At 45.8% G+C, this 71,656-nt stretch overlaps 4 protein-coding genes across 5 annotated transcripts; 2 read left to right on the plus strand and 2 right to left on the minus strand.

Moving 5' to 3' along the window:
- The first annotated feature begins 27,983 nt into the window (after window positions 1–27,983).
- On the plus strand, window positions 27,984–33,760 carry LOC127345604 (uncharacterized). Its single transcript, XM_051372097.2, has 8 exons — window positions 27,984–28,204; window positions 29,384–29,454; window positions 30,090–30,171; window positions 30,742–30,857; window positions 30,952–31,476; window positions 32,154–32,216; window positions 32,375–32,452; window positions 33,294–33,760. Exons 1-8 carry the CDS (start codon window positions 28,156–28,158, stop codon window positions 33,402–33,404), a joined length of 1,095 nt encoding a protein of 364 aa, XP_051228057.1. The 5' UTR covers window positions 27,984–28,155; the 3' UTR covers window positions 33,405–33,760.
- A 4,070-nt stretch (window positions 33,761–37,830) lies between these two features.
- LOC127340344 (F-box protein At5g49610-like) lies at window positions 37,831–38,985 on the minus strand. The gene has a single exon (XM_051366107.2). It carries the CDS (start codon window positions 38,983–38,985, stop codon window positions 37,831–37,833), a length of 1,155 nt encoding a protein of 384 aa, XP_051222067.1.
- Window positions 38,986–42,886: 3,901 nt separating this feature from the next.
- On the minus strand, window positions 42,887–47,290 carry LOC127345606 (uncharacterized). Of its 2 annotated transcripts, XR_011754352.1 has the most exons (6): window positions 47,025–47,290; window positions 46,878–46,947; window positions 46,080–46,296; window positions 45,849–45,948; window positions 44,715–45,075; window positions 42,887–43,181 (listed from the first exon to the last, which is right to left on the minus strand). XR_011754352.1 is itself a non-coding variant. In XM_071827011.1 (5 exons), the coding sequence occupies exons 2-4, from the start codon at window positions 46,934–46,936 to the stop codon at window positions 45,898–45,900; spliced, it is 327 nt and encodes a 108-aa protein (XP_071683112.1). In that variant the 5' UTR covers window positions 46,937–46,947; window positions 47,025–47,290; the 3' UTR covers window positions 42,887–43,181; window positions 45,849–45,897. The 2 variants fall into 2 exon arrangements, 1 of the variants encoding a protein (XP_071683112.1); XM_071827011.1 differs by lacking the exon at window positions 44,715–45,075.
- A 1,374-nt stretch (window positions 47,291–48,664) lies between these two features.
- On the plus strand, window positions 48,665–50,872 carry LOC127345605 (uncharacterized). Its single transcript, XM_051372098.2, has 2 exons — window positions 48,665–49,605; window positions 49,698–50,872. The coding sequence occupies exons 1-2, from the start codon at window positions 49,258–49,260 to the stop codon at window positions 50,541–50,543; spliced, it is 1,194 nt and encodes a 397-aa protein (XP_051228058.1). The 5' UTR covers window positions 48,665–49,257; the 3' UTR covers window positions 50,544–50,872.
- The last annotated feature ends 20,784 nt before the right edge of the window (window positions 50,873–71,656 follow it).

Genomic DNA, 71,656 nt, shown 5'->3' on the forward strand with positions numbered 1-71,656 from the left:
AAGTTTCAAGCTCTAAGGCAGCAGGCAGGACGCACAAGATTGCAAGTTCAGGCGGAAGGAGGCTGCTCATCAGCCATAGGAGTTTCCGGAGGAGCGTCACCTTCTTCCGAATTCGCCGCGCCCTCTTCAGCGTCCTCATCCTCGTCGCCCTCGATGATTTCCTCGTCATCCGGAATAGTATCCTTGACGTCGGGAGGAGGAGGGATGAAGGTGCGCATATGAGCATATTCGGCGATGTGGTAGGCACGGTTTTGACGCCTGGCAATGCGGACCGGATCTTTCTCAGAAGGCGCGTCGCCACACAGGGCGTGGAAGGCCTCCAGATCCAGGTCATCGTACCAGGAGCATGCGATGCGCAGCGCCGCATCCGCTCCGGCACGAGCAGCTGAGCACTTCCACTCGTGGATCCTCCGGCCGGCGTCCTTCAAGCGCTCAGCAACCAGCGTGACGTTGTCGGGCACTGGCTCACCGGGGCACAACACCTTGAAGATTTGGAGCGCAGCATCCGGGAGGTCCTTCATATGCCGGTCGATGGAGCGTGCGTGCCGGATCCGAGCAGAGAGCGCGACCAGATAGTCGTAGCCGTCCCAGGGCGCATCCAGGCTCGGCAAAGTTTGCTTGGCCCTGTGCTCAGTGACCTTGCAAACCGCGTGCTTTTGGGAGTCCGGAAAGCTCTCTGCAGAAAAAAGGAAAAACAGCCGGTGTGAGTATATACCGGTATGAACTAACTGTCCTAAACAAGAGAAAAAAGGGGAAGGTATCACTTACTGCAGGCAAGGGCATCAATTTGCATCAGCATCTTGTTATAGTCAGCCTGGTCAGCGGTGAGCTGGACGATCTTGTCCTGCGCAGCCTTCCGCGCGGCAGCTTCCTCCTCCAGTTTCTTCCGCAACCCAGCAGTGGAGTCAGTACACTCCTTCAGAGTTTCATCCAATTTGGCTTCTGCTGTAGTTTGGCCTCTTAAAGCTCGCATGCGTGCCGCAGCTCAGCGTTCACAGCATGCTCCTTCATCTCGTGATGCGCGATGGTGAGCTGCTCCTTTTCGGCTGAAATCCGGAAGAGCATTATTAACAAAGAGAAATACGGTAGGATGAAACATGCAAAGGAAGCAAAGGCAAGAAGCGGTACCCTTGAGCGCGGCAAGCTCGGCAGAGAGAGCCTCGAGCGAAACTTCCGGAAGCACTGGAGTGCAAAAAGTTAGCGAATGCTGAAAAGGGAAACCAACCGGGAAAAAGAAATGGGATGAGCAAGGACTAACCTTGGCACTTGCTGTGCGCTTCAGACAGCTTCTGGTGCTCCCACAGAAGCTCCTCAAAGAGCTCCTTCCGGGCATCCGCCGTGCTCTGTTCAAGTTGAAAAGGTTTTCGGTAAGAAAGAAGCCGGCAAGAAGAAGAGTTTCGCGCTAAGAGCTGTGCTCTCAACCCGAAACTCGGGGACTGGCTATGCCGGTTTTTCACATTTTTAGCAAAGTTTCGCGCTGAGAGCTGCGCTCTCAACCCAAAACTCGGGAACTGGGAGGATATACACAATCTTCAGGTTTCGGGAAAGAAAAGACTTCGGAAAAAATGTAAGAAAGTTGAGATGATGTGACTTACCGTCACGTTGCTGCTGGCATCATGCCAGGCGTTGTCAAACTCCTTCGCCGCGCGCCGCAGCCGGCTAAAATGTTGGACGGTATTGCGGGGGCCGGAAGGGTCGACAATCGGGAGCTTGTCCTTGCCAAGGCCCCGCGTTGCCGGCGTCAGATCCGCCCGATTCCACTTCTCAGCGTAATCGAGCAGATGGCCCAGCTCGGTACCTTGGCGTCGGAACTCTGTTATCCGGCCAAGCTGGGCGGAGGCCGCCTCGAAGGCCACCACGGTGGCACGCCCGGTGTGCAGAACCATCGTCCGCGAACCGGAAGATGGATTCGCGGTCGCAGTTTCTGGCGGCGTGGGTTTGGCAGAAGCCGGCTTCCTGATGTCTACGTTCCCCCTCCTTTCCTGTAGACAGTGTTGGGCCTCCAAGAGCAGAGGTTTGTAGAACAGCAACAAGTTTTCCCTTAAGTGGATCACCCAAGGTTTATCGAACTCAGGGAGGAAGAGGTCAAAGATATCCCTCTCATGCAACCCTGCAACCACAAAGCAAGAAGTCTCTTGTGTCCCCAACACACCTAATAGGTGCACTAGTTCGGCGAAGAGATAGTGAAATACAGGTGGTATGAATATATATGAGCAGTAGCAACGGTGCCAGAAAATAGCTTGCTGGCGTGTAGTCGATAGTGGTAGAATTGCAGCAGTAGTAGTAACACAAAGAAACAAAGAAACAAGCAGCGATAGCAGTATTTAGGAACAAGGCCTAGGGATTACACTTTCACTAGTGGACACTCTCAACATTGATCACATAACAGAATAGATAAATGCATACTCTACACTTTTGTTGGATGATGAACACATTGCGTAGGATTACACGAACCCTCAATGCCGGAGTTAACAAGCTCCACAATAATGCTCATATTTTAGTAACCTTTAGTGTAAGATAGATCAAAAGACTAAACCAAGCACTAGCATAGCATGCACACTGTCACCTTCATGCATATGTAGGAGGAATAGATCACATCAATATTATCATAGCAATAGTTAACTTCGCAATCTACAAGAGATCATGATCATAGCATAAACCAAGTACTAACACGGTGCACACACTGTCACCTTTACACACGTGCAGGAGGAATAGAACTACTTTAATAACTTTGCTAGAGTAGCACATAGATAGTAGTGATACAAAACTCATATGAATCTCAATCATGTAAAGCAGCTCATGAGATTATTGTATTGAGGTACATGGGAGAGAGATGAACCACATAGCTACAGCGGAGCCCTCAGCCTCGGGGGTGGATTACTCCCTCCTCATCATGGAGGCAGCGATGGCGGTGAAGATGGCGGTGAAGACGACGGTGGAGATGGCTCCGGGGGCAATTCCCGTCCCGGCAGGGTGCCGAAACAGAGTTCTGTCCCCCGAATTGGAGTTTCGCGATGGCGGCGGCGCCCCTGGAGTCTTTCTGGAGTTTCGTCAATTGGTACTGCGTTTTTAGGTCGAAAGGGCTTTTATAGGCGAAGAGGCGGCGCAGGGGGGCACCTGGGGGCGCCACACCCTAGGCCGGCGCGGCCTAGGCCTCGGCCCGCGCGCCGCCATGTGGTGTGGTGGCCCCCTGGCCCCTCTCCGACTCTTCTTCGGTGTTCGGACGCTTCCGGGAAAAATAGGAGGTTTGGCGTTGATTTCGTCCAATTCCGAGAATATTGCCCGAACAGCCTTTCGGAACCAAAAACAGCAGAAAACAGGAACTGGCACCGTGGCATCTTGTTAATAGGTTAGTTCCGGAAAATGCATGAAAATGATATAAAGTGTGAACAAAACATGTTGGTATTGTCATAAAACAAGCATGGAACATCGGAAATTATAGATACGTTGGAGACGTATCAGCATCCCCAAGCTTAGTTCCTACTCGTCCTCGAGTAGGTAAACGATAAAAGATAATTTCTGAGGTGACATGCTACCAACATAATCTTAATCATACCATTGTAAAGCATATGAGATGAATGCAGCGATTCGAAACAATGTAAATGCAATGAGTAAACAAGTGAATCATATAGCAAAGACTTTTCATGAATAGTACTTTCGAGACAAGCATCAATAAGTCTTGCATAAGAGTTACTCATAAAGCAATAAATTCATAGTAGAGACATTGAAGCAACACAATGGAAGATTAAGTTTCAGCGGTTGCTTTCAACTTGTAACATGTATATCTCATGGATAGTTGTTAATGCAAAGCAATATAACAAATGCAATAAGCAAGTATATAAGAATCAATGCACAGTTCACACAAATGTTTGCTTCTTGAGGTGGAGAAAGATAGGTGAACTGACTCAACAATAAAAGTAAAAGAATGGTCCTTCAAAGAGGAAAGCATCGATTGCTATATTTGTGCTAGAGCTTTTATTTTGAAAACATGAAACAATTTTGTCAACGGTAGTAATAAAGCATATGTATCATGTAAATTATATCTTACAAGTTGCAAGCCTCATGCATAGTATACTAATAGTGCCCGCACCTTGTCCTAATTAGCTTGGACTACCGGATCATCACAATGCACATGTTTTAACCAAGTGTCACAAAGGGGTACCTCTATGCCGCCCGTACAAAGGTCTAAGGAGAAAGCTCGCATTGGATTTCTCGCTATTGATTATTCTCAACTTAGACATCCATACCGGGACAACATAGACAACGAGATAATGGACTCCTCTTTTATGCATAAGCATGTAACAACAATTAATAATTTTCTCATATGAGATTGAGGATATATGTCCAAAACTGAAACTTCCACCATGGATCATGGCTTTAGTTAGCGGCCCAATGTTCTTCTCTAACAATATGCATGCTTAACCATAGGGTGGTAGATCTCTCTTACTTCAGACAAGACGGACATGCATAGCAACTCACATGAAATTCAACAATGAATAGTTGATGGCGTCCCCAGTGAACATGGTTATCGCACAACAAGCAACTTAATAAGAGATAAAGTGCATAATTACATATTCAATACCACAATAGTTTTTAAGCTATTTGTCCCATGAGCTATATATTGCAAAGGTGAATGATGGAATTTTAAAGGTAGCACTCAAGCAATTTACTTTGGAATGGCGGAAAATACCATGTAGTAGGTAGGTATGGTGGACACAAATGGCATAGTGTTGTTTGGCTCAAGGATTTGGATGCATGAGAAGTATTCCCTCTCGATACAAGGTTTAGGCTAGCAAGGTTGTTTGAAGCAAACACAAGCACGAACTAGTACAGCAAAACTCACATAAAAGACATATTACAAGCATTATAAAACTATACATCGTCTTCCTTGTTGTTCAAACATCTTACTAGAAAATATCTAGACTCTAGAGAAACCACTCATGCAAACCCAAATTTTAACAAGCTCTATGTATTTCCTCACTAATGGGTGCAAGGTATATGATGCAAGAGCTTAAACAAGAGCACAACAATTGCCAAGTATCACATTATTCAAGACATCACACCAATTTCTACATGTAGCATTTTCCAATTCCAACCATATAATAATTTAACGAAGCAGTTTCAACCTTCGCCATGAATATTATGAGCTAAGAACACATGTGTTCATACGAACCAGCGGAGCGTGTCTCTCTCCCACACAAGCATTTATTCAAACACAAAAAAAACAAAAGCATACAGACGCTCTAAGTAAAGCACATAAGATGTGACCGAATAAAAATATAGTTTCAAGAGAAGGAACCTGATAATTTGTCGATGAAGAAGGGGATGCCTTGGGCATCCCCAAGCTTAGACGCTTGAGTCTTCTTGATATATGCAGGGGTGAACCACCGGGGCATCCCCAAGCTTAGAGCTTTCACTCTCCTTGATCATGGTATATCATCCTCCTCTCTTGACCCTTGAAAACTTCCTTCACACCAAACTCGAAACAAACTCATTAGAGGGTTAGTGCATAATCAAAAACTCACATGTTCAGAGGTGACACAATCATTCTTAACACTTCTGGACATTGCATAATGCTACTGGACATTAGTGGATCAAAGAAATTCATCCAACATAGCAAAAGAGGCAATGCGAAATAAAAGGCAGAATCTGTCAAAACAGAACAGTTCGTATTGACGAATTTTAAAATGGCACCAGACTTGCTCAAATGAAAATGCTCAAATTTAATGAAAGTTGCGTACATATCTGAGGATCATGCACGTAAATTGGCTTAATTTTCTGAGCTACCTACAGGGAGGTGGACCCAGATTCGTGACAGCAAAGAAATCTGGAACTGCGCAGTAATCCAAATCTAGTACTTACTTTTCTATCAACGGCTTTACTTGGCACAACAAAACACAAAACTAAGATAAGGAGAGGTTGCTACAGTAGTAAACAACTTCCAAGACACAAATATAAAACAAATTACTGTAGCAAAATAACACATGGGTTATCTCCCAAGAAGTTCTTTCTTTATAGCCATTAAGATGGGCTCAGCAGTTTTAATAATCCATTCGCGGGAAATAGTATTTGAAGCAAAAGAGAGCTTCAAGAGGCAAATTCAAAACAAATTTAAGTCTAACATGCTTCCTATGAAGAGGAATCTTGTACACAAATGAATTCATGAAGAACAAAGTGACAAGCATAAGAGGATAAAACACGAGTAACTTCAAGATTCTCAACATAAAGAGGGGAAACTTAATATTATTAAGATGCATATAACCATATTTCCCTCTCTCATAATAACTTTCAGTAGCATCATTGATGAAATCCACAATATACCCATCACTTAAAACATTCTTATCATGGTTCATATGCATAGAAGTATCATTAATTTTGGCATAAGAAGAGTTATTCTCATTAATAGTAATTGGAGCAAGATTATTATCAAGAATTTGAACATGGTAAACACGTTGCATATTAAAAGAATTGTTTTTGGTAATCCAATCATGACTATGACAAGTTTCATAAGGATAATTATAACCTATATCATAGCATTCTTTATAATAATCATCAAAGATCGGAGGCACAGTGTCATCATAAGAAATAGAATAGTTATCTTTCACAGTCGGTTTATCTATGACCATACCATCATTGTTATTAGAAGGAGATGTATCAAACACATAATGATCAGTAGCAAAAGGATTTTCAAACACCTCTTCCCCAAGCTTACAGCTTTCTATATTATTATGGGAGGAAGCATGGATAGCACTGACACTATGGCAATTATTATCATCATTTTCAGAATTAGTTTCCCAGAGATTTGCAATATCAAAAGTAGTGTGTTCATTCAAATCATGATTGCTAATGTATGTAAAGGGCATAGGAAGATCATCGTATTCAGATTCATTATCACAATAATCATTAGGAGCAACATACTTACGGTTACCTAGCGTTATCTCATTCACGCGAGGATACGCCGTTACCTCTTTCTTTTTATTCTCCTTCTTCTTCTTCTTCTTCTTCTTCATTCCCTTCTTCTTCTTCTTCTCTTCCTTCTCCTCATTTCCTTCTTTAGGAGGAAGAGGCTTGAAGGGTAGCTTGTCCGCATAACCTGATTTACTTCCAGAAACAATAGAAGAAACTTGGAAGGATTCCTCCTTTTCATTAATTAGTTCAAAACACATGGCGGTCCTATCATATTTTGGCAAAGTGTCGTCTTCTAAAATATTTTGTATGTAAGTATTTGTATGGCTATTATCAATGCAATAAGAAAAACACCCATGCAGGACATCATCAATATCAAGATCACTCATATATAACAAAGAGATTTTTCTCGACAGTTCTTCACACCCTAAAAATAAAGTAAGTTCATCATGCTGATTAGGAGTAATTTCATCATCACAATACAAATTTGCAGCACTCATTGGGTTCAAATTATCATTGGAGGAGCATTGAAAATTAAAATGACCCACTTCATGGCAAACTTCACAAATAAAAGGATAGAGGGCACAAACTTTTTTACCAAGATCATCTAGAGCCCTAAGCCACTTTCTAGTTTTTTCATTAATATGATGGATGCAATATTCATCTTTGATTTGATTAATTCCACAAGGTCTATGTATTCCACAAAAATTAACATGCTTATAGGAAATGGCATTCTTAGGAGTTTGAGCATGCTTATTGCAATAATTAACAACAATTTCATTCTTCATGCAAGCCTCTTTAAAAGGTTCATGATACTTATCAAAATTATTTTTAGGCAATTCAAAATGAGAAGCAAAGGCTTTATAAAGATTTGCAGCAACTTGAGAGTCAAGACCATAAGTAGCACTCATATTTCGAAATTTATCGGTATCCATAAAAGCTTCAATGCATTCATAATCATAATTTATACCTGACTCTTTACCTTTGTCATTCTCCCATCCTTCAGCGTTGTCCTCAATCCGATCAAGAAGATCCCACCTAGCTTCAACCTCCTTGCTTGTGAAAGATCCCTCCGAACACGCGTCCAGATAGTCCTTGTGTTGTCCTGAAAGCCTCGCATAAAAATTGTTAACAATAACATTACGGGGGAGCTCATGAATGGGACATTTGAGCATTAGTGACTTCAGTCTCCCCCACGCTTGAGAAATACTCTCTCCATCACGAGGATAAAAGTTATAAATATAATTCCTATCAATATGCACTTCATGAGGAGGATAAAATTTAGAATAAAAGAGAGATGCAATTTCCTCCCAACCAAGAGAATGTCTATTCTCCAACAATTTATACCAATGCGCCGCTTTACCGTACAAATAAACAGAGAATATCTTCTTCCTCACTTCATCCATAGAGATACCTGCACACTTGAATAACCCGCATAATTCGTGCAAAAACAGTAAATGATCTCTAGGATGGACAGTTCCATCCCCTTTATAGTGGTTGTCCATAACACATTCGATAATTTTCATAGGTATTTTATACGGAATACTTTCAGCAGGTGGATTTAAAATATCAGAAACATCATTAGAGTTATCGCATATGGGAGATAAAGCATTATCAGAGCAAAATATTTCTTCCAAAGCTGAGGAGCAAAAAAGATTATTCTTATATAAACTAGCTTCCCCAAGCTTAGACTTATCCATAGTATTAGCAGTAATTGCATTCATACTAATAACATCGCTACTAGCATGCAAATAAGGTTCCATAGGTTTTTAATTTTTGCATTAAACAATTCTAAATCAGGAAAAAGATTAAAAAGCTCACCAATTTTTTTGTTGTTTTCCATTATGCCTAACTAGTGTAAACAAGAAACAAAAAGATGCAATTGCAGGATCTAAAGGAAATAGCTTCGAGCACAAACACAATGGCGCCAGAAAAGTACTTTACCTGGAACCGAAGTATGAGTGCCTTTTACCTTTCCTCCCCGGCAACGGCGCCCAGGAAAAGTGCTTGATGTCTACGTTCCCCCTCCTTTCCTCAGACAGTGTTGGGCCTCCAAGAGCAGAGGTTTGTAGAACAGCAGCAAGTTTTCCCTTAAGTGGATCACCCAAGGTTTATCGAACTCAGGGAGGAAGAGGTCAAAGATATCCCTCTCATGCAACCCTGCAACCACAAAGCAAGAAGTCTCTTGTGTCCCCAACACACCTAATAGGTGCACTAGTTCGGCGAAGAGATAGTGAAATACAGGTGGTATGAATATATATGAGCAGTAGCAACGGTGCCGTAAAAATAGCTTGCTGGCGTGTAGTCGAAGGTGGTAGAATTGCAGCGGTAGTAACACAAAGAAAACAAAACAAGCAGCGATAGCAGTATTTAGGAGGCCTAGGGATTACACTTTCACTAGTGGACACTCTCAACATTGATCACATAACAGAATAGATAAATGCATACTCTACACTTTTGTTGGATGATGAACACATTGCGTAGGATTACACGAACCCTCAATGCCGGAGTTAACAAGCTCCACAATAATGCTCATATTTTAGTAACCTTTAGTGTAAGATAGATCAAAAGACTAAACCAAGCACTAGCATAGCATGCACACTGTCACCTTCATGCATATGTAGGAGGAATAGATCACATCAATATTATCATAGCAATAGTTAACTTCGCAATCTACAAGAGATCATGATCATAGCATAAACCAAGTACTAACACGGTGCACACACTGTCACCTTTACACACGTGCAGGAGGAATAGAACTACTTTAATAACTTTGCTAGAGTAGCACATAGATAGTAGTGATACAAAACTCATATGAATCTCAATCATGTAAAGCAGCTCATGAGATTATTGTATTGAGGTACATGGGAGAGAGATGAACCACATAGCTACAGCGGAGCCCTCAGCCTCGGGGGTGGATTACTCCCTCCTCATCATGGAGGCAGCGATGGCGGTGAAGATGGCGGTGAAGACGACGGTGGAGATGGCTCCGGGGGCAATTCCCTATCCCGGCAGGGTGCCGAAACAGAGTTCTGTCCCCCGAATTGGAGTTTCGCGATGGCGGCGGCGCCCCTGGAGTCTTTCTGGAGTTTCGTCAATTGGTACTGCGTTTTTAGGTCGAAAGGGCTTTTATAGGCGAAGAGGCGGCGCAGGGGGCACTGGGGCGCCACACCCTAGGCCGGCGCGGCCTAGGCCTGGCCCGCGCCGGCATGTGGTGTGGTGGCCCCCTGGCCCCTCTCCGACTCTTCTTCGGTGTTCTGGACGCTTCCGGGAAAAATAGGAGGTTTGGCGTTGATTTCGTACAATTCCGAGAATATTGCCCGAACAGCCTTTCTGGAACCAAAAACAGCAGAAAACAGGAACTGGCACTGTGGCATCTTGTTAATAGGTTAGTTCCGGAAAATGCATGAAAATGATATAAAGTGTGAACAAAACATGTTGGTATTGTCATAAAACAAGCATGGAACATCGGAAATTATAGATACGTTGGAGACGTATCACTTCCCGATGGAGGTTGCCGGAGGAGGAGTTGGCGTGGACTTGATAGGCTCAGGAGCTTCCGGAGCGTCCTTCACCGGAGAGCTGGCTGGTCCGGAAGATTCCGGCACAGCCTTGGAGGAGGAGGAAGAGTCCTTCTACTTCGAGGCGGGAGGAACCAGAGGTTCCGCCCTCCCGGCTTCTTCGGTGCCGGCGCCGGTGTTGCTGGTGCCGGTGTCTTGGGTTTCTGGAGGGGAGACGAAGTCCTCCTCCGCGCGGTGATCAGGAGATTTTGGGGCCGCGCGCCTCGAACTTGTATTGCCTCCCACGAGGGAGGCGGAAAGCTTGGCGGCACCAGATGGTACCGGCCCTTGCTGAGGAGGAGGGGAGCCCTTGGCGGTGTCCCCTGAGGCCTCCGGCCTCATGCCAGGACCGCTCTTGGAGATCTTCAAAGGAGGCCTGGAGTGATAAAAAGGAGGAAAGTTCAGAAAGGCAACCGGAAAAGGAGAATCCGAAAAAGAAAAGAAAATCTGGAAGCAAGAAGACTCTAGAGTCAAAAAGGAGAAAAAGCAGAAACTCACCCGGTAGCCACCGGCATCTCCCGTTTCCGGCAGCGCTTGACGCTCACCGGCTTGCCAGCGATCTCAACCGGGAGCGTTTGGCCGCCAGGATCTCGCTGGAGCCAGACTCGGGCATGGGCGCCTTCTTCTTGCGGCTCTCAGAGGCGAGCTTCTCCATAAACTCGGCCCCGCACTCGGCCTAAAGCAGGGTGGTGCGCTCCACAACCTGTGGGTTGGCGTCGGTTGGAGGAGCGGCTACAAAAAGATGTGATACATGAGAGAACGGAAAAGGAAAGATACCTCCAATATGGTAACTTCATCGTCAGAACCGGAGTCCTTGCCAGGAAAGTTACCGGGACGCGAGGCCTGGGAGCGGCTCATTTTGCTCTTGGTCCAGATCACGTAGGGATCCGGATCAACCTTTTCCAGATCGCTCCTCTGGAAAGGAGCGCGTACCTCCTCAGCGATGCGAGGGAAGCGTTCGCAGACCTGAAAACGAGAAGAATCGGTTAAATATGCGTTGAGAAGTTACCGGAAAACAACCCGGATTACTCGAGTTCTTACTTCAGCCGTTGGAGGGTTCATGGCGCAAAGAGGAATGAGGCCCCATTTCCAATCCAAGGGCATGTCCGTATTACAGATTTGCCTGGCCTTGAGCGCTACATCCTCAGTGCTCAAGGTCAAGCCGGTGATTTTAGTAGGGTCGCGGGGGCCGCACATTTGGCTCATCTTATGAGCTCGACGCTGGAGAGGAAGCACCCGGCGTGAGATAAACGCGTGGATGATATCGTCGGAGCAGATCCTCGTGTCCTTCTTGAGGCTCTCCAGGAACCGGACTATCCGGTTAGTCTCGATATGGTTGGTCCCCGGATGGAAGCCCCAGTTGGTCTTGGTGGGCGTCGCCGGGTTGAAGGCCGACAAATTGATGAAATCTGAGGAACCTTTGTTCCTCACATAGAAGAAAGTCTCCTGCCAGGCCCGGCAAGAATCCAGGCCGGAGAACTTGAAGAAGGGGCTCCCTTGGCGGGCGCCCACGATGCAGGACCCGCACCGCACTACAGGTTTGGGCCTGGGGATGTTTTTGCCTTGGACCGAGTTGATCCGAAGATAGAAGAAGCGAGCGAAAGCTTCTTTGGTGGGAAGGAGGCCAACATAGGCCTCCATGAAAGAAACGTAGCAAGAGAGATAGAAGATGGCGTTGCCAGGAAGATGGTGGGGTTGGAGTTTGTAAAAGTCAAGGAACTGATGGAAAAAATCGGAGACAGGAAGGCCGAAGCCGCGCTCAAAATGAGAAACAAAGACAACAAACTCTCTGGGTTCGGGCTCGGGTTCCACCTCATCGCGTGGAATCCGGCAAGATACCTGTGCCGGTATCCTCCGGGAGCGGTACAGCCAATCTATATCTTTTTGGGTAACATCGGAACCTTTCCAAGCTCCCCGAGTAATATTGGTCAGATCCACGCCGGAGTCTTGGCGAGAGCTGCTAGCTTCCTGTCCTCGCTTGGAGCTAGAATCCGGAACGGATGAGGAAGCTCCCATCCGGTCTGGCTCAGCTTCAAGCTTACCGGAAGATTGGTTCTGGCGGCTGCTGCCGGAAGACTCGGTAAGGTAAAGCTCGGTTGACATCTGAATAAAGATGCCGGGTGCTACTCGTAAACAACTTTCCCAAATCCTAGCCTCGTGCGAAGATCTACGAAAAGGGAAAAAGCAAGAAAAAACGGAGATAAATATCCTAGCGCCCCAAGAACTGAAATGCCAAGACAAGTAAGAAGACGCTGGGATCTAGAGACTAACCAGAGGCGGCGGAGAAGTTGGCGAACTTGATTGCCGGAGGAGCGACGGGCTCGAGGTTGTCGGAGAAGGCCGACAGCGAAGGCGTGCAAAGGGAGCCTGCGGGAACCCGAGGCTACGGCGGGTGAAGATCTTCGAGGAACCTCGCTGCGGCGGAGGGTCCCCTGTGCAGCACGAGCAGCGGCTGGACTTCGCCGGAGTAGTGCTTCGGCGGGGAGCGGCGACTGCGGAAGCACGAAAGGCAAGAAACTGAGAGCGCAAGGAGAATGGGGGCGAGTGCGAGAAGAAGAAGAAGAAGGTGGAACCGCTCCCCCCTTAAATAGGGAGAACGCGTAGTGGGCCGAAAACCGCTGGGCCGCGGTGGTTCGTCTCTTGGGCCGCCACGTGGCGCGCGGATACACCCGCGGAAAATGAAAAACACAGGGAGGGCCACACGGATCCGGAACGGCCACGCGGATCCGGTGCGGCGCCATAAATGTTGGCACAGAAGACGAACCGAAGTGACCACTGACACTGTCGCGCGCCAGGCACAGTGCGCATGTCACTGACAGGCACGGTACTCGAGATATTCTCGACTTCGTCGAGGAGAGGATTAATAACAAGAGATGCCGGAGAGAACCGGTATAGATACACCAGTTTGGCAAGGACGCCAAAGAGTTCGATCCGGATTCCGGAAGAATTAAATCGGTACCTTGAGCAAGGAAAACCTGGCATGGTCCATTGGATAGGATCCACCGGACTATACCAGCTTCGGGGACTAATGTTGGGGGGATGACCCCCGGTATGCCAAAGGCATGCCAAAATCGGATGGTTTAGGCCATCAAAGTACCGGTTTAAAGTTTATTCCAGTTAGCAGAAGTTGATTCAGAGAATCGTACCGGTATCCCAAGGAGGGGATACCGGAACTTGCTGAGAGCGTACCGGAATAACCGGAAGAGGCTACACTGTAGCACGTCGGCAGAGACCAGTCAAAGATGCTCTCCAGAGCTAGAGGACAAAGATGAGCGAAGCACTTCAGCTTTAATCGAAGCCATGACGCCAAAGGCAGAGGATGACGTAAAAGGTGCCGGAGGATGTCACAACTCCTGATTAAAGAGATACCGGCATCACCGGTAGCTAAAGTAGCTTTGTAAAATAGTTTGTCCAGTCAAAGATCCCATTAGGGTTTCTAGGGTTTCTTCCCTTGTAAGCCACCCTCTCCCCTATATAAGGAGAGGGGGTACAGCCCTTCGCGGGCACGCACATTACGTTACGAAGCTCTAGGTTACGAAGCTTGTACACAGAAACCTGTAAGCACTTGTGATGAAGAAATAGAGAGATCTAGTGCTGTTCTTGTTCTCGTGTTCATCTTCTTCTTCCTTCGGCCAAGGCCAAGTTCTTGAGGAGTCCATTCGGAAACCTCTCCATCCATAACACAAACCCTCCCCCGAATCCTCTAGCGTCAATTCGGCCCCAACTTAAGCCATCCTATGGCATCTGTCTGTTCACCACGACGACACCTCGACTTCCTCATGTGGGACAACTACCGCCGCTGACATGTAATAATCAACAAGAGGCGAAGGCAGGGTTCCTCGACGACCGAGACTACAACGTCGGCCAGCGTCCATGGCCTCATCGGCCGTTGCCGCATACGCCGCCACCTCCGTCGCCTTCCCCGCCCTAGGAAATGTGGGGCGAAGACATCCCGGGCAAGGTGCTGCAGGACAACTTCGATGACTTCATCGCCAGCGTGTTCCACGAGATTCAGATGGCACAAGAGGAGGGCAGACAAATTCAGCCACCAGAAGAACTGACCGAGAAGGAGGCGATGAGGCTAGGCATCCTCATATCTAGCGCAACAATCGCCGCCGCCCCGGTACACAGTCGAGCACATGCCGGCATGCCTGTCAGAGGAAGACGCCTTCAATCTGGCGTTGCAGGCCTCGGTGCCGCCTCCTCCGCCCTCATGGTCCCTGTGGGCGGCAGCGACCAATCCACCTCCACCACCGGCCGCACCGGCATATGCTCCGCCGGTTCCCGACTGGTCATGGGTGATCTCAGACCTCGTGGACCTAACCTAGGCGCTCAGCGACGACGAGGCGTAGGCTACAGTTTTAATAGGCCATGGCCATTTTTATCGAAAAGTGTCTTTGGCTCATGGGCACCAGTGCTCCTGCTGTTTAAAAAAATTCGAAAATCATACATATGTGTTTCAAAAAAATCTGAAAATAAATCTCGACATAATAAATGACGTAACCTACAAGCGTGTAAAATTTTAATATGAAATTATTTATGCACACAAAAAAGACAAAATCTGTTAAAATTTGGAGATTTAAAATATGCACACCCAGATCCACACGTTTGTTATTTTTGTGTAGCCCAGAATTTTTTGTATTTGAAATTGAAATTTTACACATTTATGGGACAATTCATTGGCTACACCATGATTTTTTTCTCTAATTTTTTTGAAACACGTAAATATGATTTTTATTTTTTCTAAAATAGCAGGAGCACTGGTGTCTAGGAGCACCAAATCTCTGTCTCATTTTTATATTTTTATTTATTTTCGCACTATGTAAATTGTTTTATCAATATTTTTTTTAGAAAATAAATGTGTTGAGCTGCTGGGCATGCAGCCCCGGACGCAAACGCTCAACCGGTCTTGTTAGCTGATTTTATGTTCGTGGTTTGATATAAGCATACGCAAATGGTCACTTTTAATGATCGAAATGACGTTGGGCCGGAGGAGATGACCATACATCCCAAGCACTTGGAAAATAACGCGGTCCGGTCCATGATGGCCGATCGGAGCCGCACGTACCGTTCCTGCCGACACGGTACGGTGTCGCCGTCCGACGAGGTGCACGAGGCCCTACCGTCGCCGACTCGCCGAGATTCCAGGACCTGGGAGCCCGAGCGCTATGCGCGTCAGTACCGGACCTTTCCGCAAGATCCAACAACAGAAAAAGAGGCGAAAAAGACCAGAGCCACGTACGTACGCACGATCGATCTCTTTTCTTCTCGACCAACAAAAAATTCAGCACTAACACCGATGCTGAGTTGTAGGTGGTTAGCAGCGATGTGACTGAACGACATTGGCCTTGTCAGCACGTACGCACGAGGTCGGCGACCGCTTGGAAATCTCCTAGTCATCTTGGCACGGCTCGGCTGGAAAGGGGAGGAGCGTACGTGCGCCGTCGGTTGGGAGAACGTACGCACGGAACCGCAACCACCGATCGGAGAAAATCTCCATCGAGAAGAATTAGTAGGTCGGAGGAGTACCTTGCAAGGAAATCAATCTGACGCACAGATAAAATACATATATACGAATTGTTTTGTCATGACCAACGAGTTGCTCTTTCGGTTGAGGTAAATGATTAGCATACACCGTTCCTGCGACTAATTTTAGTGAACCTTTTCATCTTGCCAAAAAGAGAATCCATTTTTGCCAACTACTGGGACTGTGGGAGCTTCAATAATTGATCAATAGTATATGAATTTCTTTTTTATTTTGTTTATTGCTATTTTGACTGATGGATTGCCTAGTTAATTATCGGGAAACCAGGCGAAAGCTGGTACAACAAGACAGACTTGACTGGCACATAACAACGGAGGAAACACATCACCGGGTAGCACACAAGCGTCATCGTCGTCACTCCTCCTCGAACTAGCGAACCGACTTCGTTCCACCTTCCACGGGAGACGCACTCCCCGTAACACGAGCGTGAATCCATAAGAACCACCAAACAACCGGCCACCCACGCCGACAACATCCCCGAATCCGAGAAGAGCTCAGAAGGAGAACTATGCAAAGTTGGCGCCGCGAAGGATCGCAGACCCACACTATTTGTCGCTTGTCATTGTTGCCGCAGGGACATCAACACCGCACATACCACGTCATTGCAGGGACCTCTCCACCGCAAATCTGACTTCAAGCGACAAACAAACACGATAAACCAAGGGACACGCCGCAAAAGTGACTACTGCAACTTTCTCAAGACTCCATGTTCGCGCATTCTCATAGCCACTTCTGCACAAGCAGACAACGACTATCAACACAAACCACAAACCCGCTAGCCGACCTATACTTCAAACAAGGAAAAAAGACATGAAGCCGACATCGACATAGCCGGAAAATCCGAAACTAGGGTTTCCCAAAGATCTTGGACACGGAGATGAGATTGCAGCAATGGCGCCTCCATCATGCTGACAACTCCACAGGCGCCTGTTATCACCAGATTTTGACCGAGTCAGAGGTGGGCCGCAATCAAGATGGGCTTAAAGATTATACATGGAAGAATATGCATGAATCGGCCTTATGCGCAACGTTTGGGCTAGCGTGCCCGTGTATCTGTAATATAGTAGATCACATCTTAGATTAAGAGATAGAGTTTTACCTGTGCACGGTTAGGTGCACGCCTAAATTAGAAAGTCCCCTGGACTATAAATATGTATCTAGGGTTTATGAAATAAACAACAACCAACGTTCACCACAAATCAATCTTGGCGCATCGCCAACTCCTTCGTCTCGAGGGTTTCTTCCGGTAAGCATCATGCTGCCTAGATCGCATCTTGCGATCTAGGCAGCACAAGCTTATTTCGTTGTTCATGCGTTGCTCGTACTGAAGCCTTTTTGATGGCGAGCAACGTAGTTATCTTAGATGTGTTAGGATTAGCATTGTTCTTCGTATCATATGCTATCGTCGTGCAAACCCTTATACATCTAGCCGCCCTTACACCTATCTTAGGTGTAGGGGCGGCACCCCGCTTGATCATTATTTAGTAGATCCGATCCGTTACGGTTGCTCCTTGTTTCTTCAAGGATTAGTTTAATATCTGCAATAGTTAGGCCTTACAAAGGGTTGGAGGATCCAGCGGCATGTAGGGTGTCGTTTGCTAGTCCTAGACAGGATGTTCCGAGGATCAACCTCGTGTTGGTTTTTAGGCCTTGTCTAGGATCGGCTTACGATCACCGTGCGTGGCCGCGAGGCCCAATCGTGAGTAGGATGATCCGATTATGCGGTGAAAACCCTAAATCGTCGTAGATCGTTTTAGCTTTATTTTAATCAAGCAGGACCACCATATATTCGTGCACCTCATACGAATCATGGGTAGATCGGCTCCTTGAGCCGATTCACAGGACAACCTGAGAGCCGATCGAGGCTCGTATTTAATGTTTACGTGTATGCCATGCAGGAAACTAAGCGAGGCATCTCCATCACCTTCCTGACCAGGTATAGGTCAGGTGGCACGCCCTTGCATCAGCATCGGACGTGCGTACCAGAGGCTTTGCGGGCCGTCGCTCGGAGGGACCAGGGCCAGCCGCAGCCCTAAGTTATTCCCGGCTCTACTGTGTTGCCCGTCGCTGCCCGCCGGTGGGTTTCTGACCGCAACACATTCTGGCACGCCCGGTGGGACAAGCTTCGACATCAACCACATCGCCATCTACATCTGAGATGGCGGACGGCACTCCAGTCACGTACGAGGATCTGACCGACGAGCTCAAGAAGAAGTATGACGAGGTCAAAGCAGTCCTTGAAGCCGACCTCATCGGCTCTTTTCACAGAACCCGTTCCCATGGCATCAGATGGAAAGGGTTCTCACCTGAAGGCGCGCTCGATGGAGTGGACCTGTCCGTCCCGTCAGAAGAACGCACCAGGTCCCTGCGTCAGGAGATTGGCTACATGGTGACTCACTCGCTGCATCGCCATTCTGAGAGCCTGGTGAATACTTTGGAGCGTGTCGCTTTTCGGATGATACAGGAAATCATGACCAGCTCTCGGGACCTACCAAGGAGAAGTGCCATTCCAGTCCCATCCACCGTTGTCATTCGCATTGGCGGCACCAGAAGTGCCCAATTCACCGGCATGCGCCATTGACAGGGTTGAGGACACTTACCCTGGGAGGTGCCAGCCAAGATACTCGTTCAACATCAGCATGATAGAACCGGGACACCGCCCTGATAAGGGTAGAGACGAGGGCAGCTGCTCTCATAGCGAATATAAGGAGGAAGCTGCTCCACGCGATCGGCCCCGACACTGCAAAAAGATCCTGGTGATGATCAAGATGGAGGCCGATTCTAGCGATCGGCCCGTATTATCCGTACCACCTGCTCTCCCAGTATGTAGCGTCGACCTCACAGGTGACGGAAAGCTAGGGTATGGGTTTACATCGGCTGATGAGCTAGAGGAAGTCGACATCGGTCCTGGGGATAAGCCGCGACCGACTTTTATCAGCAAGAAGTTAGATCCACAGCTCAGGGGGCAGATGATAGCTCTGTTAAAAGAATACCCAGATTGCTTTGCATGGGATTACACGGAGATGCCTGGGTTGGACAGGAGCATCATTGAACATCGGCTCCCCCTTAAGAAAGGATTTCGGCCGTTCCAACAACGAGCACGTCAGATGAGGGCCGAAATTCTGGAAGAAGTCAAGAAAGAGATCGAGAAGATGTTGGCCGCCGGGTTCATCAGGCCATGCAGGTACGCTGAGTGGATCTCCAATATCGTTCCTGTAGAGAAGAAGGACGGCCGATGGCGTGTGGCCATCGATTTCCGAGATCTCAACAGAGCCACTCCAAAGGACGAGTATCCGATGCCTGTGGCAGAAACATTGATCAATGCAGCTGCTGGCCACAAGGTGTTGAGCTTCATGGATGGCAACGCCGGCTATAACCAAATCTTCATGGCTCCGGAAGATATACACAAGACCGCATTCAGAGTACCAGGGGCAGTAGGCTTGTTTGAATATGTAGTCATGACCTTTGGGTTGAAGAATGCTGGTGCAACCTACCAACGAGCCATGAATTATATATTTCATGATCTGATCGGTAAGTTGGTAGAAATCTATATCGACGACGTGGTAGTCAAATCTGTCTCCATGGAGGGACACTTGGATGATTTGCGGCGCGTCCTAGACCGAACTCGGAAGTTTGGACTGAGAATGAATCCGAAGAAGTGTGCTTTTGGTGTGATGGCTGGTCAGTTCCTAGGTTTTCTGGTTCATGAATGGGGAATTGAGATCGGCCTGAAAAGTCAAGAGGCGGTGCGCACCATGCAGCCGCCAACCACAAAGAAGGAGCTCCAACGTCTCATCGGCAAGATCAATTTTGTCCGACGATTCATCTCTAATCTGTCAGGACGAATCGAGCCGTTCATGGCGCTGGTGAAAACTAAATCTGATGACGAGTTTCACTGGGGGGCAGAACAAAGAAAGCGCTTTGATGAGATTAAGCGGTATCCGACGACGCCGCCCGTGCTAGTTCCGCCCCTGACAAGACAGGCCGTTCTACATCTACTTGTCGATGAGCGACACGTCCATCGCTTCGGTAGTGGTGCAACTCTACGAGGGCGTTGAAAAGGTCGTTTTCTACCTCAGCAGAAGGATGTTGGACGCGGAGACAAGATATCCTGAGGTCGAGAAACTTTGCCTCTGCCTGTTCTTTACCTGCACCAAGCTTCATCACATCCTTTTGACGGCAGAGATCATCGTCATATGCAAGTCAGATGTTGTCAAGCACATGTTGTCGGCCCCTGTTTTGAAAGGGCGACTTGGTAAGTGGATGTTTGCGTTGTCAGAGTTCGATCTACGGTATCAGCCTGCGAAAGCAGTCAAGGGACAAGCGTTGGCCGATCTTATAGCTGAACGGATCAGTACCAATATAGCAGCACTATCTATACGTGCATGGGCTATGTTCTTCGATGGATCGGCTTGCGACGATGGTTGTGGCATCGGCATTCTGCTCGTGTCGCCTCGGGGGGCAGAATACTCCTTCTCCATCAGATTATCTACCCCTTGCACCAACAATGTAGCAGAGTATGAGGCGGTACGTAAAGGGATGGAGTTGCTACTGGAAGCCGGGGCAGAAGCAGTAGAGCTTTTTGGAGACTCCAAGTTGGTGATTAACCAGCTCACGGATGAATATAAGTGCGAGAGTGAATCGCTTTTCCCATATTGGATGGAATGCCGTGAGTTGATGACACAGTTTCGGTACATCAAATTTAATTGGGTCCCAAGATCCCAAAACACCGAGGCCAACAATCTCGCACAAATGGCGTCAGGCTATATAGATATATCGGATGGGTCGGAAGTTTAGGTACAGTTCCTGGAACAGGATGATTGGAGAGCCAAAATCTTCAATTACTTAAAAGATTCGGCTCGGGGGGCACCTAAACGGATAAGATACAAAGCCATGAAGTATGTCCTCATAGGAGACGACATGTTCTACAGGACGTTGGAAGGGTTACTACTCAAGTGCCTGGGACCAACTGAGTCTAATCGGCACTTACATGAGGTGCATGAAGGCGCCTGTGGAACTCATCAGTCGGCTCATAAGATGAAGTGGCTAATCAGGAGATTAGGGTTTTATTGGCCCACCATGCTTGAAGATTGCTTCAATTACTACAAGGGGTGCCAAGCGTGCCAGATGTTCGGGAAGATTCGGATGGTACCAGCATCAGCGATGAACCCTATCATCAAGCCTTGGCCGTTTCGAGGGTGGGGCATGGATATGATCGGCAAAATCCATCCGTCGTCGAGTAAAAAACATGAATGGATTTTGGTTATCACAGATTACTTCACCAAGTGGGTGGAAGCCGTCCCTATGAAGAAGGTGAAATCAGAAGATGTGATCAAGTTTGTGAAAGAACACGTCATTCATAGGTTCGGGATTCCCCAAACTATCACGACCGATGGAGGTTCGGTCTTTGTTTCTAAAGAATTCAGAAAGTTCTGCGATGACATGGGGATTAAACTGATTCGATCATCTCCATACTATGCTCAAGCCAATGGGCAAGCTGAAGCGTCCAATCAGAGCTTGATCAAGCTGATCAAGAGAAAAATTGACGAGAACCCTAGGGATTGGCATGAAAAGTTATCAGAAGCTTTGTGGGCCTACCGCATGTCGTGCCATGGAGCTATAAAGACTTCGCCGTACCAGCTTGTCTATGGACAGGAAGCCGTATTACCTTGGGAAATTACGGCTTGATCAAGACGTGTCACGTTTCAGAATGATCTGACAGCTGAAGAATATGCAACTTTGATGAGTGACACTATTGAGGATGCAACAGAACTTAGGCTTTGGTCGTTGGAGAAGATTAAGGAGAACAAAGCCAGGGTAGCTCGTGCCTACAATAAGAAGGTTAGACCGAAGGAGTTTCAAGTTGGTGATCTAGTATGGGAAGCTGTGTTGCCGTTAGGAACCAGGGACAAGGCATATGGCAAATGGTCTCCTAATTGGCACGGTCCGTACAAAGTCGTCCAGGCCTTGAAGGGTAATGCATACATGCTGGAACAGTTGGACGGTGAGAAGTTCCCAGTAGCCGTCAATGGTCAACGCCTCAAGAAGTATTTCCCAAGCATGTGGGATGATGGGCAGTAAGGCATGAAGGCCGATTTTAAATCGGCCAGTAAAAAAAAAAATCACAGCCGATGCGCAGACATCGACTTGAGAAAACATGCGGAGACAGCAGTGTGCGAGTACAGCCGATGTACGGGCATCGACTTCAGAGTAATAAAGCCGATATATTGCTATTGACTCTAGAGGGATAAGCTCAAAGTAGCAGGTTAATGGGATCGGTACAAGCCAGAAATCATGATATTTGGGATGAATCTCCTAGTGGCTTGCTGAGGAGTTCAATCTGATAGTTTGGACGTGGTTTGGGCGAGAGTTAGACCTGTTGGACCACGTGTTTGGGCGACGGCTTGGCCTCAGATCGCGTTTGTACTGCGAGCCGATGTCCTGCTATCGGCTCCCTATACGACGACTTTGTTCTACGATCGGCAAAGTTAACAAGGAAGCGAAATTAATTGAGGAACATTTTCTTCATTAATAGAGGGATTTCTTACAAAGAAAGAGCCGATTGCTCAGAAAAGAAGAGGACAAAAGCCGACTACTACTACTAGTCCCTAATCTAAGGGCCGTTGCTGCCCTCGTCGTCCGCTTTGCCGCGGCCGGCCGCGATAGGCTCCTCATCGGAACTCCCGTAACCTTCTACGGGAGCCTCATCTTCCTCATCGTCGTCATCGCTGTCGTCGTCCCACCAGGTGCAGAGGCGCTTCGCTGGTGGGTAACCTTCGAGGGAGTCGTCGTCGTCCTCCTCCGCTTCTTCCTCGGAGGAGGTGAAATCGTCCCAGGAAAAGCGGTCGTCCTCGCTCTCTGCCTCCTCTTCCCCGTCGACGAGGAATTGAAGGTCGCCCTCTCCGTCGGTCAAGGATTTGTCATCCTCGGACCAAACGAAGGAATCATGTTCCTCCTTGTCCCACGACGTTGGGGCGAGAATGTCGTGCGCCGCCAACGAGCCCCACTCCGGCGTCGGCTCGCGAGATGAGGAAGAGTCGGAGAAGACTGACGAGGCGGAGGAGGAAGAAGAGGAGGACATGGCTACGGGAGATTGAGGGTTTTTTGGTACCGATGGCCGGAACAGAGCAAAGGGATGAAGTGGCAAACTGCTCAGAGCGGTTAAATAAAGGGGATATAGTAGAGATTCAATGCCACATCAGTTTCCGAGGAGGCGGTGCCCAAAGACAACGGTCAGATCATGCGGAATAATTGAGAAGGCAGGGCATCATGATGAAGGGTGCTGCGACGGTTCTGCTCTGCCACGACATGACCCGACGAAGAAAAACAGGGTGATTTTGGAATTATCAATTCCAAAACCAGGGGGGCATGTGTTATCACCAGATTTTGACCGAGTCAGAGGTGGGCCGCAATCAAGATGGGCTTAAAGATTATACATGGAAGAATATACATGAATCGGCCTTATGCGCAACGTTTGGGCTAGCGTGCCCGTGTATCTGTAATATAGTAGATCACATCTTAGATTAAGAGATAGAGTTTTACCTGTGCACGGTTAGGTGCACGCCTAAATTAGAAAGTCCCCTGGACTATAAATATGTATCTAGGGTTTATGAAATAAACAACAACCAACGTTCACCACAAATCAATCTTGGCGCATCGCCAACTCCTTCGTCTCGAGGGTTTCTTCCGGTAAGCATCATGCTGCCTAGATCGCATCTTGCGATCTAGGCAGCACAAGCTTATTTCGTTGTTCATGCGTTGCTCGTACTGAAGCCTTTTTGATGGCGAGCAACGTAGTTATCTTAGATGTGTTAGGATTAGCATTGTTCTTCGTATCATATGCTATCGTCGTGCAAACCCTTATACATCTAGCCGCCCTTACACCCATCTTAGGTGTAGGGGCGGCACCCCGCTTGATCATTATTTAGTAGATCCGATCCGTTACGGTTGCTCCTTGTTTCTTCAAGGATTAGTTTAATATCTGCAATAGTTAGGCCTTACAAAGGGTTGGAGGATCCAGCGGCACGTAGGGTGTCGTTTGCTAGTCCTAGACAGGATGTTCCGAGGATCAACCTCGTGTTGGTTTTTAGGCCTTGTCTAGGATCGGCTTACGATCACCGTGCGTGGCCGCGAGGCCCAATCGTGAGTAGGATGATCCGATTATGCGGTGAAAACCCTAAATCGTCGTAGATCGTTTTAGCTTTATTTTAATCAAGCAGGACCACCATATATTCGTGCACCTCGTACGAATCATGGGTAGATCGGCTCCTTGAGCCGATTCACAGGACAACCTGAGAGCCGATCGAGGCTCGTATTTAATGTTTACGTGTATGCCATGCAGGAAACTAAGCGAGGCATCTCCATCACCTTCCTGACCAGGTATAGGTCAGGTGGCACGCCCTTGCATCAGCATCGGACGTGCGTACCAGAGGCTTTGCGGGCCGTCGCTCGGAGGGACCAGGGCCAACCGCAGCCCTAAGTTGTTCCCGGCTCTACTGTGTTGCCCGTCGCTGCCCACCGGTGGGTTTCTGACCGCAACAGCGCCACCGCCGCTTGCCCCATCGAATCTAGGTCTGGCTTTTGCCTACTGCCTCACTCCCAAGTCCAAGGCTGACCAGGCCCTGTCTAATCAGGAGGAGCCTGACCGAGGCCCATCAACCCAGGGCACCAGATCTCGAGTCACGTGCCTTGCCAGGTGGGCGCTTGGGAAGCCGAGGATGGCGTCGAGAGGGCAGTAGCAAACGACTAGCATAGTCGCGCCATCGGCTGAAGGCCGGAGACGTGAGGGTCGTCGTTGCAACCATACATCACGCCGGACGCGCCACTGGAGACGAGGAGCAGCAGCCACACAGTCACACCACCTGGGCCGCCAATCTATCGGAGGATAGGACACCAACGTCAGCGAAGACGCCACAGCCGCCACCATGAATCTTCTGAGCAACCTCCGCATTGCCCAAGGGCCGTCCACTGCACAGCTGGCGGATTCGGGAGGTGGAGGAGAAGTGAGGGCAGTATATAAATGTCGTAGACACACATTTAATTGTCCAAGTCGACTCACGTGGAAATCGGATGCAAGCATGCATGCCTAAGGGCATCTCCAGCGAGTCAACGCGAACAAAGGCGAAGCGGCCGTTTAGGACCGGGCGGTCGAAAAATGCGCATTTACCCAATCCCAACAGCCTTACGCATACCGACCGGCGTATCCTCCCTGACGCCTACTCGTAGGCTACCCTTCCCCGTCCACCACTTGTCTACCAACTATCATCGGCCTCATCAGCGACGACGAGCAGTAGTCCATGGCTAGATTTTAGCTGGCCCTTTTTAACTTTTAAGTTTTTCTATATTTTTATATTTATGTAAATTATGGGCTTTTCGGACGCTAACGACGTAGTCGGCCAATTTGCACATTGATGGGAATCAAGGCTAGCAATTTGGTGTGGGCAAACCGCAAATGATTCAATACTAGCTACGTCTACGAAATAGCCAAAGAATACATGCACGTGCAGTGCATGCGTTCATGTCGCATGGTTATGCACCGTAGCACACTACATACAGTACGTACGGCGTGGCAGCTATTTTACTTTATAAAAAAAACGACATCCAATATATTTTAGAGTTATCATAGGAACCGGAAAGCCGATCGAGATCAAATCGCTAGCCCTTTAGGGCAAGATTGGTAATCCATTTAATCATTTGCTTTGCTACGTACTCCAGTAGAGTATGAGTATATGGCTAAGCAAACAAAAGAAAAGTTTCGTGCACAAGATCCACCATCTACGTGCGTACGACTGTTCCGCTAAACAACAGAACAGTATCTAAAGCCATTCCCTTTCTCTAAAGATCTAACCTCGCACTGTGTGAACATGGAGACGTATGCACTCCACTAAACAAAAAAAAGTGATAATATTAAGCTTCTTCTTTCTAGCAACCACACCGCCATTACCACCAGTACTGTTCTGTCGCAAGTGCTTACCCGGCCTCCCAAGTCCCAACTAATTAATTAATCAGCACCACCCATATCTAACGCAGCGACGCTCGTCGTCAGGCCATTGTCACCATTGATGTTGCAACTGTTTGTTAGACCAGCAACAAGAATGAGATTGGACCCCGCAAACTCTGCATCCAGCTTGGTGTTTACTCCCAGCCAATGGATAGCTCCCAGGTGGCAGCATCCGATCGACCGTATGCCTGGACGACTGCAGCACCGTAACTGCAAGCATGCAAGCAGCACGGCGCCTGATTCGGATGAGCATGTTCAAAATTCAAAAGGGCGGAGAGTAGCACGTTCCGGTGGCAGAGATCACCGCCGACATGGCCGTGAGGGCATGAGCAATGGAGGCAGCTGTCCAACTAGGCTTGGATAAAACTTTTGACATATACATGCCATGTTATGGTCCCATTAATATGTCTTTCTCTCAAAAGCTGATTTGATTTTTCTCTTTCTCTCTCACATTTTCCACTTTATGGCTGAAGAGGTTGCCTCCTGATGAAGAGGCTGCCTCCTCATCCGAACCTACTTTGGACCACCCGAACCTAGTTAAAGGTGTGAGGCAACACCTCTAGGGCTATGCATTGGGCATGCCGTGAAGCCACACCTGACACCCTTCACCTGCCTGACAGATCTAATCCTGTCCACGCATGCATGCCTGTTTTTTTTGCACAGAACCCACAAGATCTAATATTTGCAAATAAGTATACGGGCTGGATTCTTAGGAGTGAAGCTTGCTAGCAATGAAGTGTTGTAAACTTGACGCCAAATTTCAAAAAGTTTAGGCCTGTGGTTGGTTTGCAAGAGAAGTCATGGAGGAAACATGTAAACATAATTTCTGCACTTGAGGCTTGTACGCATCCATTTGAAGAAATGGAGTAAAACAATAATTATCTGATCTCAAGGTTGGTTGGAAATGCAAAGAATGTACAATCACCAATGGTAAGAATTCTCAATTGAAATTCGGATAACTTTCGAAAAATAAAAGTTAGTTTTACTTCTTCTGGAGCAGCCAAACAAGAAATCGGTATAAATTCAAACATGCTCGTGTGTTCCCATATCCTCGCTTTTCGAAATCAAGGACAACGGAAAAGTCCTTGGCCTTACCCTTGAATTCATATGAGCCAAGTTGGGAATAAAGATCTTTAGTTGCATAAACAAAGTTGAACGTAACATCTCATTTTATATTTGTCGTTTGGTTTGACATCCATAGAATTGCGCACGCTGCAACTTACGTTTTCATTGTTAGCACGAATGAAATGTCCAAATCCTCTATTATGAAGTGTCCATTTATATTACAGTTAAATGTTTTCCCTTCAACCTCCCTAGAACATGTCGCATGTTTAGTCAGATTAAGTTTGTCCACATATATAGGAGGGAGTATCAACCACTACAATATTCGAAACCATGTCATGCGTTTTATCTTATGTATATAGTTGGCCAGAATAGGAATCAGTTGACCGATGACAAAATTTATAGCCGTAGTATAGTATTATTAAGTTTGTCCGAACGTATAGAAGTGGGTGTTAAAACTACAATATTTAAAAAATATGTTATACAAATATATCCTATGTTTAATCTATTGATACTTATTTTTTATTTTTTATGCATATAGTTGGTCAGAATTAGAATCATTGACTTATGAATTTTTTTTATAGGCAGAGTATATATTTCGAATCTTGTGACTTAATGGACCCTCAGGCCCCAAGGTAGATTATATATAGGCTTCTCTTGAGGGCCAATGCGCAAAAGAGAGCAATCATGCGCGTGCCCCACACTCAGAAAAGGGTGGGACCTCACCCTGGGAAACCTCGCCTCTACTGCTCCGCGTCCCCAGAACTCGCAACCGCCCCTCCTCGTCAAACCCGCCGCGAGACGCGACCAAGAGGGGAGACGACGGACCAAGGAGGTGGCGGTCGCCTTCAAATCCCCCCGTCGTCTTCCCTTCCCTTCTCCCCTCTTCACTCCAACTTCCCCCACCCCCACCACCCCTCCCACTCCTCCTCCACCACCGCCGCCCCCGCTGCCGACGTCCCAGTCAAAGCCGCGCGCGGCGGTTACCGGGGTGAGGGATCGGTCGGCGGCGGCGGTTTGCTCGGTTACCGGCGGTGCAGCTACCTAGGCGCGCGGTGCCGTCTGATCCTCCCGTGGTCGCGATGGGCCAGGGCGTCGTCGAGATCCACCCCCGCGAGCTCCAGTTCACCTGTAAGCACACCCGCACGATTCCGCCATCTTACTCCTCCCCCCTCCCCCCCGCACTCTACCGTATACCAGTAGTAATTCTGATCCGTGCTGGGCCCCGAGTGAATCCGGCCGGCGGCACGCGCTCGCGCTGGACTCGCCCACTCGGTGTCTACCTGTACTACTACTAACGCGTAATCTGGAGCTCGTTCAGCCGATTGGTGGTTTATTCCGGTTGTACTAGTATTTCGTGTCCCTTTCCGTTGGATTGATCGGAGCGCAGAATTGCGGGTTGTTCTGGATCGTGCGCGGTTTAAAACTGGTTCCCAAATTAAAACCCGCAAGTCAGATTGATTGCACGTAACTGACATAAAATTTGGGATGCAGCGGTTTTGCGAACAACAATTTAGGCTGGCAGTAGCCCTTGTTGGTTCTCCCGCGTTTATCGAAGTTTACCTACTCATTACAAATTCCGTTTCCTAAAAATAGATGGCATAGGGAAAGCAGGACGGAACGCCTTCTTCTTCCAAGCGAGCTGGTCGTGCTATTCTGTGACGTAAATTCCCAGAGTTCTTCTCTCTAGTTTTCATGTTAACATAATACTCCAGTAGTATTTTTCAGGATTAGCTTTGGCTCAAAGCTGTTCGTTACAATGTTAGTTGGTTGCTGCCTTTCCGCTCGTTTGGTTACAGACAGGTAGATTCTGTGGTGCGAGTGGTTGTAAAGTCCCTCTCTCTATATCTCTCTCTCTTGATAGTTGGCACATATTGAGCTCAGTGCTGAGCAGCTTACTCACTCCACTGATTGTGATGACGGAAAGGTGACTCACCTGCTACAGTTATAAGGAAACGGGCCGCTATTATTTTTCCCTATCTTCATTTCTACAGTTGGTTTTTATATCACATTATGGACCATGCAATCCACTCTGTTTAAAAAGTGCATAAACAACCAAGTGATCTTTGTGACTTTGAAATTTATCGTGCTGATACTTGTACATATGTCCAACGCTTTAACTCGCAGGGCTACTTATTATGTTGTTTTGTTTCATACAGTTTCAAATTTCTTTGCCTATGCACGATAATTATGTGAAATTGCTAAATGCAAAATAATTGTGTCACTTTATTTGCATTATAGGATACTTGAGTCACCGTTTATTTAGATGTGAAAAACTGACTTTGTTTTCTCTCTTTTTGTTATTGCCAGTTGAGCTGAAGAAGCAAAGTTCATGTTCTGTCCATCTGGTCAACAAGTCTGATGAATATGTCGCTTTTAAGGTTTGCCCTTTTTTTTTTCTTGATGATAATGCATACTCTGTATTTGTGACTGTAACAATTGCCCATTAGCTACCATGTTTAGTGATCAGCGCTATTGAGCATCTATGAATGTAAAAACTCACTCATCCATTACTAAATGCAAGCTACTCTAAGCATGGGAACAACACCATGCGAAGAATGATCTTGGTAGCTTTTTTTTTTTAATCTTATATACTGTGCTTCTGCATTCTGTGCAAAGGTACATTTCAATTTGTAGGTATGGGTATGTAGGTAGGGAAAATGTGATGCACATTTATTTCAACATGGTAAAGCAATAACTATTTACGCCTTGATATGTATTTAATAACAGAGTGACCATTTCCTATTGGTGTCTAAACACTGTCGGTTATGTTTCTTTTATGTTCAATGGAACGATTTTGTAGGTGTGGGTATGTACAGTGTAGGAAAATCTGATATACATTCATCTCAATATGGTAAAGGAATACCTATTTATGCCTTGATGTATTTAATAACGGATTTACCATTTCCCGTTGTTGTTTAAACACTGTCGGTTCTGTTATTTTTATGTTCAATGGGATGATCACAGTTTTAGCATCAGAGGAACTGCACTAGCTAACCACCATTTTGGATGCTAGGTTAAGACAACTTCACCTAAAAGGTATTGCGTCCGGCCAAATACTGGAGTTATCCTTCCCAGATCAACATGTGATTTCACAGGTGTGTACACTACTGTACTGCACTCATTTTTTATGATTATACTTTTGTGTATGCCAAGTTTATTGCTCTAGTGACCTTATTGATCTGAGCCAACATTAATTCAAATACATTAAACTTTAGTTTTTGTTGAAATAACTCAAAGATTTTAGTATAAACTGCTCCTACTACTGTTCTGTGTTCATGTAAATGAGTTCATTCTGAGTTTGTTGCACTCTGTCCATTAAAAGCGTGTTTGCTTTGAGCATTTCTCTCATTCTTGTTTTGTTGAGGAACAAACTAAGTTGGTCCGTTGCCACCAAATTCTTCATAAGTGCGATGCTAAAAGAAAGAAACAGAGGGTTGGGGCCATTCCCACAAAAATCATAGCATGAACTCTTATGATGGAGGACCAACCCATCCTTTCCTTAAAGCAGACATGCTATAAATGAGCACCATGTGCTTGCTTCTGAGAGAGGGTGGCAATTATACAGTTTTCTTTGTCTTCTATTCAACTTTTCATGACTTCATTCTGTTAGATTTCTTCTTTTGCATTCCTCTCAATTTATTTGTTTTGCTGTCTCTTAAATGTAGTTACCATGCAAGCGCAGCGCACTGCTCCACCAGACATGCAATTAAAAGACAAATTCTTGGTGCAGACTACAGTTGTTCCTCCCGGTACATCAGACGAGGACCTCATTCCTGCTTTTGTAAGCAACTAAGCACATAGTAATAACTTTACATGCACAATGTTCCTTTTATGTTTTTTGTCCTCATTGTACGCTCTGCTTATTCTTTTCGCAGTTCTCCAAAGAAACTAATGCATATATTGATGAAAGCAAATTGAGAGTTGTCCTTGTTGATGCATCTCATCCTCCTGTGGAGCAACTGATAAATAGTGTCCCTAACAATGATGCGGCAGTTGAGGTTCCTGTGTCAAGACACACACTGAATGTTGAGAATGAAGTACCAGTTATGGAGAAAGTGGTTCCTGCCCCTCAGGAACAAATTTCAGCTGTTGTGACTGACGTATCTTCCCCTGTCAAGCAATCTCCAATCCTTCGAGAAGTTCCAGTGATAGTGCCTGAAGAACATGCTATTTTGGCAGAATCTCCTCCACCTCTAAAAAATGAGTCTCCTCCCCCTCTAAAAGATGAATATCCTTCCCCTGTAAAGGATACATCTGCAATTACCATTGAACAACTTCCTGCTTTGAAGGAAAACAGTGTAACTTCAAAGGAGTCTCCTCTAGAAGAAACTCTCCCAGAAGAAGCTGTTACCTTAAGTGACAGAGGATTTTTCAGTGGGCAGAATCATCAATTATCTCATGTAAGTACCCATTCTATAGTTTTATTATATGTCCATTTCCCTATGTTTAGCTTAATAAGACAAAAGAACATAAGACTTTTAAGCATGCTCTATTCTTGGAGTCCTGTGTTGCTGCTAGCCTTAGACCGGCTCCTAGCTGGACAAAATCTTGAACAGCCCCCAAGTGAAACCTAGTGTTGTACCTGACTGAGTTTTGGTACAAACTCACTTGTTAAATGGTCTAAAGTCCAAGTCACTTAGATTTTAAGTTGCAATGGCAGGAAAAAAAATACTAAAACAATATCTGGAATCAGCTTGAATAGTGACCACATTCTGTCTAACTTGGTATAACTTTGGACAAGTGCTGTCTGTATTATTCAGCCAAGTCACACCCTTGTTAGAAAATCTTGTAGTTTCTTTTTAAATGGTTCTGTTCCTCCTGCAAGATGAAGCTAAAAATAGTTTTGTTAAGGTAAACTTGCCCTTGTTAGAAAATCTTGTAGTTTCTTTTTAAATGGTTCTGTTCCTCCTGCAAGATGAAGCTAAAAATAGTTTTGTTAAGGTAAACTTGATTATGTGTGCATACTTGGAGTTCTCAATACTACATTGTTCGACACTACGTACTACAGTTGATCTGTTTATTTTCCAAAACCTGATGTTCATTTAGTTAATTTCTCCGTTTTATCAATATGCAACAGGTAACAGAAGATGTTCAGAATCTGAAGTCAAAACTCAATAACCTTGAATCCAAATTGGAAGGGGTAAGTTCACCACCGTAAAATATGTTTGGATTGTTCAAACAACTTTCATGACAGGATCTTCATGTGACAATAGAGCTTATATTGCTTTGTCATTCCAGTTCTTTTTATATTTGAGAACTCCCTCTGACGTGAATCTATAATATGCTCATCATTTGTAGGCTGAAAAGATGATAATAAAGCTGAGAGAAGAGAGCAGGTCTATGACCCAGGAGCGGGATAAGTTGCAGCAAGAGATGGTATGATTTCTTCCTCACAGAAACATCCAGATTCTTCTCTTTTTCTTCATATGATCAGCAGTTGGCTGGGTTCCACTAATTTGTAGTAACAGAACACAACATCCAGTCTCCAGAACATCTTGATACTTTTCTGTTTTGTAAAACATTGTGATGCTATTATCCCATTGATTATAAAATGATGAACTGTGGCCAAAATCCTGTACAACCTTTCCTCTTCTGGAAACTGGATAGGGGCTATACAATGATAAAAGAAAGAATGCTCGATTGTATGCTTTAGCCTTTAAGTTACAAAGAAGTACAAAAAAGCAAAGTCACTTCCTCCAGGCAATAACATGTCCCTCATTTCTTACCAATTACCACGAGGGTCAATCTACTGCAGTTATGTAAGACACAGTGATCTTTAAGTCTTGCACATAAAAAGTCTAGGGGGCAAGTTTCATGTCGAATATCTATCGTGAGTTCCAGATCTATTTCATGCAGAGATGATCTGTTACTCATGGCAACATAAGTTTATGCCTCATTATTATGGTCTAAAAGTGCAGTGTTGGTCGACTCATATGAATATATAAGTATGTACGAGACTGAATAAGTATTCATGTAATTGTTCCTTGTAGAATTTGCTAGTATTTTCTTGAAAGATATGGCCACTGTATTTTTTTTTCAAAAGATTCTCAGGATGATCTGTATTTTGCACAGTATTCATTTGTTGCTAGTATAAGACAAGTTCGCTCTTGTATCTGCTTGGTTTTGAATTTCCGATGGATCTTGGTTACTAAACATTGTTCATGAGTTGCTGATCTGCATCTATTGTTTCTAATATTATGAATGATGACTTGGTCAGGTATTTCTCCGGAAGACAGGAACCCCAAAGAGTCAACTAGGTTTCCCTTTGCTGTTTGTGGTGTACGTGGCCCTTCTTGGTACATCCCTGGGCTACCTCTTGCGCCTATGAGTTTGAGTATGTTGGAAGTCCAGCCGCTGGGTGCTTCAGTCTCTGGCAAGAGCGGAAGGGCAGCTCTACACACAAATCTCGGAAGAGCATTGCTGTTAACGTTATCCTTGTTATTAATTAGTTCAGACGGTTTTGAACATAAGGCTACTACCAGTTGCCTGCCTGTATAGACCGGCATTTTTTTTACATTGTATAGAACCCGTCAAAAGTGTTCGCTGCTCCTGTAGGCTAAATCAACCTTCGGGTTTCTTTCCTCCCAGGGAAGTTTTATAGCATATTTAAGTGTTTGAGTTTAACTCAAGCGAGAGAAAAACAGCGTGTGTTTTTTTGCATTATTTTACCCTGGTTTGTGTCAATTTATGAGCTGTGGGTATGTATTTGATTTTGCATGCTAGCTTTTGAAGGGCACCAACATGTATAAGGCCTGATAATTGCATTCAGTCACCGAAATAGCATAAGTAGGTAACTATGTAAGACCGCATACAATGATCTCAGATGAGATATATAACATAATGGGGTTCACTAGTGTATATGTTGAGAGATCTTCAGCGAGTCCTTAGGCCAAGAATTGCAACCCCAGTGCATTATTTGTCGCTGTGGATATGTTGGGCACGCTGTCAGAAGGGCGGGGGTGGGCCACCCGGGCCTGGGGGTCCGAATAAGGGGCCACAGCAATCTTGGAGCAGGCAACAGCAACAGAGGAGGTAGAAGCTGCAGGAGTAAAATTATATCAGGGCTTCAGAGAATCAGAGGCATCATCTGTGTGCTTTAAGCGCTTGCATATTTTTGCATTCGATTTTAGTGCCCAAAGTTCTATACTTGACCACCAACCACAAACCATCTATTTTTTTGAGGTGTAAACTAAGGAACTGACTTGACTCTCCAGTGACCACATGCAAAGCTTAACTGGGCATCCAACTTACCAGGACCCGAAGAAGCCGCCAAACCCAGGGCCACCCGGGAGCCCAGGCCCTCCAGGTGGTCCTCCAGGCCCATGTGGATCCATTCTGGCAGGAGAAACAGCTGTTGGAATGTTGGAAGTTTGGAACTACAGCTTCAGAAGAGCTCAACTACAACACGGACAGAGATGGCCTCTCAATTGAGTATGAATTTATAGGCGTAGGGGGGAGAACAAGAACTAGCAGTGCTTGTGCCTGCCGTTCCATGGATCACCTGTGATTCTCACCCACTGGTCAGTTTGGTTTGTATTCCAAGTTCCAACTACCATTCTATACTCAGCTGTCTACTCTTACGTACATTATCTGTACAGTTTTGAGTTCTTGATTCTCGAGTGCAATCTTTGGTGGCCGATCAATTGGACCTGCATGTTCATCCTCAATAATTTAATTTTATGGTATGATGATATGATCTAATCAACACATCACTAGTGGAAAAGAGGCCTTTCGTCCCAAGCTTTAGTCCCCGTTTTGAACCAAACCGGGACCAATGGGGGGCATTGGTCCCGGTTCATCATGAAAACCCTTTAGTCCCGGTTCGTTTGGACCATTTAGTCCCCCTTCGTATTACGAACCGGGACTAAAGGGCCTTTAGTACCGGTTGGTAATACGAAGGGGGACTAAAGGGTTTTGCCCCATAGACCACCCTTTAGTCCCGGTTCGTAATACGAAGGGGGACTAAAGGGTTTTTTTGCCTCCCCATGCACCTCCACACACCCCCCCTTGGATCGCTTTTTTAACACTGTAAAATAGAAAAGAAAATGATAGAAAATTCAAAAAATAAAATCTTTTCAGATTCCTGTATGTTATGCAACCTACTATTCGGAGAAATTAAGAAATTCGAATTTTCATTTTTTTTGCAAAAAAAGTTAAAAAAATGGTAAAATCGCAATAACTTTTGCATACGGACGTCGGAAAAAAACGTATAATATATCAAAATAATCGTGGGAAAAAGTTACATTTGAATTCACCCGGGTTTACCCGGTTAGCAAATTTTTAGATTCTCAAAATTCCAAATGAAAATATTGAAGCAGGAAGATTTTAGTTTTTGCCAGAAATTCAGAATTTTATATTTTTAATTTTTTTAAAATAATAATTATATCATGCATAAAGATTACTATTACTTAACCATAAAATTAGCCAATTTTTAGATTTTCAAATTTTCAAGTTTAGCAAAAAAATATTAAAAAATAATAAATTAAAAAACTATTATAATACAAATTAAAAAATTATAATTATAATACCATTACCACAACATGTTATTACGTGCTTAGTTTTGTTTATTACAATAATTATTTCGAATTCGAATAATAAATAAGTGTGATATCGACCAACATGTTAATAGAATTGATATGATAGTAGTATCACAACATGCGCGCGAAGCACTTGGAAGCAGGATGGGAAAGGAACTTGGAAGTTAAGCGTGCTAGTGCTGGAGTAGTGGGAGGATGGGTGACCGAGTGGGAAGTTGGACCACAAGTAAGTAATTTGACTATTGATTAAGCGTAGTTAGAGATTAAGTGTAGTTAGAAACTAAACTAGTTAAATAAGTGAAATACTAGAAATTCTGAAAAAATAGAAAAAAAAGAGGAGCGAAAAATAATTGGACATAACCAAATGGATTTAAAAAAATAACGAAATAACCTTTAGTCCCGGTTCGTGTTACAAACCGGGACTAAAGGTTATTTTCCTCGACGCGCGCCAGCAGCCCACGTGGCGGGACCATTAGTCCCGGTTTGTTTTACAACCGGGACTAAAGGGGGGACCTTTAGTCCCGCCTAATTGGTCCCGGTTTGGAAACCGAGACTAAAGGCCCAAACGAACCGGGATTACAGGCCAGTTTTCCACTAGTGCATGTATGCTCCGAAACATCATACCGTCTGTAGAAGTGACAACTGCCTGGCATCAACAGAACCCATCTAGAAAACAGAAACTAGAAAATTGTCATAAATCGTTATATGCAAAGCACATCTTAAGGTATTAGTAGGCATGGGGAGCTGCACAGCACATCTTCAGCTCCCAACGACAGCAGTTGTGCTACAAGTTGTGACTATTCTGCAGTAATGCGCCCAGAAATCTAACAGATAAGGGCTTACAATCGAAATTAGTACATAGTGGTGAAACGTGGTGAAACATAGACACCAGGGAGCATTACAGAAATAGATGAAACATTACATTCCTGCCATGCTCTAAGCCTTGCTGTAGCGTACAGTAGTTCCAGACCACTAGTAAGGAAATATAAAACATGTTTCGTGCCTAGAACAAGACAATAAAAAATTAACAAAGCTTATGAAGAACAATGAGGCATGACATATATTCAACGTTTCAGTTGCAGGGCTGCATTCAGGGGAAAGGGAAAAGAGTTGATCTGATATTATCTACTGCGAGACCACACTGGACAAGATAGCATCAAGCTTAAAAATGGAGCATTGGGTACATATCATGTCCTACTTAAGATGGCAAGCGGTAATTCCATCACAGAGGTTAGAACCTGATGATTATTGCCCAGAACAAAATAAGGCATGAGCAAAATAATAAAACAAAAGCCAATGCACACCATAGGTTCAATAATCCAGTTTAGAAGAATATGAAAGATTAATCCTTTAATTGGTTATCAGGCAAAGGAAAATTAGAAGAGATCATTCCAACCAATGCAACGTAAAAACTTTGTCAGGATGGAAGAACAGAAAGGTGTTCAGAGATTTTTCCGGTTGCAGTACGACCATTTTCTAGAAAAATAATACAACTCCTTGTAACGTGACAGATATAACCATGTCCAATTCTGGATATAAAGTGAGCTTACTAGTCTCCCACTCTCCATAAGACCTACATTACTAGATGCAATGAATTCATGAAGAAAAGAAAATTATAATAGAAAACTCCATTGAGAAGTTGACTATGATTAAAACCATTTAATTTAACGGGTAGTGATGCAAGGCCTTCTAAAAGTTAGATGCAGCTTACAAGTAAACACAGAGGAAAATGTGCCTCTTTTCATCGTCAGCTACAACATTGGAAGAAATAGGAAACACCCTAAATATTGAGTATCAAGAAGACCACTAGATAAAAAACGTAAAGTCAATACTTCAGTTCAACGAATAAGGATTTGAAGCATATAGATTGATAACAATTAAGACTAAGAAGAACCACTAGATACAAAAGCAAAGCCAGTTCCTCAGCCCAAGAAAATAGAGACTTGAGGCGTATCAGTTGATAAATATTTCAAAAGTAAAGCAAGATGACTTGGTAATTTTAGCATCAACACACACTCAATAGTTACTTTAGCCTGAGAGGGTATCGAAACAATTATACAACCATATAACAGTCAGCGCTTCCGATCATCACTTGATGTACATCAATGGTAAAAAGAAGAAGCCAGTAGGCTCATACTTGATTCACTTCATAGATACTGCAGCTCATGAGGATATGACAGCTAGTCCGTTAAGAAGCACCACCTCACAAAACTGCCTTCAGATGAAAGGCGAAGCGTTCACAGCATAGTCTTGTAGTGCCGTGAAGAAGGTATGAGGAACAAGGGTTTGTTTTAGCCGAATTCCACAGGCAGATAATTCTTGGCCACCACAATGAGAACTGTCAACCAGTTTGCCATCACTGTCCACATAAAACAGCCACTCGTCAGAACTGAGCAGCAAGAGGAAGTCACCATCCAACGAATCAACGGCCACGCACCAATAGTCTTCCCACCTTCCAAACTGCACTCTGATTTCTTCGACCGGTAATTTGATTCGGTACTTGTGCTCCCAGATCTCGCCTTGGTAGTCCTTGAGCACCCATATATCAACAACTTTCATGGTATCGTTACAGCTACACATGCCGAGCGTACCATCCATCTGAACGAGCGATGAGTTGGCGGGAACAGTTGGAACACGCATCTCCCGGAAGGACTCGGCTGTGGTGTCGAATACAACTACCAGTCTGCTATGTATTCCTTTAGACCAATGCAAGCTATCTCGGACCAGTACAGGTGTGTAGAACTGCAGCTCTGATGCTGGTTCTGGTCCCCCGATGTACCTCGGTGGCTGGCTGGAGCCCAACGCTAATGCATAACAGCCAACTTTACCGTCAGGTAGCAGATATCCTACATACGACACACCGTTACTCCTCCGGTACAGTAGCAGCCGGTACTCGCCGGAAGGGTGGTGCAGGTACATTCCGAATACACTGAATAAACTGAAGTCTGGCGGATGCGGGAGGAGAGCATGCTGACGCGTGACCGGGTTGCAGACGGAGAAGCGGCGGCTAGTCCAGACCATGGAGATGACGAGGAGGCCGTCGCAGGAGGCTTCTACACATATGAGCTTGTCAATGTCAAACCGGGCGACATGTTGGACCTGGGTGTCGGTGGAACGGTGGTCGATGGCGAGGATGTTTCTGTAGTTCGTGTCGGCCTTTTCGTATCCGTATACGACGGGGAGGGAGGGCTGCATGCCGTGGTGCGCCAGGAGGAAGTCGCGGGTGGAGGTGACGCGGCGCCAGGCACGGCAGACGGGGCGGCAGCGGAGGACAGATTTTGGGGGGAGGCGGACGAGTATCTCCCAGACGACGATCTCATCGGGGAGGCCGGGGAGGAGACGCGTCGCTCCTGCTGTTACGGCCTCCGCCATGGTCGCCCGCTAGGGAGCTCGTCCTGGTTATACTACGTAGATCCGTCCCAGGAACGAGACGAGTTGTGGAATAGTAGCCTTGAAAAGACCTGGGCTTAGTCAGGTTAGAGCATCTCCACTCGTCTGCCCGATGAGGCCCCCGAACGACGTTTTTTCCATCCGGACGGCGTAATTCGGCCCAGTCGCGCCCTCGGTTCCTCGTTTTCGTCCGGATTTGGGCCTAAATTCATCCGGCGATCCCACGCCATCCCCGGCCCCTCGGGGAGCGCTCGGGGAGTCCGGACGAAACGAAAGCGCGGGAAATACCGAGGAAACTTCCCGCGCGTCTAGTGGCCCCAACTTGTCGGCGAGAGAAACCGATCGTCGTCCTCATCGCATCGTCTTCCGCGCGCTGTAAAAGCCTGCCGCCGGTCTGCATTCGCCGGCCACGCGGCGAGTTAATGTCGTCGTCTTCCGCGCCGCATCGTCTTCCGCGTGCAGTAAAGGCTGCCGCCGGTCAGCTAGCCGCGGACGCGTCGCATTCCACGCGGCATTAATCCCCAGCGCCAGCCGCGCCTATATACGCCGCTCCACTCGCCGCGAGGCGTACCCCGTGCTCCACTCTCCCTCCACTCTTCCTCTACTCTCCCGATGGCGTTCTACGACGACGACGGCGCAGCCAACAACGGCTTCCCCCGCCGGTCGCTCCACGCGTGGGAGGGGCACCTCCTCCACCAGGCGGGGTACCCCTGCCCGCCGGACACGAGGCCTCCCGGCGGCGGGTGGCGGCTCGATCGGCGGCGTACCAATCCCGCCGCCGCCTCGGGGCCACGCCCTCGACGTCGCCATCGAGGAGGCGCGGATGACCATGACGGACGAGGAGCGCGCCGACCCGCGCCACCACCCCGACAACTACACGCGGTGGAACTCCTACTTCCTCCAGCGGTGGGAGCGGGAGCTGGCGGCCTACGACGGCCCGCCGCCTCCGCCTCCGCGCAACAACGCCGCGGGCCGCCGACGCTGGTGGAGCGCGCCGGGCCGGACTCTCGAGGCCGTCCTCGAACACATCGAGGGCGGAAACTTCCCCGTGCTCACGATGCCCCCTCCATCGAGGGCATCGGCGAGCCGCCGCCGGGGAAACGTCTGGCAGCCACGACGCATGGCTGCCAGCTCGTCGTCTTCCGGATCGGCGTCGAGGTCATCCTTGGCGCCGGTGAAGAAGGAGGCGACGTCGCCTTCGACGCCGGCGCGCGTCAAGAAGGAGCCGGCGTCTCCGCCGCCGACCAGAGAGCGCAGCAGCGGCGCCCTCGTCATCCGCGACCAACCCTCGCAGCCTGGGCGAAAGAGGAAGGCGGCGAAGAAGGAGGACGCCGCGGCCGCCACCAACGCCGCCGCAAACAGGCTCGCCGAGGAGGAGGCGAAGCGGGCGGAGGACGCTGCCGTGGCGGAGGCGATCGCCAGGTCGCTCAACGACCTGGTGCCCGCCGACAACGCCCTCCCCGAGGACGCCGCCTTGGCGTGGTCGAGGCGCGGCCCGGGAGCGCGAGGGAGGCGGAGGCAGCAGCGGCGGCTGCTGGACCTGGCCGCCGCACGCCAACTCGCCGCCCGCGCCGCTCCAACCGCCGCCGACGACGTCGCGCGCTACCGCCGTCCTGCGACACCTCCATCCAGCGTCGCTGTCCCCTTCGTCGACCTCGAGTCCTCCGACGACGAATGGTACAAGCCATCCCCGGGGTGGGGAGACGCCGGCCAGGGCAGCAGCAGCCAGGCCGCAAAGCCGAAGGTCGAGGACGACGGCTCCGACGACGACGGCGGCGACTACATGGTGTTCTACCGCCATTTCGGCATGTAGAGCGCCGTGTTTTAAAATTAGCATTTGAATTCTCCTAGCCGAATTCGAAATATAGTCGAATTCGGCCTCTATGTATGAACTCCGCCCGTTATATAATAAATATCATTAAATTTAGTCTATATTCGCCCGTTTTTAGCCGTAGTTTGTCAAGTTTCCGTTTTTCAAATTCGCACCGTCGTCTTCGCCTGGGCACGCGGCTGGGAAACTACTCCTCCCCACGCCAAATCTTCCTCCAATCCGGACGAAAATTTCGCCGGATTTGGGCGTGGGGAGCGCCAACGAGTGGGGATGCTCTTAGAATCGAATAGTAGGCTGTCAAACGGACAGGGCTATAGGTCTTTGATTGAGATTAGGTAGTTCTCAAAAAAAAAAAAATACTTCTAAAAAAACGTACTCCGTTCTTTTTTAATTGACTCGGATTTAGTACAAATTTGTACTAAATCCGAGTCAATTAAAAAGGAACGGAGGGAGTAATTCTGAAAAGTAAAAAGATTGAGATTAGGTTTGTTATATACTCCCTCCGTTCTGCAGAAAGTGTCGGATGGGGCGTTTTGCGAAAACCCCCTTGATGAAATCCCGACAAGCCCAGCAGTCCATACATCTTCTTCCTCTTGCTCACTCCGCTCACCCGTCTTGCGCGTCGCACAGAGCCCCGGCGCTGCTCCCCCTCCGCCGTCCAGCACCACCGTGTGGCTCGACCTTGCTGCTCCCTTCCGCCTTCTAGCTCACCCTAGCCGCTCCCCTCCGGTGCCTGGATACCCCGCACTGCGAAGGTTAGATTTTTTCTGCCCAAGATTGGATTTTGATGTATTCCCTCCATCCCATGGAAAATGTCGGAGCGTCTATTCATTTTAACTTTTACAGAAAACGCTCTAAGAATTTAATTCTTCTCCGTTTTGGTCCTTCCAATCTAAAATCCAAATCCCGTTCTTCTCCGCGTCCATCCTCCCCGGCCGTCCCTCGCCGCCGTCCACTCCCTCGCGGAAGGCGGGCGACCTCTGCCGCTTGTGCTGGCCGGGCCGGTGAGGCGCAGAGGAGCTCCCGCCCGACTCGGCCTGCAACCCCCAACCAACTCCGCCATGCCCATGTCTGGCTCGCGGCCGTCCGCTCCCTCTCGAAGGGAGGAGCCCCTATGTAGAGGAACTCCTGCCCGACTTGGCCTGAACCTAGCCGCCTCCTCCATGCCGATGTCCGGCTGTAGTCGCTCGCCCACCTTCGACTGCATCGCTCGCCTTGCCAGAGCAGCAGACTCGCGCGGAGGAGACCACCGGCCTTCACAGCTCCTGCCCGACTCGGCAGTTCGCAGCTTGTAGAAGAGGACCTCAATTGTCGGGCATCATATGGCAGAAGCAGCAACTGCAGCTCCCCGCTCTGTCGCTCGCCTTCTGCAGCCGCAGCACCATCACCTGCTCGCTGTGCTTGTCGCCACTGGCACCGCGGACACAGCAGCAGCTTGCAGCCAGGTCAGTGCTGCAGCATGGAGGGAAAGACCTGCTCCCCGTTTCACTGGCAGCTCCAGCTCGACATGGATTGAGGTCTTCTTCTACATTGGCATTGCTATGTTCAGTTGAAGATCATTGCAAACATTAGCTCATGGGTAGGAACATCATTGCGAATATTACCTTGCTTCAGCTTTTCTCTAGATAGCTTAAGAAAAAGAGCAACATATGGTCTATGGAGCTCCAGAACCAGTTTTTCATGCATTGGATTCACTTGCGAGTACCTGGTAAATTTGCAGAAGTGCAATAACTCAAAGTTACAAAACAAAGAAGACAATGAGCGAATTAATGTGCATGTTGCAGTTTTAAATAAACAGGCAACAATATTCATGTGCATGTTCTTGTTATAAAGTGTGCAAAGCGTAATGCAAGGTTATTGGCCTATCGATCATACAACTCTGTAATAATGTCAGTACTCAATACGTAGCAAGACATGGGACTAGCAGTAGATCAGTGCCCAGGACCAATAATTTTAATCGCGACATGAGACATGAGACATAAAGCATGAGACATGAGACTAGCAAGTCCTCTGTCGCACACGAGACATTTTTTTTTAATAGATAATGGGCGTTTTACTACTCATAAGAAGCAATTACACCCGACCTCTGCATAGTTAAGATGTACACAGCCGTTCAACATATCTCAAAAGTCTTGAAAGCTAAAAAGACGAATTACATAACAGACAGAGTGAATGTAAAACGCCTAAGATGAAGGCGAATCCGTAGATTATGCTGCCACTCATGTAGGGAAAAAGTATCCCTCGCCGTGTCCTCCAACCGTGTACAGATCTCCGTAAACAGGTCACGGTTCTCCACCTTCTGTAGCGCAGACCATGAATGGAGAGTAGCTGTACATCTGTATATAACCTGCAGGAGACAACAATTCTTGTCATTAAATTTTTTGTCATTTCTACACAACCATAGCGACCATATCATGGCAAGCGTCCCCACCCTAATAAACGTTCTAAATTTGTGGTCGACCCTATGAAGCCAGCTACCAAAGATGTTGGCCACACTAGTTGGGGGATACAGATCAGAAGCTACTTGGATGCATGACCATATAGATTTGGCAAAGCGGCATTGGAAGAACAAGTGCTTAATCATCTCATTTTGTTGACAAAAAACACACTGCGTATTCCCATGCCAATTTCGTTTCACAAGATTATATTTGGTTAGGATTACTCCTCGACGCAAATACCAGCAAAAAATCTTAATTTTTAGCGGTATCTTTATCTTCCAAATCTTCTTGTTCTTATCAACTGGTATTTCCTGCTGGATAATGGTATTGTACAAAGAACTTACAGAGAATTTTCCATTGGGTTGTAAGTTCCAACGAAATTCATCTTGCTCTTCCGACAACTGAATGGATTCCAAACGCAACAGTAAGGCGTTGCATGCGATAAGTCTAGGACCGATTAAATCTCGTCTAAACGTCACTGTCGGAGGTGAGGTTGCCATTACTAAAGCAATGGTATCACTTTTGCGACAAACAATGTTGTATAACGCTGTATATTGTTCAAAGAGAGGCCTATTCCCTAGTCATGTATCCTCCCAGAACCATATCTGCGATTCATCCTTAATAATGAAAGTACCATATCTGAAGAAAAAATTCTTCGTTGCCATTAGGCCAGCCCAGAAATGCGAATCTCCCGGTTTCCAAAGGATCTGGGATAACGCTTTGTCGCCTATGTACTTTCTTCTAACCATGGTCTGCCATCCGCTATTTTCGGTTAGTAGCTTAAATAGCCACTTACCCAATAAGGCTGAGTTCTTGACTTCAAGGTCATGAAGTCCTAGCCCACTCATATCTTTAGGTCGGCATACAACAGACCACTTGACCAGTCGATACTTCTTTTTTTCACTATCCCCTTGCCAAAAGAATCTCGATCTATAATAATCGAGCTTGTGTAATACACCTTTTGGTAGAATGAAGAAGGAAATCATATACAACACCATATTGGTGAGTACTGAATTAATGAGAACCAATCTTCCTCCAAGGGATAGCAATTCACCTTTCCAACTACTAAGTCTCTTCTGAAGTCTTTCCTCGACTAGTTTCCACTCAGCCATCGTTAATCTCCGATGATGAATCGGGATACCCAGATAGTTGATAGGAAACTGGCCTTGCCCACAGCCAAAAAGTTCCGAATATTTAGCGACTGAGTCCTGAGCATCACCAAAACAGAACAATTCACTTTTATGAAAGTTTATTTTGAGTCCCGATAAATGCTCAAAAGCAGCCAAAATCAGCTTTAGATTCCGAGCTTTATAAAGATCATGTTCCATAAATAAAATTGTATCGTTGGCATATTGAAGGATTGATAAACCGCCATCTACAAGATGTGGAATCACTCAAAACGAAAACCTTACGCGCTCCGACCTGCAAAACGAAAACCTTACCTCCGGCGGTGATCTCGGCCACGATCTGGATTCCACCGTGGGAAAGACGATCCTCGCCCAGAACTCCTCCTCCACCTCCGCCTTCTCCCTCTCCGGATCCATGTCCAATGATGCGATCAACGGCTCCTCCTCTAACCCTAGGCATGCAACGTCCTCTGCAAGCTCCCGGGCCTCCTCCTGTGCCACCTCTTCCTCCTCGAGACAAAGGAAACGTGATCCAGACGTGGAGGGTGCCGGGGACGGGCCGCCGGTGGCCGTGGGTGGGGAAGGAGCCCTACCGCTCATCACATATATCCATGAAGTGTATAACATGAAACAACCAGTATATATCCTCGCATGTCTCGCACACGAGATATGCGACCTGTAAACCATTTAATCACGACTCCATGCCAACAATCGATCTCACACACTAGAGCAAACACACAGAAGGCAAGGAACAGCACTGGCACTACCTCTCCGGCTATCTCTATCTCAAGTATGGCATGATTTCCTATCCACATTGTGTATTCAGTTTCAGGAAAGTGTGAACTCGCTTTACAAATCATGGCAGTGCAAGCATGGCAGTGCAAGCAGGTTCAGGTTCAGTTGCAGCTATTTCTTGCCAGAGCTAAACTGTTCTAGGCAACCTATTCAAACTTGCACTGCACTAGCTGGAAGCAATGGCCAACTTTCTAACAGTTTATCAATATAATGCTAAGCAAATTACCCCGCACTCTGGTTTCAGTACTATAGCAGCATAATCTGAGCTAAACATAACACAAGGTAGCAGTACATATGGAACCAGGCAGAAGTACGTATACTTCCTTATAAGAGTGATATATTCAATACACGATTAGCTAGTCATCTTGCTAAGTTGTCAACATACACTTTTTTAGAATAAAGTCTAAGTTGCTACTTTGCTCTGTTTGACAAGTGATAATCTTATTTATAACAATAGGAGAATATAATGAAAGATTTTCCCTAGAGGAATGGCCATTGCAGAAGGTATTTGATTATAAGTAAGAATATTGCGTACAGCTGGCCCTAGCATCAGGTACATCAGCTCCAGTCTTAGGGGAGGGTAAGCAGCCCATAAACAATCGTGACATGAGTAATTTCTTTTTGAGTTGTAAAAAGTTACTTGCACTAACACACCTTGATTGTAGAAGCAACATGAGCAACAGCATAGGATAGGATACCACCATCACCTCATGGTATAAGGCTTTCCTTCAAGGAATTGAATTGCAACAAGAACCTACACATGATACGAATTCAGCTATCAGACACATCAGTGTGTCAAAATGTTAGGTGTTGATACTATCCTACAGGTTCTCTCACAAACAGAAGGCACTCAAGCTTATACAGTGGCCCCTTCTGCTTACGAACCTGAAGGCCGGGCAGCATAGGTACGGCGATATCCAGGACCAAGATCTTCAGCTCCAGGAAGGAGGACACAGGCACGGGGTAATCCAGATGGCAGAAAACTCCACCAGAGACAACACGGATAGGGTCGAAGCACACACAGCTAGCGAAGCAGCCTCGGTCCAGACTTGTCACCCTCGTCCCCTTGTTTGGAGAACACCGATGACTATCCGCTCGGTTGCTCCAACACGCACCAAACAAATGAAAACAGTTAAGGTGCATTTCCAACACAACATGAAACAATTCAGCATGTAGTATTCATTCATTCAATGGTACCAATTCAACATGAAACAATTCAGCAACAATTTTTCATTTAACTGAAGTATCCAACATATCTGCTTCCCTACACCTACAGCCTATGTACACAACCAATTCAACATGAAACAAAATTACTCCTCCATCCCACGGAGAGTGTCGGACGGCTAATAGAAATGAAGTTTTACAAAACCCCCATATGAATTTAATTCTTCTCCAACGGAGTCCTAACTTCTGAAGTTAAATCTTGTGTCCTCCATCGAACAATATTAGACGTTCTACAATTTACACGAATCTGCAAGTATGTTACTCTGCTAATCTCTGCAACTATCCTGCTGTTCAAATCTCTCCCCTAATTTCTACAATCGTGTGAAGATATAAGAATACAGAAATTCTTCACTTGACACTTCAGCAGAGACAAACATCAGAATACAGGTAGAAGCAAGCAGGTATGACCATTGCAGAAGACATTGGTCACAGGATAATACATTGCTGTACTAGGATTACCTCATCTTCCTGTTTGCTTTGGCCTTAGTCTCTGTCAGGTTCTCGCTCTGGTTCTCCATTTTCTTCAAAGCTGCAACTAGCTGGGGTCAGGGGCGGGTCTAGATATTGCGCCGAGTAGCTCGGGTGTGCACCCGGAAGGGTGTGTACCTCCTCGATTTCTCTCCGCTCAGCCGGTCGAACTCTCGTGGTCGGTTCTTTTGCAGCAACTCTTACCGTCGACTTCCCGCTAGGCCAATCTCCAGCGGGCGCCCATCCCCAGCACTAATTGTTGCTTCTGCCGATTTAAGTTGGTTTAAGGTTACCCTGCCCTGTGCTGATGCCTGATGCAGTGATGCTACTTCTGTCCCCGAGAAGCGCACTCACAAACCCTCGCCTGCTGATCAGGGTTGATGCTTTAGCCAGCTCTGAATGAGATATCGTATGCGATTGTGAGTGGATTGAAACTAAACGTGTGGATGAGAAATAAAGCACAGCTTTAACTGAAGTTCTGTTTGGAAATTACTCAATGTTTTGGTACTGCACACGTTCAGTAGCAGATGTACATTTGAGAAGGGCACGTGATACACAGGTTCGACAAGGGCATATACACCAAGTTAGAAGAGAAAATCCGCCCATTCAGGAGTGCGTGATGGGGAGTGCATGTTTGCAGCTGCTGGTGCAATTCAAGTAGCCAGTGAACCCCTACATGCGGAGGCGCTGTCGCTCATTCAGGTCATCAAGATTTCAGAGAGTATGGAAATTGGCAGACCAATATTTATCTCTGATTGTGTTGGTCTTGTTCAGGCAGTGAAGAATGATAAGTACGATTTGTCTCCACTGGGTGCACTCGATCTTCAGAGAAGCCTTCATTGAGTTTCAAACTCAATATAAGCCTCGTGACTGTAATAAACAAGCACATGTATTGGCGGGTGTAGACGCTTCAGGTAGTCTTGGTTTATTCCATGTTTGGGTGGATGATATCTCAGTAATTGTAAACTCTGCCATGTACGGCGATTCCGCCGAGCCAATTTAATGGAATATCAGTGTTCCATGTCAAAAAAAAAAAAATAATCCACCCAGAAGTAAACCTTCGATGCTGGGAGAATACATCACGTGGACAAGTCTAAAAAGGTAAACTTTGCAAAGAAGAAAACGAATATATTAACTAAGAAGTATAATATTGTAACATACATAAATTTGTCTCACCAAAATAAGATCCTATTATAGAAGTATAGAATGAAAAACATTTAGTATAGATGGTAATAAAAATTTGGAAGTGGAACTTTCTTAACATTGACATGCCAACATTTTAAAATATCGCCGTTTCTAGATGGTGGGACGACTGCCAAAAAGACATTTCATTGTTGATGATAGCACGGCCTAAAAATAAAATGACCTTAATTATTGATATTAGCTATATCCCCGTTAAAAAGGTAATTCAACAACTAAAAATGTTAAATAAAAAATAAGCTAATAGCAATGCATGGGCATATGCATATTTTCTTATTAAAACTTTGAATGGCAAAACATGTGAGGGTAGATGGCTATATTTGGATGAAACCTAAGATAATTTCAATGGTATGGAAATCTATGACATGTGTAATAGTAATTTGAGACACATGGAGAAAGCAAATGGTACTCTACGTGGAGGTAAATGACTCTAAGGTATGTGTGAACCGGTTGCAACGGGCATATTTCCTATTATTAAGAAAGTAAAGTTTCTGCCACTTTTTCGGCCGTTTTAGATTGGCCCCTACTTTTCAGTAGAAATTAAGGGTATTTCTGCGGGTAAGTGAAAGTCGGCACGCGTGGACTCCTCACGCGCGAGCAGCCGCCGACCTCATTCCGATTGCACGTGAGATCCACGCCAACTTGGCCTATGCGCCGCTCAACGAACTCCCATTTTCCACCACATGGCCGAGCTCCCACCGCCTAGGCTGCACCGATCTATCCCTCTCCTCCTCCAAACTTCTTTGCGTCGGCTCTCAACTGCCGTGCCCCGCCGGATGCAGTCCCGTTTGATGCAACTATTCTTGGGGATCACCAAGTCTGACCGGTGGAGCGACGGTGAATTAAATCAGTGCATGTCGCGGTGCTCTAGGTTTGGTGTTTCGGTCGTTGTGGATGGAGACGGGGCGTGGTGTGGTGGAGCTGAGCATATGGTTGGGATGAAGTCTGGAGTGGTGGATGGAAGGAGTAGGTAGCTGGAACGAGCCGGTGATGGTAATTTGTACGAGAGGAGCAGGGTATGGGGCGGCGCCAATGGTTGCTCCATAGCGAAGCACGGACTTTATCCTAGCAACTTCCTATAAAGAGAGAGCCTCCACCCCCATCGCAAGACACAACGGTTTTCACCACATACCCCTTTTCCGTAACTAGAAGAGTGCTACGTTTTTTTCCTATGGCGTTCGTGTCTTGCATTGGGTTCTCCGGCCCTGTTGCCTTCCGTGCCCGCGGCTGCAGCCTCGCCCTGGCAGGCATGGCCCCGGTCAGTGGCGTCACACTCGCCGTGCAGGCAGGTATGGGTCCTGTTTCCGGCAGCCCACTCATCACCCTGGTCGGAGCGGGGACTGGCGCCATTGGAGGTGGCAACCGGGGGGCTCCGGCAGGCCGCGGAAGCGACTTGCTGTCTGCACGCCTCGTTCCCTCCAGCGCCGTGGCAACTCCGGGCAAACGCAAGGCCATCTTCGCTTGCAGAGCAACGGGTCTCGACGGAGACGACTACCCCCAGCGCGATCTTGAAGCGAAGGTATCTCAAGTCTCCCCATGATTATACGTGCGCTCTTCTCGTTCATAAGTTGTGTGCACCACTTCATACAAATAACGTTCGATTTCATGCAGCTTTCCGTTCCCGAGTTGCTTGATGTGCTTGCCAAGAAAACCTTGGTTCTACTGGACAGTGTTTACTTGCCTAAGCCCCAGGATTACGTCGTCGATCAGGATCGGCCATCTGTCTCGAGCGAGATTGGAGCTATACAGGCTGGGTTAAAGGAGTTGGTCGAGGAGCTCAGTGAAACACCAATCTCCTTCCTTCCGGCAGCCATAAACCTGGTGGGGCTCCACGGCCGCATATACAACTTGTTCACCTTCTGCCGCCTTCAGACAGAGTGGCCCATTTACATCCTCGACGCCCCAACGTCCCTGGAGATGATCACCAAGGAGACCCTCCGGCGCACGATGGCCAACACGGTCGAGTTCTACACAGAACTCCAGAAGCAGCCCAACAAGGATATCTGTGAACTTACTGAGGAAGGACCGGAAGGTGAGGAAACCTTATCAGACCTCTTGGTTATTCTAGTCAAGAAGACGACTCTCCTCTTGAAGGAGATACCGAGAATTCTGGTGCCATCAGTGCATCATGCCATGAGTTTGCCCTTGCGCAATTTTATGCAATCGGCAACCTTATGTGAGCTGGATGAGTTACAGGAGATGTGCGACGTTCTCCGCGAGAAGGCGGGCACCCCAGATATCCTCGACCAAGTGGCGTTCGGCACTTTCCTTGGGCTGGACGGACGCCTCCGCGATCTACTTTTTGTGGTGGTCACTCGGTGCTTCCACGACGGGAAGTTTGATGATTCCCCACTCCAGGATGGCACACTCGAGTCGGCTTACAAGAGTTCCCTTGAGAGGTCTATGTCCGATGTGCGGGACTGCCTCAAGGATTACGTGAAGAAGGAAACGGAGTAGGGGGCTGCCGAGTAAGGTGAAAACAAGGCCGCGACCTAGGCTGGAATTACTGTGCCGTTATATATATACTCGTATTGTCTATTTTGCGTAAGCCTACCTCCATGGCTGGACCTGGCGGAATCAATCTTAATACTATCGTATTCAACGAAATACAAATTTAAGGTAGCTGGACATGAAACCGTTCTCCAGCAGGTGGATGTGAATGGTCTTTGAGGTAGAGTAATCCATTGTATTCTTACAGGAACTACATGGACAATAGATGAAACCATTCGACTGTCTGTTTGCCTCAGCCACGTTGAGAAAATAATACATGCCATTAATGAAGTCGGGATGACACCGGTCACCGTACATCCATTGTCGACCCATCTGCATTTTATATGTATATCAAAAATCAATAATTACACAACATCGTGGATATATGAGTGAACAACTTAATTAATATTCAAGTTCATCACATAAAACTAAGTTTTTTTTATAAAAAAGAAGAGGCTCACCGAGATTGTACGGTCTTGGAAGCTAGGGACGACGCCAGCGATCGGCATGTAAGGACGGGGATGATACTAATTAAAACCTACAAAATATACCATAATTTCAGCTCAAATTGATTATATAAAAAAGTAAAATCCCTAAGTTAGGCATTTCATCGAATACCTTGCTAGCACTAGAAAAATAGTACGAGTTAAAACTACCAAACAAATGAGCTAAATTAGGAACGCCGGAAGAAAGGATGATATTGCTAACCCTTGGATAGACGTATGCCTTTAATCTTGTTAAAATGGTGGAGAAAAATAGAGATTTGTTGGAGTGTGAGAGGTGGAGCAAAATTTAGAGTGTGAGAGGAAGAAGAGAAAAATGAGAGCCAGGGGGCCAGGGACGGGGCGGGGCGGGCGATGTGATATAGCTGGGCACCCTTTGGTACCGGTTCGTGTTACGAACCGGTACCAAAGGTCCAGTCCTGGCCCCACACGAACATCCAGTCCAATCCAGCCCTGGCCGAAGACCTTTCGTACCGGTTCGTAACACGAACCGGTACGAAAGCCCATCACGAACGGGTATTGATGCTCCTCGCCCGCCTGGGCGCACAAACCGGTACAAATGACACCTTTAATACCGGTTCGTAAGGGAACCGGTATTAAAGGCTTAGACGGTTGCCCCCTTTTCTACTAGTGAAAATATGATCGATTCAAATTATTATCAAGAAATATGGCAACGACGGTGTTTAAGCACTGTTCCCTTCTTGAAGGCGTCGTTTTTTGAAGAGTCTGTAATTCAGGTGTTATCATGGCGGTAAATGTATTGTTGTTGTTAGGCCCGAGATACTGTAGCGGAATTTTTATTTCTTAGTTTTCTTTTACTTTTTTTGGTTGTGTGCATCCGTGGTGCCATTAGGGTTGTGCGTTATTGCAGAGACTGGGTGTAATTGGTATCTCTTGATATTAATATATTCCCTTTATCGAAAAAACTCATCTCCACCTGCCTTCGAACAGGTATATTCAGATTTTCATGCAAGTTGACCTTGCGTTATTCTTCTTGGCAGAGACAACAAAAAGGTGTGACGAATATGATCAATTGATTGTTAGGTTGGGCAGTAGAATGGAATAATGGTATAATCTTGAATCAAAATTGAGGAGATGACCCACCGAGAAGATCTCGTTTTGCAAATTCAAAATTTATAGTCTTACGTTGACTAATATCAATCAAGAAATATAACAAAACATAAACTCAACCCATGGCCAACCGCCTTTGAACGGTCGTATTAACCTGATTGTAACATAACTTGACCTTGCTTTATTCATCAGCTCAGACAACAAACAAGGGAGGTCCTTCGAATAGGTAGGTTGGGAAGTAGGACCAAACAATAGACAATGTTGAATCAAAATTTGAGTTGGGCTGGTTCCACCACAAGGAACTTAACCACCGGAGCCAATCTCGGTTTACGCTTTATAGTGGTATTTTGACTAATATGAAAACAATATATTAACAAACAATAAATGCAACCCGTCTCCACCCTCCCTCGACCTGCCGTGTTCTGTTGGTTCTGATGTAACTTGTCCTTGTGTTATTCTTCATGTGGGACAACAAACAGGGACGGCGAATATGGTCCATCGATTGCTAAGTTTGGAAGGAAGACGTAACAATGGACAATGTTGTATCAATAGTTGAGGTGATGAGTGAGAACCAATCCGTGATTGGATGGTTAGGAGGGCAGTGGCACCCCAGCGCATCAGAGTTCAGTGGGAGGCGACGTTCCGTCGGCAACGAGGCGCATGTGATGACTTTATCAATCTTAGGACCTGTCGGATCAATTTCTTCGACGCAATATCTTGGAGGTGCTCATAGGGGTACGGTGTGTGTGCATGCGTTAATTGGGGTGAGTGTGCGCGTATATGTGGGTGTCTTTGATTGTACTATGTTTCGCAAAAAAAAAATTGAGGTGATGAGTGATGACACACAAAGAAGATCTGGTTTTGCAAATTTAAGGGTAAACTTGCTTTATAGCCGTATTTTAACTAATATTATAGCGTATAACAAAACCTAAAGCCAACTCATATCCACATGCCTTCAAACCATGCATCATATTCGGCTGTTTGTGATACATGTTGACGCCTCGTTATTCTTTAGCGAGAATAAACAGGGGCAACGAATATGATTGATGGATTGTTAGGTTAGGGAGTAGGACGGAATGATGGACAATGTTATGACGTAGCGACAAAATATCGATCTCAACTTTAATGGTATGCGTGGTTTATAGCCCTATTTTAACTGGTATCTAGAATTATATAAGAGAACCTAAACAGAACCCATCTCCAGCCGTGTTCGAACAATTGTATTTGGTTGATTGTTATGTAATTTGACCTTACGAGACAACAAACAAGGACGGTGAATATGACCCATCGATTGTTAGGTTAGCCAATTGAATGAATTGAATCAAAAATTATGGCGATTACGCACCGAGAAGATTAGGTTTTCGAAATTTAAGGGCATGCTTGCTTTATGCCCGTATTTCGACAAATTTAGAGACATGTAACAAAACCTAAAATCAACTCAGCACCACTTGCCGTCGAACTGTCATATTCAACTGATTGCGATGTTGGTTGATCTTGCGTTATTGTTCATTCGAGAGAAAAACGGAGGCAACGAATATGGGTGCAGGATTGTTGGCTAGGCAGCAAGATGGAACGATGGAAAAATGTGGAATCAAAAAATTAACGTGATGTGGCACTGAGAAAACCCGTGGCGCACATATTTTTGCTACCCCGTAGTGCGCCACCGCTAATAGTTACCCGAGGTGCACCATTTGGTGCGCCATGGCTAATGTACATAGCCGTGGTGCACCATATGGTGTGCGACGGGTCACTATTCAGTGTGTGCCACGGGTAATTTTTTTTTAGTTTGTTTCGAAACTCTATATCTAGATGGCAGTTTTACGATTAGTGCCACGCGTCGGAAAACATTTTGTTATCGGATGCTCATCGTGGTTGGGATATAGGGAGCACATGATCATGGTCGGTTGCCGGCGTTCATGGACGGAGCGGAGCAGGAGCATGGTCGGTCGCCAATGTTGGAAGGGGCGGAGCAACACTACTAGAAATATGGCTTTCGTCCAAATGGCATTGGGAGCAACAGTCTCGGTCACTCTATGAACCAGGACTAATGCCAACATTAGTCCCGGTTCGAGCGGCCAGAACGACGACGGTGCGACGGCGCCCTTTAGTCCCGGTTCAGCTCGGACCTTTAGTCCTGGTTGGAGGTACCAACCGGGACCAAAGGGGTGTGGCTGCGCGCCCAGCGTCTGCCACCCTTTAGTCCTGGTTGGTACCTCCAACCGAGACTAAAGGTCCATCTCTATAAATACCGTGACCTGCCCAAATTTGAGCCACACCACTAGTAGATAATGGGGCTTGAGCACCGGTTGGTAAGTGGCTTTAGCATCGGTTTCCCAACCGGTGCAAAGAATCCGGTTGTAAAGGCCCACCCTTTAGCACCGATTGTATTACGAACCGGTGCTAAAGGATCACCACGTGTCTACTGCCGAGCGCCGCGGGCGGAGGACCTTTAGCACCAATTTGTAACACGAACCGGTGCTAAAGGTTTCTGCCGTGGCTATTTGAAACACGTTAATGCACACATACATGAAACCATTATATTACACAACGTCGTTATGAATACAGAGACCGAAGTGACATCTTTCATCGCGCTTGGCCGAACATATTACATAATGGTACGGTACACATTCATGCATATGTACAATATTCTATGGATCATCGTTGTCTATAATCGATTGGGCGCTGATGGAATTCTTCGTTTGGTTCTATGACCTGGTCAGGTAAGAATCCTGTCAATTTTTCTTGAATTGCTCGTACACGCTCGGTTGCTAGAAGACTGTCCCGCAACCGTTCGATCTAATAATTTAAAGAAGGTGGTCAATATATATGAATGAAACACAACAACATTGATGGTGATAAAATAAAATTATAAATATTGTTTACGTACTTGAAGTTGTTCTAAAATTCTCCCCGTCTGGCAGGTCGTCTGGCGAATGAAATCGCAAACATAGAATCCACATAAATTATTCCCATCCTTTTGCGTCAAGCACTTTACGAGAACATAGTTCAATCAAAATAATAATCAAGGATGGTCATGGTATTGAAACTAGAATTAAAGAGATGCGCGGACCTAGCTACTGGTACTTACCGGTATTTGTTTAAGTTGAAGCTCGCTTTTCCACTCACCCGGAGACTTCTTGGTGAACCGCTTCCAAGCTCTGTCCGGCAAAGAAAATGAATAAAATAGTTACGAATTACTTGATATCGGGGAAAAAAATTGAAAGTTGCCAATATATAGCCATAATGATTGAAATTACCTCTAGAGGATATCAACCATGTCCCCCCACGCTGCAAGGGGTTTAATTTTTGAGTGCATGACTTCTACTACTCCGGCGTCAGGTTCAATGATTAGCAGAATAAAGTGAAACATGCGCACATGCATAACTCATCAATTACACTTAACATCGAGTAAGCAAAATTGATTTAATGTGTTCAAGACAGTAACACTCACTGGAAGTTGTAAGGAAATAGTATTTCCCTTTTGTGTGTGTGTGTGTTTCCTTAACGCCGGTACCAAGGTATCCTCCGTGTCCTTGGCATAGCGTTGGACACTATACTCATTCACGGTATATGGTTCAATGAACCCAATGTCATAGATTTGTCCGGTTCGACATTCGCAGATCTTCATTATGCATAATATAGTGCGTATAATTATGCAGCCAATGGATGAGCCACGGTAGAGACTTAATTACATAAATAATACTTACAGACAATAGGCACTGATCATAGATTTGTCGAGGGCATCTTGATTGAATAACTGAAATAATTCAGGAAATTCATGTTTATCACGCCATTTCCGTGCCTGTAGTGCTCATCTTTAATTGCCAGCATGATCTAGTTCGGACCTTCGTTAGAGGCATCCATGTACCACTTATTTAGTTTTCGCATTTGTGTTGGTAGATGCTGCACCTCATCAGATCTAACGAGAGGTTCCCCGAGTACCGGTATGTGTATGCTAATTCGACATCAACCGTGGGGAAGTCGACGCGGCTTAAGTACTCATGAATACTCATACCGCAAGCATCTATCTCATCTTTGTATAGTGCTACCATCTCCGGATCTAAGGAGTCCAGGACATCGGGATACACTTGGAGCGGGGGGGCACGAGTTTTTCTGGTCTCAGAGCTGGGGAACTGATTTCCCTTTTTCCTTACTACTTTTTGACCGTGAATTTTCTGCCTCATTTGACTTGCGAATAGAGCGGTCATAGTTTGATGAAAGCATTGGCTCGGATTGATGAAGGTTCTTTATCATTTTCATAAATTTTTTCCTTAGCTATAGGCATCTCGGGCTCGGGCTTTTTCTTGGCAAATTGTTTTTCCATGTATTCCCTTGTGATCGTCGCATTTTTCCTCTTCTATGCGGCGATCACAAGGTGTCGACTCCATGATATGATCCACAAAGTAGCGAGGAGCCATCGCCGAGTCCTCCACATCATCACCCGGCAGCTTTGTGGAAGCCACATTGCTTTTCCGCTGAGATCCCTGGCCAGTAGCATCGAATGCATCTTCTATATGCGGATGAGCTTGAGGTGGGTTGGTCAAGTGATGGCTATACTAGGAGAATAATCCCCGACGCTCCCTCATTTCCTCTTATAACTTAGAAATGCGGTTTGCAACCACTTCCTTTTTCCTCTGACGGCTTCTATTGGGATATTTCTTCGTCTCTGCATGAAACCCAATATACCACGGTTTGGAGCCTGGTGTGGTTCGTGTTCGTCCTAGGTGTTCAGGATTCCCAAGGGCGTGTGTGAGCTCGTCCTTCTCTCTGTCGGGATGGAACCTCCCCTCCTCAACATCCTTTGTTGCAGTTCTGAAGGTATCGATGGGAAGTGGGTTTTCCTTATGTTTTACTATATATATACACCTCCCTTCTGAGTCCAACGTGACCCCATGCGCGTAAAACCAATCCCTTGCCCGCTGGTTCCATTTCAATACCTATGGAGTGGTCCCTTTACGAATTAGTTCATCCTCGATTTTTTCCACTTAGGCCTGCCAGCCTTGTAGCGTCCTTGCCCCAAAATATGGAAGTATCTTATTAGAAGAATTTTTCTTATTGGTTGCTGACCTTGTCTTTGCTCTCTCCGATGTCTTGTACGTCACAAATTCGTCCCACTGGTCTTTTATGTTCTCAAAGGGTCCAGTGAACACCGGAGTCTTTTCTTTCTAGACAAAATCCTTGTCCAATTCTTTCTTATAGTTTTTGAACTGTGTTGCCATCTTCGAAAGAGCCCACTTCTTGACTCTTCGTTGTACGATATTCATCTCAGGATCCTCAGGTCTGGCCTGTCATTTTTACGAGCATCCTCATCTGGCTCCGGTAGGGTGAAATTTACCAGGAGCTTCGTAAATAGTGAAATTTACTCTCTCGTCGACCTAACTAACTCCTTCCATCTTTGTTTTCTTCCACTCTTGAATGGTGATCGGGATGTTTCCCTAACAAGAACTCCGCATTGACTTACAAACATTCTTGCGTGAGCCTCGGGGGCAATCGGTTTGCCATATTCACCGATTTCTTCGATGATAAACCTTTCATGATCTTCCAACCTTTTGGCCACGCCTTGTTTATTTGCAGTAGATTTGCTCGATTGGGAGGTATAAAATAAGAAACATCGTTAATATAGGTATATGCACAAATCGGTAGGCATAATTAATTAATATATATACACCTCGCCATCGGCTTCTCCCTCATCGGAGCCATCACCTTCTCCCTCACCGGAGCCATCTCTTTGGTCTTGCTCATCTCTCTCACCAGAGCCATCTCCTCGGTTTTGCTCATCTCCCTCACCGGATGGGTTCAAATAAAGCGAGGTGACATCTTCATCATCGTGGATAATGTCCTCGAGGATGTATTTGTTGGAGATAGGCCCAAGAGGCAATAATAAATTAGTTATTGTTATATCTTAGTGTTCATGATAAATGTTTACATCCCATGCTATAATTGTATTAACCGAAACATTGATACATGTGTGTTATGTAAACAACAAGGAGTCCCTAGTAAGCCTCTTGTATAACTAGCTTGTTGATTAATAGATGATCATGGTTTAGTGATCATGAACATTGGATGTTGTTAATAACAAGGTTATGTCATTGGGTGAATGATATAATGGACATACACCCAAATAAGCGTAGCATGAGATCAAGTCATTAAGTTCAACTTGCTATAAGCTTTCGATACATAGTTACCTAGTCCTTCGACCATGAGATCATGTAAATCACTTACACCGGAAGGATACTTTGATTACATCAAACGCCATTGCGTAAATGGGTGGTTATAAAGATGGGATTAAGTATCCGAAAAGTGTGAGTTGAGGCATATGGATCAAGAGTGGGATTTGTCCATCCTGATGACGGATAGATATACTTTGGGCCCTCTCGGTGGAATTTCGTCTAATTAGCTTGCAAGCATGTAACTAGGTCACACGCGATGACATACCACAGTATGAGTAAAGAGTACTTGTCGGAAACGAGGTTGAACTAGGTATGGAGATACCGATGAACGAACCTCGGACAAGTAAAGTATCGCGTGACAAAGGGAATCGGTATCGTATGTAAATGGTTTAATCGATCACTAAGTTATCGCTGAATGTGTGGGAGCCATTATGGATCTCCAGATCCCGCTATTGGTTATTGGTCGGAGAGGAGTCTCGACCATGTCTGCATAGGTCACGAACCGTAGGGTGACGCGCTTAAGGTTCGATGTCGCATAAGTAGATTCAGAATATGAGATGGAGACGAAGTTTGTTCGTAGTCTCAAATGGGATCCAGGACATCACGAGGAGGTCCGGAATGGTCCAGAGAATAAGATTCATATATGGGAAGTCATTTTCAGGGTTACCCGAAAAGTTCAGGATTTGTTTGGTATTGTACCGGAGGTTCTAGAAGGTTCTGGAGGGTACCATAGTGGGGCCCACCTATCCCGGACGACCAACATGGACCGGAGGGGGTCACATAGGCCCACATGGGCCAGGCACACCAGCCCCCCAAGGCCCATGTGGCTGGATCAAGTGGATAAGATCAAATCCCTTGAAAATAGGGACTTAACTTGGGGGGCGGGAAGTTGCCCCCCTTGTTTTGGCCGACCCTTGGGCTTGGATGAGGGGCCAAGGCAGCCCCCCATGCCTATATAATAGAGAGGGGAGGGTTGGGGCGCAGTACATCATCCCCCCAAGCCCTAGCCGCCCCTCTCTACCTCCTCCTTCTTCCTGCGCAGGCTTGGCGAAGCCCTGCAGGAATTTCTCCCGCACCTCCACCACCACGCCGTCGTGCTGCTGGGATTCTGAGGGATCTACCACACCTCCACTGCCCGCTGGAACCGGAGAGGACGGGCTTCATCGACACCGTACTCACGACCGAGTACGGAAGTGCTGCCGGATTGCAGCACGGAACGATCGACTACATCAACAACGAGATCTAATCTCGTAAGCTTTGGAATCTTCGAGGGTTAGTCTCACATACATCTCGTTGCTTTGATCTTCGTAGATTAGATCTTGCTTCTTCGTAGATTGGATCTTGGTTTTTGTTCATGTTCACGGTAGAAATTTTTTGTTTTCCATGCAACAAACCCATCAGTATTCCTTTTCTACGTCTCTATCATGTTGCATAGTTTTTGCAAAGACTTACAAGTTATTGCAATGTTATAAACACATCGAAGCAGTAGTTAAGGTTAATGGTAGAAACATGATCAAGATTGGAGTTACACATATATAGCTATTAATTAAGGATAATCCTCAAAACAGAAATTGGAGTTACATATATAGCTTGGGTGCATTTTTTATTTAGACCTAATACATCACTACAAGACTCTCATACATATATAGCTCTCGGGTCCTCTGGACCTCGACCGGGTGCTGAGCCGCGGGCGGTGGACAATCAAAGATACGGAACAGCCACATGAACATAGCTCACGTGGGATCCCTACATAATCGCCCATGTGATGGAATACATCATGTCCAACACATGCATGTAACGGCGAACGTGCTCGCCCTCCTCTCTGATACGGCAGTGTACCACCTCCTCGGGGGCCGCCTCCCTCTGCACCTCTCGTGGCCGATGCGACCGCCACCAAAGAAGATCTAGGTCGATGATGGGACCCGGATTCCTCACCAAGTTTCACGTCCCAGAAGGTAACACCTCCCAGTCCCGAACCTCCGTTATCCCGTCCAAAACGTCGCCACCGCCCAGTCCAAGTCGACAACGCGGGTGTGGCATCGGCATCGTAACTATGAAAACTATGACATAACTTAACTAATATATATAACTAAAATAAAAACAACTAAAAGGAAAAACTATATATAACTAAAATAAAAACAATTAAAAAAATCAAGAAATAATTAAAATAACTAAAAAAAATAAAATAAAAAATAACTAAAAACAACTAAAAAACTATATATAATTAAAATAAAAACAACTAAATAACTAAAATCAAGAAATCTAGAATTATACTATATATAACTAATTAAAATAAAAACAACTAAAAACAAGTAAAAATAAAAATAAAAACAACTAATTAATCTCACCTTGCCGGTGGCCGGGCCGGATCGGAGGAGGAGGAAGAGCGCGACGGGGATGGTGGCGTGGTGGGTGCGACGGGGATGGCGGCGTGGCACGGACGGGGACGGGGACAGCGGTGCTGGCGGGGACGGTGGCATGGCACGGTCGATGTCGGAGAGGTGCAGGCGGCGCGGACGTCGGAGAGGCGCGGGCGACGGCGCGTGCGGACGGCGGCGGAATTCGGCAGCCTGACGGCGTCCAGGCAGCTCCTCGCGTGTTGTGGGACGATCACAAACAGGAGAAATTTGACCTACGAGCGTTGTTGTTCGTAACCATCAATGATTGGCCTGCTCTTAGTAACCTTTCAGGAGAGACAAACAAGGGATACAATGCATTGCACACATTGTTTAGATGAGACAGAAGGTATATATTTGGATAAATGTAAGAAGGTCGTGTACCTGGGGCATCATCGATTTCTGCCGCAGAAGCATCCCGTAAGAAAGAAAGGTCAGCATTTCAAAGGTGAGGTAGATCAACGGAAGAAGCCTGTCCATCGTACTGGCGATGATATATTTGGTATGGTCAAGGATCTAGAAGTAATCTTTGGAAAGGGTCCTGGAGAACAATCTGTTCTGAATGACGCTACAGGACACGCACCCATGTGGAAGAAGAAATCTATATTTTGGGAGCTACCCTATTGGAAAGTCCTAGAGGTCTGCTCTTCAATCAACGTGTTGCACGTGACGAAAAATCTTTGCGTGAACCTGATAGGCTTCCTGGGCATGTATGGGAAGACAAAAGATACACCGGAAGCACGACATGACCAGCAACGTATGAAAGAATGAGACAACGTGCATCCAGAGAATGAGATAGATAAATGACGTTATTACTCCAGTTACGCTCTTACCAAATCAGAGAAGGAAATCTTTTTTGAATGTCTGAGCAGTATCAAGGTCCCGTATGGCTTGTCGTCGAACATAAAGGGAATAATAAATATGGCAGATAAAAAATTCCAGAACCTAAAGTCTCATGACTGCCACGTGATAATGACACAATTGATTCCGGTTGCATTGAGGGGGCTTCTACCGAAAAATATTCGAGTACCCATTGTGAAGCTATGTGCATTCCTCAATGCAATTTCTCAGAAGGTAATCGATCCAAAAATTCTACCAAGGTTGCATAATGATGTGGTCCAATGTCTTGTTAGTTTTGAGCTAGTGTTCCCACCATCCTTCTTCATTATTATGACGCATCTCCTGGTTCACCTCATCATAGATATTTCCATTCTTGGTCCTGTATTTCTACACAATATGTTCCCCTTTGAGAGATTCATGGGAGTCTTAAAGAAATATGTTCATAACCTTGCTAGGCCAGAAGGAAGAATCTCCAAGGGCTATGGAACAGAGGAGGTCATTGAGTTCTGTGTTGACTTTATTCCTGACCTTAAGCCGATTGGTGTTCCTCAACCGCGGCATGAAGGGAGACTGAGTGGAAAAGAAACAATAGGAAAGAAAGCTATAATATGTACATATGGGAATTCTTTCACTCAAGCACACTACATAGTTCTACAAAGTTCCACCTTGGTGGCTCCGTATATCAATGAACACAAGAATAGTGTACGCTCCCAATACTCGGGGCATTCTGACCACTGGATTACACGTGCACACATGACAACTTTCAGCGGTTGGTTGCAAACACATCTCATTAATAACACCACCATTGGAGATCAGCTGTACTTGTTAGACAAGACATTATCTTCGACTGTATTGACTTTCCAAGGGTACGAGATAAATGAGAATATATTTTACATGATCGCTCAAGATAAAAATAGCACCAACTAAAACAGTGGTGTCCGCATTGATGCAACAAACATCAATGGGCAAAAGGACACATATTATGGTTACATAGAGGAGATATGGGAACTTGACTATGGAACTTATTTTAAGGTCCCTTTGTTTCGGTGCAAATGGGTAAAGCTGACTGGAGGCGGGGTTTAGGTAAACAAGCTGTACGGAATGACAATAGTGGATCTCAACTATCTTGCGTACAGAGACGAACCATTCATCCTAGCCAATGATGTGAATCAAGTTTTCTATGTGAAGGACTTTTCTACCAAACCCAGAAAAACGAAAAATAAGAAAACGAATACATCATACGATGATCCAAAGCGCCACATAGTTTTTTCAGGGAAAAGAAACATCATGGGAGTGGAGGACAAGACAGACATGTCAGAAGATTATAATAAGTTTGGTTAATTTTCGCCCTTCACAGTGAACACTGACCCAAGGATCCGGTTAGATGATGAGGATGCTCCATGGTTGCGGCCGATGCGATCATAAGCAAGGGACATACGCGAAGAAGGTTCATGTCCTTCAAGGCATTTTAGGAAACAAGTGACTAAATATTAAATGAGCCAATGTTTTGGCACACATGTGTATCTCAACATGGCAATCAATGTCTCATTTCATTTGATGCAATAATGTTACTTTATGTAATGTATTAACACTAGATAAGCATGCTTGGAGATATTGATTTGAACAAAAGTGACATTGATTTAAACAAAGTGACTGTAGGATAACGTTGCATAGAAAACAAAAATTTTCCTACCGCGAACACGCAATCCAAGCCAAGATGCAATTTAGAAGACGGTAGCAACGTGGGGTTTATCGAGTCTCACCCTTGAAGAGATTCCAAAGCCTACAAGATGAGGCTCTTGTTGCTGCGGTAGACGTTCACTTGCCGCTTGCAAAAGCGCGTAGAAGATCTTGATCACCGGCGCCACGAACGGGCAGCACCTCCGTACTCGGTCACACGTTCGGTTGTTGATGAAGACGATGTCCACCTCCCGTTCCAGTGGGCAGCGGAAGTAGTAGCTCCTCTTGAATCCGACAGCACGACGGCGTGGTGTCGGTGGCGGAGAACTCGGCGGAGCTGCGCTGAAGCACGCGGGAGCCATGGAGGCGAGGGGGGCGGCTAGGGTTTGGGAGGGGTGGCCGCCACTCATGGGGGCGGCCAGGTTGTGGTCTTGGGGTGGCCGGCCCCCTCCCCTTGGCCCCTCATTATATAGGTGGAAGCCCCAAGTGTTGGACTACAAGTCTCGAATAAGACCCCAACCCAAAACCTTCCATATGATAGGGAAACCTACCCAAGGTGGGAATCCCACTTGGGGTGGGATTCCCCCCTTCCATATGGGGGGGTGGCCGGCCCCCATAGGGGGAGTCCACTTGGGACTCCTCCCCCACTAGGGTTGGCCGGCCATGGAGGTGGAGTCCCTCTGGGACTCCACCTTCCTTGGTGGTTTCTTCCGGACTTTTCTAGAACCTTCTAGAACCTTCCATAGAACCTTCCGCATCATTTTAATTCACATAAAATGACATCCTATATATGAATCTTATTCTCCAGACCATTCCGGAACTCCTCGTGATGTCCGGGATCTCATCCGAGACTCCGAACAAATATTCGAACTCCATTCCATATTCAAGTTCTACCATTTCAACATCCAACTTTAAGTGTGTCACCCTACGGTTCGTGAACTATGCGGACATGGTTGAGTACTCACTCCGACCAATAACCAATAGCGGGATCTGGAGATCCATAATGGCTCCCACATATTCAACGATGACTTTAGTGATCGAATGAACCATTCACATACAATACCAATTCCCTTTGTCACGCGATATTTTACTTGTCCGAGGTTTGATCTTCGGTATCACTCTATACCTTTGTTCAACCTCGTCTCCTGACAAGTACTCTTTACTCGTACCGTGGTATGTGGTCTCTTATGAACTTATTCATATGCTTGCAAGACATTAGACGACATTCCACCGAGAGGGCCCAGAGTATATCTATCCGTCATCGGGATGGACAAATCCCACTGTTGATCCATATGCCTCAACTCATACTTTCCGGATACTTAATCCCACCTTTATAACCACCCATTTACTAGTTGGCGCTTTGGTGTAATCAAAGTACCTTTCCGGTATAAGTGATTTACATGATCTCATGGTCATAAGGACTAGGTAACTATGTATCGAAAGCTTATAGCAAATAACTTAATGACGAGATCTTATGCTACGCTTAATTGGGTGTGTCCATTACATCATTCATACAATGATATAACCTTGTTTATTAATAACATCCAATGTTCATGATTATGAAACTAATCATCCATTAATCAACAAGCTAGTTAAGAGGCATACTAGGGACTTCTTGTTTGTCTACATATAACAAAAATTACTAATGTTTCGGTTAATACAATTATAGCATGATATATAAACATTTATCATAAACATAAAGATATAAATAATAACCACTTTATTATTGCCTCTAGGGCATATCTCCCTCAGTCTCCCACTTGCACTAGAGTCAATAATCTAGATTACATAGTAATATACCTAACACCCATGGCATTCTGGTGTTGGTCATGCTTTGCCCTAGGGAGAGCTTTAGTCAACGGATCTGCTACATTCAGATCAGTGTGTACTTTGCAAATCTTTACTTCTCCATCTTCGATGTACTCGCGAATCGAGTGGTAACGCAGCTTGATATGCTTCAGCCTCTTGTGTGACCTTGGCTCTTGTGCATTGGCGATGGCACCCATGTTATCACAGTAAATGATTAATGGGTCCAATGCACTAGGAACCACACCGAGCTCTACAATGAACCTCTTCATCCATACCGCTTCTGATGAAGCCTGCGAAGCCGCTTATGTACTACGATCTCGTTGAAGACTTCGCCATAGTGCTTGCTTGAGCTTGCCCGCTTCTGCAGCACCATTCAATATAAACACGTGCATTTGTGACTTAGAGTCATCGGGATCAGTGTTCCAACTTGCATCGGTGTAATCGTTTACAACGAGCTCTTGGTCACCTCCATAACAAAGAAACATATCCTTAGTTCTTTTCAAGTACTTCGGGATATTCTTGACCGCTTGTCCGAGTGTTCCATTCTGGATCACTTTGATATTCGCTAGTCAAACTAACGGCATGTGCTATATCCAGTCTAGTACATAGCATGGCATACATGATAGATCCTATCGCCGAGGCATAGGGGATATTACTTATCCTTTCTCTTTCTTCTGAGTAGCCGGTCCTTGAGTCTTACTCAAGACCTTGCACAGTAACATAGGTAAAAACCATTTCTTACTTTCGTCCATTCTAAACTTCTTTAGAATCTTGTCCAGGTATGTACTCTGTGATAGCCCTATTAGGCATCTTGATCTATCTCTATAAATCTTGATGCCTAATATATACGATGCTTCACCAAGGTCTTTCATTGAAAAACTATTATTCAAATAACCTTTAACACTGCTTAATAGTTCTATATCATTCCCGATCAATAATATGTCATCTACATATAATATCAGGAATGCTACAGAGCTCCCACTCACTTTCTTGTAAATACAGGCCTTCCTGATATTATATGTAGATGACATATTATTGATCGGGAATGATATAGAACTATTAAGCAGTGTTAAAGGTTATTTGAATAATAGTTTTTCAATGAAAGACCTTGGTGAAGCATCGTATATATTAGGCATCAAGATTTATAGAGATAGATCAAGACGCCTAATAGGGCTATCACAGAGTACATACCTGGATAAGATTCTAAAGAAGTTTAGAATGGACGAAAGTAAGAAAGGGTTTTTACCTATGTTACCAGGCAAGGTCTTGAGTAAGAATCAAGGACCGGCTACGGCAGAAGAAAGAGAAAGGATGAGTAATATCCCCTATGCCTCGGCAGTAGGATCTATCATGTATGCCATGCTATGTACTAGACCGGATATAGCACATGCTGTTAGTTTGACTAGCAGATATCAAAGTGATCCAGGAATGGAACACTGGACAGCGGTCAAGAATATCGTGAAGTACTTGAAAAGAACTAAGGATATGTTTCTTTGTTATGGAGGTGACCAAGAGCTCGTTGTAAACGGTTACACCGATGCAAGTTGGAACACTGATCCTGATGACTCTAAGTCACAGTCTGGGTATGTGTTTATATTGAATGGTGCTGCAAAGAAGTCGGGCAAGCTCAAGCGAGTGCACAGTGGCGAAGTCTTCAACAGAATCAGAGTACATAGCGGCTTCAGAGGCTTCATCAGAAGCGGTATGGATGAAGAGGTTCATTGTAGAGCTCGGTGTGGTTCCTAGTGCATTGGACCCATTAATCATTTACTGTGATAACATGGGTGCCATCGCCAATGCACAAGAGCCAAGGTCACACAAGAGGCTGAAGCATATCAAGCTGCGTTACCACTCGATTCGCGAGTACATCGAAGATGGAGAAGTAAAGATTTGCAAAGTACACACTGATCTGAATGTAGCAGATCCGTTGACTAAAGCTCTCCTAGGGCAAAGCATGACCAACACCAGAATGCCATGGGTGTTAGGTATATTACTATGTAATCTAGATTATTGACTCTAGTGCAAGTGGGAGACTGAAGGAGATATGCCCTAGAGGCAATAATAAAGTGGTTATTATTTATATCTTTATGTTTATGATAAATGTTTATATGTCATGCTATAATTGTATTAACCGAAACATTAGTACATGTGTGATATGTAAACAACAAAGAGTCCCTAGTATGCCTCTTAACTAGCTTGTTGATTAATGGATGATTAGTTTCATAATCATGAACATTGGATGTTATTAATAACAAGGTTATGTCATTGTATGAATGATGTAATGGACACACCCAATTAAGCATAGCATAAGATCTCGTCATTAAGTTATTTGCTATAAGCTTTCGATACATAGTTACCTAGTCCTTATGACCATGAGATCATGTAAATCACTTATACCGGAAAGGTACTTTGATTACACCAAACGCCACTGCGTAAATGGGTGGTTATAAAGGTGGGATTAAGTATCCGGAAAGTATGAGTTGAGGCATATGGATCAACAGTGGGATTTGTCCATCCCGATGACGGATAGATATACTCTGGGCCCTCTCGGTGGAATGTCGTCTAATGTCTTGCAAGCATATGAATAAGTTCATAAGAGACCACATACCACGGTACGGGTAAAGAGTACTTGTCAGGAGACGAGGTTGAACAAGGTATAGAGTGATACCGAAGATCAAACCTCGGACAAGTAAAATATCGCGTGACAAAGGGAATTGGTATCGTATGTGAATGGTTCATTCGATCACTAAAGTCATCGTTGAATATGTGGGAGCCATTATGGATCTCCAGATCCCGCTATTGGTTATTGGTCGGAGTAAGTACTCAACCATGTCCGCATAGTTCGTGAACCGTAGGGTGACACACTTAAAGTTGGATGTTGAAATGGTAGAACTTGAATATGGTATGGAGTTCGAATATTTATTCGGAGTCCCGGATGAGATCCCGGACATCACGAGGAGTTCCGGAATGGTCCGGATAATAAGATTCATATATAGGATGTCATTTTATGTGAATTAAAATGATGCGGAAGGTTCTATGGAAGGTTCTAGAAGGTTCTAGAAAATTCCGGAAGAAACCACCATGGCCGGCCAACCCTAGTGGGGGAGGAGTCCCAAGTGGACTCCCCCTATGGGGGCCGGCCACCCCCCCATATGGAAGGGGGGAATCCCACCCCAAGTGGGATTCCCACCTTGGGTAGGTTTCCCTATCATATGGAAGGTTTTGGGTTCGGGTCTTATTCGGAGACTTGTAGTCCAACACTTGGGGCTTCCACCTATATAATGAGGGGCCAAGGGGAGGGGGCCGGCCACCCCAAGACCACAACCTGGCCTCCCCCCTTGAGTGGCCGGCCACCCCCTCCCAAACCCTAGCCGCCCCCCTCTCCTCCATAGCTCCCGCGTGCTTAAGCGAAGCTCCGCCGGAGTTCTCCACCACCACCGACACCACGCCGTCATGCTGTCGGATTCAAGAGGAGCTACTACTTCCGCTGCCCGCTGGAACGGGAGGTGGACGTCATCTTCATCAACAACCGAACGTGTGACCGAGTACGGAGGTGCTGCCCGTTCGTGGCGCCGGTGATCAAGATCTTCTACGCGCTTTTGCAAGCGGCAAGTGAACGTCTACCGCTGCAACAAGAGCCTCATCTTGTAGGCTTTGGAATCTATTCAAGGGTGAGACTCGATAATCCCCTCGTTGCTACCGTCTTCTAGATTGCATCTTGGCTTGGATTGCGTGTTCGCGGTAGGAGAATTTTTGTTTTCTATGCAACGTTATCCTACAGTGGTATCAGAACCGTGTCTATGCATAGATGGTTGCACGAGTAGAACACAATGGTTTTGTGGGTGTTGATGCTCTTGTTATCTTTAGTTTGAGTACTTTGCATCTTTGTGGCATAGTGGGATGAAGCGGCTCGGACTAACTTTACATGACCGCGTTCATGAGACTTGTTCCTCGTTCGACATGCAACTTGTATTGCATAAGAGGCTTTGCGGGTGTCTGTCTCTCCTACTATAGTGAAGATTCAATTTACTCTTCTATTGACAACATTAGTATCAACGTTGTGGTTCATGTTCGTAGGTAGATTAGATCTCTCTCGAAAACCCTAAACCACGTAAAATATGCAAACCAAATTAGAGACGTCTAACTTGTTTTTGCAGGGTTTGGTGATGTGATATGGCCATAATGAGATAATCATTATTGTATTGTGGCAACCGGCAGGAGCCTTATGGTTGCCTTTAAATTTCATGTTGAGTAGTATTTCAAAGTAGTTGTAATAGTTGCTACATGGAGGACAATCATGAAGACGGCGCCATTGACCTTGACGCTACGCCGACGATGATGGAGATCATGCCCGAAGATGATGGAGATCATGTCCGTGCTTTGGAGATGAAGATCAAAGGCGCAAAGACAAAAGGGCCATATCATATCACATATGAACTGCATGTGATGTTAATCCTTTTATGCATCTTATTTTGCTTAGATCGCGATGGTAGCATTATAAGATGATCCCTCACTAAAATCTCAAGATAATGAAGTGTTCATCCTTAGTAGCACCGTTGCCAAGACTTGTCGTTTCGAAGCATCTCGTGATGATCGGGTGTGATAGAATCAACAAGTGCATACAACGGGTGCAAGACAGTTTTGCACATGCGGATACTAAGGTGGCCTTGACGAGCCTAGCATGTACAGACATGGTCTCGGAACAAGTGATACCGAAAGGTAGAGCATGAATCATATGGTTGATATGATGAACACTTTGAGTGTTCGCCATTGAAATCACACCTTGTCTCGTGATGATCGGACTTAGGTGCGGTGGATTTGGTTCGTGTGATCACTAAGACAGTGCGAGGGATATTGTTTTGAGTGGGAGTTCACCTAGTTTTTTAATTATGTTGAATTAAAATTTGAACTCATTTCGTCATAAACTTAGTCTAAACTTTTGCAAATATATGTAGTAGAGATGGCGTCCCCAATCAATTTTAACCAGTTCCTAGAGAAATAAAAACTTAAGAGCAACGGTAGCAACTTCACCAACTGGTTCCGTCATGTGAGGATCTTCCTCTCTGGCGGAAATCTGCAATATGTGCTTGATGCACCGCTAGGTGACCCTCCTGCAGAAACTGAAACCGATGAAGTAAAAGCTGTTTACGAGACTCGGAAAACTCGGTACTCTCAAGTTCAGTGTGCCATCCTGTGCAGTCTGGAATCCGATCTTCAAAAACGTTTTGAGCACCACGATCCTCATGAGTTGATGAATGAGCTGAAAGCTATTTTTGAGACTCATGCGGCCGTGGAATGCTATGAAGCATCAAAACAATTCTTCAGCTGTATGATGGAAGAAGGCAGCTCCGTTAGTGAGCACATGCTCGCCATGACCAGGCATGCGAAGAAACTCAGTGACTTGGGAATAGTGATTCCTAACAGACTGGGGATTAATCAGGTCCTTCAATCACTGCCACCAAGTTACAAGAACTTTGTGATGAACTACAATATGCAGAACATGAACAAGGAGTTACCTGAACTCTTTGGCATGCTAAAAGCTGCTGAGATTGAGATCAAGAAAGAGCACCAAATGTTGATGGTCAACAAGACCACCAGTTTCAAGAAACAGGGCAAGTCTAAGGGAAAATTCAAGAAGGGTGGCAAGAAAGCTGCCACGCCTCCTGTGAAACCTAAGAACGGCCCTAAGCACGATGCTGAGTGCTATTATCGTAAGGAGAAGGGACAACTGGAAGCGTAATTGCTCCAAGTATCTCGGCTGATCTGAAGAGCGGCCTTGTCAAGAAGAAGAAAGAAGGTATATCTGATATACATGTTATAGATGTTTATCTCAACGGTTCTCGTTCTAGTACCTGGGTATTTGATAATCGGTTCGGTTGCTCATATTTGTAACTCGAAACAGGAACTAAAGAATAAACGAAGACTACTGAAAGATGAAGTGACGATGCGCGTGGAAACAGATCCAAAGTCGATGTGATCGCTGTCGGCACACTTCCTCTACATCTACCTTCGGGATTAGTTTTAAGCCTAAATAATTGTTATTTTGTACCCGCGTTGAGCATGAACATTATATCTGGATCTTGTTTAATGCAAGACGGGTATTCATTCAAGTCTGAGAATAATGGTTGTTCTATTTTTATGAATAATATCTTTTATGGTCGAGCACCAGAAAAGAATGGCTTATTTCTGTTAGATCTCGATAGTAGTGATACGCATATACATAACATTGATGCTAAGCGAATTAAATTGAATGATAATTCTACTTATATGTGGCACTGTCGTCTTGGTCATATTGGAGTGAAACGCATGAAGAAACTCCATACCGATGGATTACTTGAATCACTTGACTTTGAGTCACTTGATAGATGTGAAGCATGTCTAATGGGTAAAATGACTAAGACTCCATTTTCTGGTATGATGGAGCGAGCTACTGACTTATTGGAAATCATACATACCGATGTGTGCGGACCAATGAGTGTAGCATCGCGTGGTGGTTATCGTTATGTTCTAACCTTCACAGATGATCTGAGTAGATATGGGTATATCTATTTCATGAAACATAAATCCGAAACTTTCGAGAAGTTTAAGGAATTCCAAAGTGAAGTAGAAAA

This window comes from Lolium perenne, chromosome 3, assembly GCF_019359855.2.
Source record: "Lolium perenne isolate Kyuss_39 chromosome 3, Kyuss_2.0, whole genome shotgun sequence".
NCBI lineage: Eukaryota > Viridiplantae > Streptophyta > Magnoliopsida > Poales > Poaceae > Lolium > Lolium perenne.

What these genes read in the sequence shown, in the direction of transcription:
- LOC127340344 (XM_051366107.2), bottom strand. Translation starts at nt 38,985, where the DNA reads ATGGCGGAGGCCGTAACAGCAGGAGCGACGCGTCTCCTCCCCGGCCTC.
- LOC127345606 (XM_071827011.1), bottom strand. Translation starts at nt 46,936, where the DNA reads ATGGAGAACCAGAGCGAGAACCTGACAGAGACTAAGGCCAAAGCAAAC. An exon ending in AAAGCAAACAGGAAGATGAG is followed by an intron (nt 46,297 to 46,877) that starts GTAATCCTAGTA and finishes TGCGTGTTGGAG; the next exon opens with CAACCGAGCGGATAGTCATC. An exon ending in CTATGCTGCCCGGCCTTCAG is followed by an intron (nt 45,949 to 46,079) that starts GTTCGTAAGCAG and finishes TATCATGTGTAG; the next exon opens with GTTCTTGTTGCAATTCAATT.
- LOC127345604 (XM_051372097.2), top strand. Translation starts at nt 28,156, where the DNA reads ATGGGCCAGGGCGTCGTCGAGATCCACCCCCGCGAGCTCCAGTTCACC. An exon ending in ATGAATATGTCGCTTTTAAG is followed by an intron (nt 29,455 to 30,089) that starts GTTTGCCCTTTT and finishes TTTGGATGCTAG; the next exon opens with GTTAAGACAACTTCACCTAA. An exon ending in TTGAATCCAAATTGGAAGGG is followed by an intron (nt 32,217 to 32,374) that starts GTAAGTTCACCA and finishes CATCATTTGTAG; the next exon opens with GCTGAAAAGATGATAATAAA.
- LOC127345605 (XM_051372098.2), top strand. Translation starts at nt 49,258, where the DNA reads ATGGCGTTCGTGTCTTGCATTGGGTTCTCCGGCCCTGTTGCCTTCCGT. An exon ending in AGCGCGATCTTGAAGCGAAG is followed by an intron (nt 49,606 to 49,697) that starts GTATCTCAAGTC and finishes GATTTCATGCAG; the next exon opens with CTTTCCGTTCCCGAGTTGCT.